Source organism: Cibotium barometz, chromosome 23 (assembly GCF_041138505.1).
Source record: "Cibotium barometz isolate CiBa-2024 chromosome 23, ASM4113850v1, whole genome shotgun sequence".
NCBI classification, from domain to species: Eukaryota; Viridiplantae; Streptophyta; class Polypodiopsida; order Cyatheales; family Cibotiaceae; genus Cibotium; species Cibotium barometz.
Genome location: NC_141068.1, coordinates 47684128 through 47756216, shown reverse-complemented (window position 1 = coordinate 47756216; position 72089 = coordinate 47684128). Strand labels below are relative to the sequence as shown.

The 72089-nt window shown below is 38.4% G+C and overlaps 1 protein-coding gene across 1 annotated transcript; it reads right to left on the bottom strand.

Moving 5' to 3' along the window:
- Positions 1 to 34509: 34509 nt before the first annotated feature.
- Positions 34510 to 37188, bottom strand: LOC147626024 (fe(II)/2-oxoglutarate-dependent dioxygenase 1-like). Its single transcript, XM_086817593.1, has 3 exons — positions 36203 to 37188; positions 35566 to 35896; positions 34510 to 34927 (listed from the first exon to the last, which is right to left on the bottom strand). Exons 1-3 carry the CDS (start codon positions 36790 to 36792, stop codon positions 34679 to 34681), a joined length of 1170 nt encoding a protein of 389 aa, XP_086673719.1. The 5' UTR covers positions 36793 to 37188; the 3' UTR covers positions 34510 to 34678.
- Positions 37189 to 72089: the final 34901 nt, after the last annotated feature.

The following is a 72089-nucleotide window of genomic DNA, read 5'->3' as shown; positions in this document are numbered from 1 at the left end:
AATGTGATGAGACACTTGGATTCACATAAAAGTCCTCCCTCCACCTAGGAGGCTGCACAATTGGACTTTGACTCATGCATTCCTTGAGTAAACAAAAAGATTGAATTTGATCGAGCCCCCATTGGAAAGAAACATTCTTCTTCTTTGTCAACAGATTTATAGGATACATCTTCTCAGAGAACATGTCAACAAAGCGTTGGTAATACTTTATTTTACCCAAAATCCTCCTTACCTCCCTTACATTGGTAGGTGGTGGGAGGGCCACAATTGCCTGCACCTTCTCAGGATCCATCTCTATGCCTTCTTCTAAGATAACATGTCCCAAGAGAACCACCTTCCTTTTCGTGCCGAGCGGCATTTTCCAAGATTAAGACACCCTTTTTTGCATCATCAATACTTTGCAACCTCAACTTTTCCAAGATTAAGACACCCTTTTTTGCATCATCAATACTTTGCAACCTCAACTTTTCCAATTGATCCATGCGGCTTGAATAAATGCAAAAATCATCCAAAAAGACCCTTACCCAAGTAAGGTGCAAATACCTGACTCATGAAGCTTTGAAAAGTTGCTGGTGCATTGGTCAAGCCAAATGGCATCACCCTATAGGCATATACTCCCCAAGGGGTGATAAATGAGGTTTTCCTTTGATCTTCTTCACAAATCCGGATTTAAAAGTATCCAGAGTATCCATCACACACTGAATACAACTCATGACCTGCAACTTGATCCAAAATCTCATCCTAAAAGGGTAGAGGATAATAATTCCTCTTTGTGCATGCATTCAAAGGGAGAAAGTCCACACACACACGCCATTTTCCACCCTTTTTGGGAGTGACTACAAGTGGGGAAATCCACTCTGAATTCTCTACTGGAAAAATAAATCCAGCTTCAAGCAAATTAGTTAGCTCCTTCTTAAGCACCTCTGCTTGCACTACTCCCAAATGCCTTAGCCGCTGTACCACTAGCTTCCTTTGGGGCTTGAGATCAATCTTGTGCTTTACTAGGATAACTTGGCATACTTGTGAGTAGCTGTTTGCAAAAAGGTTAGGAAATCCATCCAACATTTTTAAGTAATTCTCCCTTTCAGTACACCTGCTATATGGACTCATCAAGGAAGAAACTCATTCTGTTGGTGAAGACTAGTGAGGTCCACATCTCCTTTCTTGAATGAACATGGTTGAAGAAGCTTCCCCTTCCAAGGCTCCATTGTCTTCAGCATCCCCTCGATCCCTTCCCAAATGCAACTCCCTCCACCTCCCCTTTTGAGATGGAATCCTCGGAGCTACCACTTGTCTCCTCTTCATCGGATGACTCTGACTCTGAACTTTTGGAAGTTAAAGGTTCACCTCTTACCACTTTCTTGCGATGACTCTTGATGTTGTAGTGGACCTTCTTATTCTCACCTTGTAGAATAAGATCATCTATCTCCCACTTTTGAATTGCCTTCACAATCAGCATCTTTCATTGTTTTTTCACTCATGATAGACAACTTTAAATCAGCATCTTTCATTGTTTTTTCACTCATGACATTGATTGACGCACCTCCATCAATGTATGCATTAGAAATTGTTTGCCCCTCAAAGATGACATCAATCATAGTAGGCACATCATCTCCTACATCAATATCCACCTTTTGAGCCATAGGAGTCCTATTATCCCTCTTCTTTTTCTTAGATTCCCTTGTGCTAGTAGCCAGCTTACCCCATTCCTTTTTGAGCTTTGGAGAGAGTGCCAAAAGCTGCCCAAATGTGATTTGTGCCGTTTTCTCCCTAAGATCTGTTAAGAGGTCATAACTAAGAGATCCTTATCCAAGAGGAAAGTCAGATTGTCCAATTTTTCTCCTAGACGACTTCTTCTTCTTCTTATTTTTCTCCTCTTCTTCAGATTTATCTTCTTGTTCTTCTTCTTGGCTCCTAGTTTTACGACCCCCTTTTTGCCATTAATGGCATCAATGTTTCCTCTTCTTCTTCTGAGCATGTTTCTTCTAAAAGTGCTAAACTTTTATCCTCTCTTTTCCTCAATTTTGGACACTCAGTGCGATAGTGCCCCTTCTCTTGACATTCGTAGCATGTGACACTACTTCTATCCTTAGGTTTATCCTCAACTCGTGGAGCCCTAGGTGGCCTTGCATTGACTAAGTGTAACTTCAAATTAGCAAATTCTGCCATAAGTTGTGCAATGTTATGATCCAAGGATGGAGCTTGTACCTGAGATGTTGAGGCTATCTCTACTCGTGGTGGGGCCGGCACAGTCGGAGAAGATTGGAATGTGGAATCAATATGAAGAGTGGCCTCCTTCTTCAGAGCAATACGAAGAGCCTCTTTAAAATTAGTGGGATCTTTGCTAAGAACTTTTCCATGCAAGCGGGGATCCAAAGCCCTGATAAACTTGCTCATCTTAAGGTGCTCCATTGCTAAAGAACTCTTTGAATCTCCCATAGAAGGTGAAGAAGAAGAAGCAACAACATGTAAAGTAGCTTGTTGATATTTGATGAACAAGGCTTCATACCTCACTGAAAAGGCAGAAATTGACTTTCCTTCCTTTTGATGAAAAATTTGATCCAATTGCAATAGTAAAGCATTTGGTGACTCCACTGTCCCAAATCTCTCCTTCATTGCTTTGGTCAACCTTTCCCAATCATTCTTTGACTCCTCTGGCAAAGCCTCATGCCAAGTTAAGGCCACACCCTCCAAGAAATCTGGAAGTATTTCTGCCCTCTCCTTCATAGACCAACCCGTCAAGCGGCATGCTCGGTTAAACTCTTGGAGATAACTCCCCGAGTCTTCTCCTTCCGATCCTTGGAACACCGGAATATTGAACATCTTGCACCAAAAGATGAGTAGCAACAAGGGAAATTTACTTATTTCAAAATAACTTTCCTTTAAACATGCGGGACCTTGAGGTTAAAATAGAATAATTCTAAGTAAAACCTGCCCGCCGTCTCCACCAAAAAGATGTGACACAAAGTTGAGAGGATTACATATGTACGTAGAGCTTGAAGAGAGCTTCGCGCCTATATAAAAACGGCAACCGAGCGAAAATTTATGAGCATTTTACTACAAGATTATAAAACTGTCAAAATTCGCCTAAAAGTTAGCAACTTTAGGAGAAATTCTGATCATCAATGAAGTAAAGGATTAAGAAATTAGTTACATGAGTGAAAAGAGCATATAAAGAGCTTCCTAGACATATGATCAATTTTAGAAACCAATACCCGAGTGATAAGTAATTACCGGCTGAGATTTGGGTATTAGACCACAAAAACTGCACTTCCCTCTCTTTGCATGAAACCTCAATTTTCACATAGCCTCTTGCCTTTCATCTCCTTCACGATTCAAGCTAGAGGGTAAGGGTTAACATTGCTTAGCAGACAATCGTAAAGATTTACCTATGGTCCCCAAAGTCTTTCCGCATGCTCATTACCGCTAAAACCATTGGTACCTCCAAAGGAGGGCGGCAATAAGGCAAGGGCTACCTTGAGAAGTCACAGGCCCACCAAGATAATAACTCCTTATCCCACTTATCATGAATCATCAAAGAGGTTCAAAATTGGGTTAAGCATGAGGAGATAATGCTAAATGAGATATTCACATGTAAAGAGAGTGTTTGAATAAGGGTTTGAAAGATAAGAGGATGGCAATGACACAAAATGCTCAATTGAGGAGGCTTCATTCATTGATTTGAAACGGAGAGGAGGGCTCCTTTTATAGGTGGAGAATCACCCTTTCTTCCGTTGTTACAAATTACAACATAAAAATCTTCAACCCTTCAGTGACATAAGGGTAGATATCACCATTAATTGTCCTCTTAGGCTAAGTCTTTTATTGATTATTAAATTGAAGACTTTTTGACTTTGAAAGTGTGATGAGATAATAGCCAAGTCTAAGTGACATGTAGGTGGAGATCCCACTTACACATGGCAGAATTCTCCTCTTCCATGTAGGCATTCTAGAAGAATCTTTTCCCAATTATGCACTTACACAACTCCTCCACATGTAGGCATTCTAGAAGAATCTTTTCCCAATTATGCACTTACACAACTCCTCCACATGCCTTCCACACTCCCCAACTTGTAGCCTTATGGTGAATACTATATTAATAATACAATTAAAATCCATGTGAGCATGAAGGCCCACTTTTATTTTCCACATCACTAGCCTATCTACCATACCAAAGTATTTATCAAGCATACTTGTGGCATTTACAATGTGTGTACCCTAAATCAAGTAAAACCATTATATTTGAAGATAGAATGCTGTTATCAGGGTAGCCGCCAAGCCACCGCATCACCACGCCGTTATTCCATTGTGGGTGCCGCAATCTTCTTGGACAAGCTTCCACCTTATTACCATTGAGAGACCATCAAAATATGCACAAAATTGAAAATGAAAGATATCAAATTTTCATGTCACACTACCCTCTTAGATAATTCAGGGACGCTTGGATTATCTTTGCGTCAAACCAGGTTATGTTAATATCATGGGTGATGCCATTATAAATATGAATGCATTTGGTGGATATTGACGCATGTTTGGGGACTCCAATGTTTGTTTCAGTTGGTTTGTATGGAGGGGTGATTCTCGGGTTACTTATGCCTGGCAAACATGTGTGTGGTTATGGTTTGTATACTTATGGAATATTTGTTTCACCAATTTATTGTTGGTTATTTTATAGGTGAAGAGGATTTCGAAGATTGAGAGGAATTGCACAAATTATTTATTACTTGGCACACCATTTTTGTACACAATCTTTGTATATACATGTGGTGCTAGCTTGTGCACATTTTGATTTATTTGAAAATCCTTAGTTTATCAAGTATAGATTTGATCTTTAATAATTTTTATAAAGCGTGATATTCTTTAAATCCTACCCTCAATTTATGGGCACTATATTTTGAGCATAAAAGAGTGTCGTGCAAGAAAAACATTTTTGGAGGCTATGGCCTAATTTGGAATAAAGTATCGTAAATACTCATGTGTGGGATACAAGCCACACACATGAGGGGGGATGATTGCACCCAATCTTAGGGTTGTGCTTTGTGAGCTAAGTATTTTTATTTGTTTTCTCTCAATTATTGAATATGTTGAGCATGTGGTATTTGATGAGTTATTTGAATTAAATCAATTCTTGCAAAGTTTCTTTAAAACTCTATTTTCCTATAAATTAGATCCGTGATAACATTGGAAGTAAACATCTCCCATTTTGTGACAAAAGCTATTTTTTCTTTGTCTTCAAGCACCATTTGCACACCTGATTGTAACCACTGAATCTATCAAAAAAATGAATACATTTCATGACCCCATTGACAACATCCATAAGAGAATCTCTGAAGGGTAATGGAAAGGGATATGTAATTGTGGCTGCATTCAACTTTCGATATGTAATTGTGGTCGCATTCAACTTTCGATAATCCACACATACCCTCAACTTTCCATTTTTCTTAGGGATGATGATAATTAGAGATACCCAATTAACTTTGTCAATGGGGTAAATGAAACCTTCTTTTAGTAGCTTATCAATCTCTTCTTTAACATGGTAGGCATAACATCTAGTACCTCTGCTGTTCTTGATGGGTTCCTTAAGATTGACTTTATGTTGATAAAAACTAAGATCAATACCCTTCAGGTTTGTATACTTCTAAGCAAATATAGCTTATATTTAGAGAGCAATTCCTACAATTTTTACCTCCATTCTTCTAGAAGTTTTGCACCGACTCAGACCATTCGAGGATTTTAATCATCTCCCAAGTTCATTTTCGGCAATCATCTTCTTGCACTAACCACTTTTGTGCCAGACAATAATTCCTACAATTTTCACCTCCATCTTTATATCAAGAAATCAATTCCTATAATTTTTACCTCCATTCTTCTATGAGTTTGGCAGCATAGACTCGGACCATTTGAGGATTTTGATCATCTCCCAAGTTCATTTTAGATAGTTCATCTTCTTGCACTGACCACTTTTGTGCATGTCTTTTTCATGCACTTCTTCTATAGTAATTAATGCCTTAATCACTTTAGGAACTTCAACTTACTCTATTTCAAACTTGCTTGACCTTATTCTCTGGATTTACCAGTATGTCTTCCTCAATCGGTGTCACCAACTAGGATTGGTTGTACTACCATTACATCTAGCTTATCTTGGGAAACAATCTGGTCCACATCACCTCAAACAGGGAAACTAGATGGATCCACATTCTCTCTTAAGATTTTCTCTTCCTCATCATTCTCCACTTAGTCAGTTAAGTCCTTCTTTATAGAGTCGTTGGATTGATGGATCCACTTTTCCTTTGGAGAACATAGACACTTTGATCTTTTTTTCCCCTTTACAGATGGTGAGTCAGTCTGTTTCCCAATTTTGGTGGATCTTCCCGTGGTGTAGCCAATGGTTGGCTAAGTAGCATCAAATATGCTTTGAATTTTTCCTTTATCCGCAGTATCACAAAGGATACTAGACATTTACATTTAGCCACGTAGATTTCTTCGTTAACGGATGATGCATGTATGCATAACTCTTCGTGCTAATCCACCATCTTGACAGTGAAGGGTGTCGGATGTATCTCTGTGATGCCTAATTTGTGGGCCATTTCTTCTAATAGCACATTGACTCCAGATCATTTGTCTATAAGGATGCCAGACATTTTCTGACCTTTGAATATTATTGTGACCTCCGGGACTGCTTCATCATAGTCCACAATTGGTTCTATTGATACACATTGTATTGCATGTACATGATTGCATATTGGCTTGAACTTCCACTAATTTCTCCACAGGTAGTATCCTTTCTAGCTCAATAATTAGGCACTAAACATAGGAATTGATCCAATGTAATGTTGAGATTCATTTTTTGCAAGTCCTCCCATAGATCATATTCAGATGATTCTTCAACTGTCTGTCCCTTGCTTCCAAATTTTTGAGGTGACACATTTACCCCCTCTTGGCCGAGCACTGCTCCCAGATTCCACTGTCTTTAATGGAGCTAACTTTTCGATTTACTCCTTTCTTATTAACTTCAACTTTGTTCTTTCCTTCTTTCTTCTGAACTTCAAGAGAATTCTTTCCTTCTTTCTTCTGACCTTCAACCGTTTGGTTTGCTATGTTAGATAATTCCTCTATAGCTTTACCGGCTGTGCGGTTTGATTCTAGTGCTTTTGACATTTTCTATAGCTTTTTCAGCTCTATGATGATCGATTTTTTTACAATAATAACATTGGAAAGGTACATCGGACACTCCATCTTAACGATGATTGATTTCTTTACTTGAAATATACACCTGCACACTAGGACACTCTGTCTTATGATGACTGATTACTTTACAGTTTCCGACTTCTGGTTTTTCTTCTTTTGGTTCCTATGCTTGGATTCTAAATCTGACTTTGCATCTGAGTCATCATCCAAATTTCATCCTATTGCTCATCCTTTGAGGAATCTACTTTATGATTTTTCTTCCCCTTCTTTGAAGTTGAGCTTTCCATTAAACTATGCTCTAATCTTCGAGTAGCTTTCCACCACCAGCCCATTAAATCCATTGATGATGAGATCAATAGATGCTATAACAGACTTCAATTTACTTCGTAGATCCCCCTAACAAACCATTCTCCCATAAGCATCTCAGTTGGCTCATCTGTTAGGTCCACTCAACTCTACAGAGTGTGGAATTTAGCCACGTAAACTTTTACTGACAAGGTTTTTTGTTCCATGCGGCATAGTTTCTCTCTAGCACCTACGAGGATGTCTTATCCTTCCGAGATGGTGCAAAAATGCATCATGCAGTTCCTCATACGTTGGAAATGCATTGGGGCCATACTATGTATGCCAATTGGTTGCCTACCCCCACCATCAAAAGTGCCACTGAATTTATTACGCTTTGAGCAGTTGTAACTATAAACGGCATGCCATTGGCCAACCAGGTGCTCTCAAATTTTCCACATGTTTATCTGGATCCTCATGGAACTTTGGATATTTGAGAGATACCCGTTGACGGGAGGTAATGATGCACCTGCAAGATCAAGTTGGCTAGGAACCAGCCTTGGAGTTGGAGCCCTCAAATGATGTGTTTAAGGATAGATCTACACCTAATCTAGCAAGAAGCAGTCCAAAAGTCAATAGGTTCCGGGCCACGTTGGTGGGGATAGGTACTGAGTAAGTCAACTAGGTTGTAATCATCCATGTGCCAGGTTGTCTTGCTGCCGAATGCTCATTGATTGTATCTTCCAAAACCACAACGTCTTTGGGCTCAACCACCCGTTCAACAAGTACCTCATCTTGTTTAGCACCCTCATATTCCTCATCTGTGTGCGTATCCTCCCATAGACTATACTATCCAATCCTATGCGAGATGTCAATTCTCTTGGTGAGCATTATGACGCCGGTCTCGGTCCATCATAAATGAATGATTTTAGCAAATGGACATTAGCCTATTAAGAGTCATTGCTCTACTTCTAGAAGAAGTAAGTCTTACACATCCAATTGAGCATGGATGGGAAAAACTATCGAATAGCCACACAGAAGTGGTAAAACCGCATTGGGTATAGGTATAGTGAGTCAACAAGGTTGTTGGAATTAGGGTTGCAGGAATGCACACACAACTTCAAGAAGATGAGGAAGCTTGAGCACAACACAGTAGTGTATTATGAGTGCCAAAATGAAAGATAACAAGCCCTAGAAGATAATGGGCGTATATACAATGCACGGGGGAAAAAACCTCCTAGTGAGGGAAAAAATACCCCGGCGGTCCTAAGTGTGTTCACACACATCACTACTATAATATGGTAACAAATCCCCCCTGGAGTGATGCGGTGAACAAGAGCTAGCACTCATGTATAGGGAAGTGTCTAGCTATGTGGACGAATCCACAAAAGGGAGTAAGCCCAAAGCTTTGCGAAAAGCTTCGAACTTCTCACGAGGCAGAGCCTTTGTGAAAAGGTCTGCAAGGTTATCCTGTGTTGGCACATAAGCCAAACTGATCTCTCCTGCAGAGAGTCTCTCCCTGACATAATGGTAGTGCACCTCAATGTGCTTCGTACGAGCATGGAACACTGGGTTCCGCGCAACTGCCAATGCGCTCTGACTGTCAGTGAAGATGGTGGTGGCAGATGGCTGCCCAACACCCAAATCAACCATAAGGCGTCTGAGCCACACACACTCAACCGTAGCTGTGAAAGCTGCCCTGTACTCAGCTTCACAACTAGAAGTGGCCACAGTAGGCTGCTTCTTGCTCAACCATGATATGCATGAGCTTCCAAGCATGAAGCAAAAACCACTCGTGGACACGCGTGTGTCATAACAACCAGCCCAGTCAGAATCTGAAAAAACATGTAAATCTGGCGGCAATGATCCCCCCTTGGGATAAAACAACCCAAGATGCCGAGTACCACTCAAATAGCGAAAGATACGCTTCACTGCCTGCCAATGCTTAATGCCTGGGCTATGCATAAATCTGCTCACCTGTGAGACTGCAAACTGAATGTCTGGCCTCGTAATGCATACATAAATGAGGCAACCAACAGCTGTCTGATAGAGTGTGACATCAAAGTGATCTCCAGCATCATGAAGACTTAACTTCAAACTTGTCTCCATTGGAGTAGCAATAGACTTGCAGTCTTCAAGGCCAAATCTCCGTAACAATGTTTCAATATACTTTGTCTGACACAAAGCAATACCTCCATCACACTGCTTAAATTGTATCCCCAAATAATGATGCAAATGCCCCAAATCTGACATCTCAAAAGAGGCATTCAAATCAGCCTTAAAATCAGCAATATGACTCTCATTTGGTCCTGTGAGCAGCATGTCATCGACATAGAGAGCAATGATTAGATGTACACCATCCACACGTTTAACATACAAAGTGCTTTCTGTTGGACTATTCTGAAACCCATGTGCAGTCAAATATGCATGTATTTTTTCATACCAAGCTCGTGGAGCTTGCTTTAAACCATATAAAGCTTTTTTTAACCTGCACACTTTGTTTTCCTGCCCTCTTTGAACAAAACCACGAGGCTGCGATACATACACCTCCTCATGCAAATCTCCATTTAAGAACGCAGTCTTTATGTCCAGCTGATGTACATTCCAACCATTATGAGCTGCTAATGCACAGATGCTACGAACAGTGGTCATACGACATGTGGGAGCAAAGTCTCATCAAAATCAATGCCCTTCTCTTGAGCATAACCTTTTGCAACAAGCCTAGCCTTATGGCGATCCACTGTGCCATCAGGCTTACGCTTTAATTTGTATACCCACTTAGTGCCAATGGCCTTCTTGCCAGGGGGCAAGTCACATAAAGACCATGTACTATTCTTCATAATAGCATCGTATTCTGCTTGCATAGCAGCCATCCAATTTTCTGAACTTTGTGCCTCATCAAATGAAACAGGCTCACTTTCATCGCACATACTAGAAACAGCCAATGCATAACAATCTGACGCATAAGAGGCACCATGAGAGCCAGAACGAGTGCGACTAGACAAAGGGGCATCCAACTTGCTGTCACGCAAAGTCTGCACCAGCCATCTAGGCATATTCCTAGAGCCCTCAATCTCTTGTCTCTCATCCTCAAGTGCATCATGCACATCTGCATTAGATATAGGCTGATCTGTGCCATCATTTAAAACCTGCATAGGCTGAAAAACTGCCTCATGAGGTATTGCACTTGACTGTGCACCACTGAAAAGAGGCAACAATGTATCATAGACATCACGTGAGCTGATATCTGTCTCCTTAGTACATGAAACCAAGGGCTGAACTGCATCTTCCACAAATACAACATCACGGCTAACCAAAATGCGCTTTGTCTGTGGATGATACAAACGATAGCCTTTGCTCTCAGCACTATATCCAACAAAAATACATTTGACAGCTTTGTCATCCAATTTTTTGCGATGTTGCACAGGCACTAATGCATATGCCAGGCAACCAAAAACACGTAAATGGCCAACAGATGGCTTGCGGCCATGCCAAGCCTCATATGGAGTGACAACCTGTAATGCTTTGGTGGGACACCTGTTTAGTACATAAGTGGCACACATGACAGCCTCAAGCCAAAAACCATGTGGAAGACTTTGACTCTTAACCATACATCTTGCCATTTCCATGAGAGACCTGTTTTTTCTCTCAGCCACACCATTTTGCTGTGGTGTATACGGCACTGTACATTGGTGTTTTATCCCACGCTCAGCCAGAAATGCATTAAATTCTGAAGACATATACTCCCCCCCTCGATCTGAACGGAGGGTGCCCATCTTACTTTCTGACACATTTTCAGCCATAACCAAAAACTGTTTGAAGCACAAAAACACTTCGGACTTTGCCTTCAAAGGATATACCCATGCATGCCTGGTAAAATCATCAATGAAAGTCACGAAGTAAAGGTAGTTTCCAAATGATGGAGTTTGCATGGGACCACAAACATCACTGTGAACAAGCTGCAATCTGCGTTCAGCTCTCACTGATCCATCTTTGGGAAAGGAAGCACGCTGCATTTTACCCAATATGCAGCCCTCACAAACATGCTTGACAGGTGCCTCAAGCTTAGGCAAAGAAGACACCATTTCAGATTTCTACAGGCGCAGCAAACTTGCAAAATTCAGATGACCAAAACGTGCATGCCACAGTTTTGCATTTGAAATAGCCTGCGTATCCATAATAGCACATGCTGAATCCTCTACACATTTGCCATCCATATTGAGCTTATACAGCCCTCGACATAGTGAACCAGATGCTACAATGATGTCACCACAAGAGAGATCATGAACAGTACATCTGTCATCCACAAATTTTACAACCAAACCTGTTTTGGCAAATGCGGAGACTGACAGCAGATTCTTTTTGATCCCTGGCACATACAATGCATCAAAAAGTGTAAAGGTGTTGCCATTTGCAACATTCAGCACAATCTGTCCAACTCCTTTAACGGGATAAGAGGAGTTATTGGCACAAGTGACAGTATTCCCTGTGGGAGCAGACTCAAGGAAAGTGAATAAACTGCGCTGCGAGGTGATATGCTTAGTGGCACCACTGTCAAAGTACCATACATCTGAATCTACTGCAGACATACATGTGTCATGCAAAGATGGGTCATAACTGCACTGCGCATTGAATGCCCATTCTGTATCTAGCACAACATTAGCAGATTCATTGTTAGAAGGAGAGGCATCTGCAACAGCCATACCAGCCTCTTTCTTCTTAGCCTCTTTCGCAGCCAGCTTAGGACACGCTTTGATGACATGATCATTTCCCTTACAGTACTTGCAAAATGTCTTCTGTTTGTCACCCTTCTTCTCATCTTTGTCTTCCTTCTTTGATTGCGCAGCATTTGCAGATTTCTGCTTACTAGAAGAAAAGCCAGCTTTACCTTTCCCGCTTCTCTGATTAGCAACGAAAGCTTGATCTGCGACACGCATATTATTCCTGTTTTGCCTTGACTGGTCTTCTTGCAGCAAAACAGAAACTAACTCCTCAAATGATAAGGCATTGGGATTGCCTTTCATCATCAAGCGAAGAGTGGAAGCAAAACCCTGATAAGAATCTGGTAGACCATTCAAAACAGTCTGCACAAGTGAACTGTCTGACAGGATTTCATCTGCAGAAATGAGCTGCTCTTTGAAATCCTTGATCTTTGTCAAAAAGCTATCCATAGAATCACCTTCGTTCATATGCTCATTCTCCAACTGTTTTCGGAGGTAAGCAACACGAGCCTCATTTCTTGCCTGATACAATGTGGCAAGTACATCCCAAGCATCCTTAGAAGTCCTGCAGGAGCGAATATGTGGGATAATGGTACGTTTGACAGACAGCGCAATCAAGGCATGAGCCTGCGCATCTCTACCATCCCAACGAATCTGCTCTGCTGAAAGTGGTGGTTCTCGAACAGCTGCTACAGCACTTGTGCCTGCACCATCATCAACAGTACCTGTTTCTGATGTGTTTGCAGCATTCCCAGCCACAATAGGACGTGCATCAATACCCTGCACAATGTTCCATAACCCCTTTGCTACCAATACATGTCGCATCATATATGCCCACAATGGATAGTTGGTGCCATCCAACTTATCCTCAGCAGCCAACATGCGGAATACATCATTGTTGTCAGCCATGGCCAATGACTGTACTACTTGATGTAAATGCTGTCTGTAAGAGGTAAACCTGTATAAAATCGACCTGTGCTATGTAGCATAGCCCAAAACAGACGAATGGGCACCTGTCCTGCAGATTTTAATCTTGACAGAAAATCTGCACAGTAGGACGATTTTGCCTGCGCAGTACTTGGAATGCAAAAACGGAGGGCGAAATGACTTCAGATCAAAATTCTGAAACGACCGAGCCCTACGGGCTCGCCCACGGTATATACTAACCTGCTGACGCTCGTGAAACCTCGTTGCAATCGGAGGAGATGAAGCGGCAGGTGCCGGTGATGCTGCCCGGGAGGAGGAAGCCTGCTCTGATACCAATTGTTGGAATTAGGGTTGCAGGAATGCACACACAACTTCAAGAAGATGAGGAAGCTTGAGCACAACACAGTAGTGTATTATGAGTGCCAAAATGAAAGATAACAAGCCCTAGAAGATAATGGGCGTATATACAATGCACGGGGGAAAAAACCTCCTAGTGAGGGAAAAAATGCCCCGGCGGTCCTAAGTGTGTTCACACACATCACTACTATAATATGGTAACAAAGGTTCTAATCATCTGTGTGCTGGCATCGAATGTTCACTGATTGTATCTTCCAAAACCCCAATGTCTTCGGGCTCATCCTCCTCTTTAGTAGGTACCTCATCTTCTTCAACACCCTCATATTCCTCATCCGTGGGCGTATCCTCCCATAGACTATTCAATGCAATGTCGATGCTCCGTGAGCATCATAATGCCGGTCTTGGTCCATCATAAAAGAATGATTCAACAAAATAAACATCAGCTTAATGTGAGAGTCATTGCCATGCTTTGCTTTTATAAGAATTAATTCATGCACATTCGATTAAGTATGGGTGGGGAAAACCACCAGATAGCCACACATAATGCGAGTCTTAGTCCATCATAAATGAATGATTCAGCAAACAAGCATCATCTTAATAAGAGTCATTGCTATGCTTTTCTTCTATAAGAAGTAAGTCTTGCACATTTGATTGAGTATGGACAGGGAAAGCTATCGGATAGCCACATAAAAGTGATAAAACTGGATTAAATATAGAAAATGGAAGACATTCTAACAAACCTAGGGAGGAACACCCATGAAATGTAATCACATTTTGATTCGATCAACTAGACGCCATAAATAGATTAACAAAATAGAGATATGTGAAATAGGTGTAGCCTCTTCACATAAGGAGAACACATCAACATGTAAGATAGAATGATGAAATGCCATCATAGTCTGAGTGACAAAAAAGACAGATTGAAGGATGTCTTAAGAAAGAGCAAATGATCCAACGGGCAAGGGTAAAAAATTCACCCATACCAAATCCATGAAAAATAACTCTTCGATCATAAACCATAGCATGTGTGGGGAATCGATCATAGTAGGATTGCCAAAAGTGTTGGTAGATAAACCAACACAATTTTTACGTTTTAGTATTCAACATAATTGTGATGTTAATGAACATTTTGATAATCATCACATAGATTACAAAAAATAGAATTTCGAGATAAAGATTCTTAAAACTAACTCAAATTATTTCTTCTTCTACATATCTCTCTATATATTTATACATCAGCGTGCTTAGTGCATAAATAATCATCTAGATCGAGAGTCATCTCCGATCCGACATGCTTGTTGAGGTCTTATTCCTAAGATACCCCTAAACTAAGGTAAAAGTAAGTAAAACTAAGATGGTTTAGTTTCTAAGATAACTGCACATGGTGTGTTAGGCACATATACAACACGAGTAGTTACGTGGTATAGACACGGTCACCACCCTCAACGTGACCAACCAACCACTGCCCCCACCAAAGACACGTACACCAATGGATTCTCCTCATAATGGGGGCCTTTACAAATGTGCACTAAACATTGATATGAGATACATACTCAGAGGTAGGCATTGAGTGTATACTAACATCTCTCTCATAAAAAGCAAGGGAAGAAGAAGCTTATCGAAGAGGGAAACCTACAATCTAACCTATTCAGGCATGCATCCATCTAGCAAGCATAAATTTAAAAGCATATAAGTAAGCAAGAAGAGGGAAGAAGGAGAGCTTACAAGAAAACCATTGTAAGCTAATGATTATCTCCATTGCTTATTGTAAAAAATGACTTATATATCGGTGACTAGTTCTTACCCTGGGCTAGCCAAACTTGAGAATGGTCGAACCTCTATTACTAGTCTTAAGCAACTATCTATACTAAGTTCATAGACTTTCCCTAGTTGACATTAAGCTCATGGTAAGTCTACTTTATATATTCTAGAATCATATTTACAAAAGTTAAGTGCCCGTTTGCATGGGTAAGATGGCAAAGCACCTTATGATAGGTTAGGTGGGTAAAATCAAGTTAAACGTATTAACTAATAGAGTGGTAATACATTTTTACCCATGTGCAAACATTGCAGCCTTCACTTTAAGCATGCTTACATCTACTGTATGTGTGCTACTAGGTTATTTGGACCATAAGAATCACATGTACCCATAATATATTTAAAATTATGGTAGGTAGCTTTGATGGATTCTTTTCACTCTATTTCCCTTTGCAAAGCAAGTGGCATTGGTTATTATTCTAACTATGTTTCCCTTTGCAACTAAGGAGTACTTATTATTGATATTTTTCATATAAAATCTATGAGGATTAAACCTCACTTATAGGCTTTGCTTAATCATTTGAAACTAGGTTCTTTGTTATGTTTTGGCACATCAAACACATTAGCAAGGTACACCATTTTTGCATCGTCGTGCATAGACAAAGGAACTTTACCAACATGCATAATAATAGGGTGTGCTGTATCATCACCAGTTTCTACATAACTTGGTTTTTTCAAATACCTTAACTCTATGAACCATTCACCATGGTTTCTCATGTGGTTAGATGCACCAAACCTAACATACCATATACCTTCATGTGAATTTAATAATGCATTTGTGGTTGTGGGACTAAGCATATGTCGCATCACAAATAGAAACTCACTCAACTTGCTTAATGGATGATGCATATAGTTCCCTTTGCTCTGCAACCTTTCACTTTTGATGTTATTTTAGTTTTTATAGTAGTCCTTTGCTATATGCCTTGGCTCCCTATTAGTCTACGATTGGTCCATATACAATGACACCTAAAGACGTGTGGGATACCTAAGATGTATAGCACAAGTATAAGGCTAGGAAGATGCATTTGTAAGAGATTCATAATGTGCAAAGGAATAATGTATGCATAAATGATTACTCATTGAACAGATCACCAATTGATGATGTAAATACTTGGTTTTGGTCACTTTAAATGGGCTTGGACCAGTTTTGGACATTATCCAAACTTAGGAAAATTTTTACCAAACTTTCAGGAGCTTATAACCCTTTACAAGGAGCTTATAGCCCTTTTTATTAGTGAGGAGATGAATGTTGGGAGTAAATCATCCTCGTGTAAATATGCAAGAGCATGCCTTCTACTTTGACACAAATAGATGTAGAGGTAGGTGTTCATCTAGAGGCCGTGGTGTAGGTTGATATAGAAACAAGAATCATGGACAACAACAACATGATTCTCAAGAGGCCACTCTAGAGGCAAGGGGAGCTAAAGAAGCCAAGGTGGATGGCAAAGAAATCATAGTGAAAATAGCATAGAGTCTTATTATTGTGGAAGGGACTATGCTGCTAAATTTTAAACCTTGTGAAGCAAAGTGGATGTGGAGGATCATCAAACAAGTGAAGGTGTAGCAACACTTTATGTGAACCAATAATCACATCAATGTTGAGGTGCCATTGAGCACAAGGAAGGTAGGGAGTGGACATGAGAGAGAAAACTACCACATGGAATTATCCCACATTATGAATGCAAAGAGCCTAAAAAGTGTACTTCTTCCTACAAAAGGGGGCCATTTTAAGTAATACAAATGTAATACTTGCACTTATCCCAGTTCCTTTATGTATCCAAGCAATTCATCTTGGTGTTTAATTATACTTGAGTGCATCTTAATTAGCGTACACACTCACACACCATGAGTAATCTTAGGCTTCACCCACCATAGCTTCACCCCTGTCACCATGGCTAGCTAAGGTGCCATGCTCAGTTTTTTACATGGTATTAGAGCTTCCCCTCTCCCCATGAGCTTCTCCAATCTTGCCATTGCACTATCACGAGCTTGTATTAGTTTAATCATTTTGTATTACTTTAATAATTTTGTATTAATCCTAATACCACCTTATTAATGAAACTTATTCACTCGCTTCACTAGCGGCGGAAGATTTCCAAGCTTGCCATTGCCAAATTTCTATACCATTGCCTCTCATTGCAAGGTTAGGTAATCCTCTTAGCTTTCACTAGCTCATTAGCACTTTATGAACACTAATTACATTATTAGAGCTCTTAAACATCAACCTTATCCTCCATAACATTAAGGAAGTGGTTGAGCTTGTGGGCTGAGAAATCTTCCCATTCCTTTGAGCATTACCCAAGATCTTCTAGGAGCATCTCAACCTCTCCAAGCCATAGCCCTATAGCTAAGCATTCCACCGGATTCACTTAATTCGTGCCGTTTTTTGTTGTACAAGACATCGATTTTACTACAGGCTTGTTCTCCTTGCCTATATAAAATTGGGCCAAATCCTTTCAACATAATGTATCCACAACCCAATTCTTATGTCAAATGGTTGAATGTATTGGCTTTGCAATTTGCAAAAAAACCAATCAAGTGAAATTCACCTGTGTGCTTGTTTTACTTGATATTGGGCTAGATCCACCACTTGGGGAAGTGTGCCTCTTTAAAGCTAGACACATTATCACAAAAGCCCCTTTTCAACGTATCTATAAGATCATTTTGAGCCTACAAGTTTGCATCTCATTAAATGCCTAATTAAGTTGCTAATCACTATTATTAGTAATAAGTAATTAATAGAAATCAGGCTTAAATTGAAAAAGTGACGGTGTATTTGGGTTTTCTAAGCATTAAAGCATATTACATTACACTTTGGGTGTTGGAAAGGTTTGAGAAGCAAAAATCTCATATCTCTGGGAAGTTTCAAGATTAGATCTATCTACTAAGCATTATTAATCTTGTATGAAAGTTTTTAACACCACAAAATACAATTATACTTGCATTATACACTTCTCTTATTGCATTAAGCTTGAAGAAAGTCATTGTGAAAATCAAAGCTTATTTTGCATGATGCCAAATCTTATAAGAGGCATAGACATTGAGATTAGTACTCTGATAAGACCACCTCAAATGGAAAACACAAGTCATATTGAGAGGTTCAGTAGGGAAGGGTTACACATACTCAAGCATATCATGCACCTCACAATGCAAAGCAACAAGATAAATCAACCGCTGCATTGAGCCAAAGAAGTTGACAAACAAGAAGATGCTATAGAAGAAAAGAGCCAAGAGTCAAGCCAAAGAGCAAAGGCTAAGAGCCAAGAAGCAGCTAACAAGAAGAAGAAGCTAGGATGCAACAATGACCAGATAACAAAGAATCATGAAGGTAGTAACATAAAAACTTCACCAAGCAAAGAGGAGAAGTCTCTAAGTAAGCAACATAATAAAACTATCACTACCTAAGCCTATGTTTATCTCAAATGTTATAAAGGTCACAAAATGAGTAGACCTAGTCTTTTGTCTTTTGATGTTACCAAACCTTAGCACTTGAAAGTAGAAAATTAAGCACCCTAGGGGGGTTATTAGAGTTTTAAATATCACATCCGACCACCTTGTAGTAGCCCAAAAATATGTCACACAAGGGGGGTTATTAGAGTTGTAAATCTCGCATTCGACCACCTTGTAGTGGCCCCAAAAAATGGCACCGAGGGGGTGTTGGAAGTGTGGTGCCATTGAGGACAAGGAAGGTAGGGAGTCGATGTGAGAGAGAAAACTTCCACATGGCATTATCCCACATTGTATGCAAAGAGCCCAAAAAGTGTACTTCTTTCTATAAAAGGGAGCCATTTTAAGTAATGCAAACATAACACTTGCACTTTTCGCAAGTCTCTTTATGTATCTAAGCTAATTCATCTTGGTGTCTAATTGTACTTGATTGCATCTTAATTAGCACACACACTCACACACCATGAGTAAGCATAGGCTTCAGCCAGCTTCACCCCCATCACCATAGCTAGTTGAGGTGCCATGCTCAATTTAAACAATCAACATTCATTTGCCATACACGTGTAGATCCCAAAATCTATGTAGGCACTTCAAATCAACCATTTTACACAACATTTTGTGCAAGACATGCACAAAAACACTACAGAAAGCTAAAAATGATCACTAATGACACTTTTGCATAGTGTCTACAAAACCTTATAGGGCCAAAACGTCATCCAAAATGACTCCACATGCCTAAAGTAACACTGAAGACGGTCCCCAAGATGTGACAGTGCCCCCTCTTGATGTGTCTACTTCTACTATCCTTGACTAGCAGTACGTGTAGAGACATTTCCTTCTAAATTATAGGGAAAGAGATGGAGTTACCCTTACCCATGTACTACTTCCTTTGCTTGCCTGTTGAGCTTGTTACATGAACCGATGCTCTGATTCCATGAGAAAAATGTGGGGAAAAGTGTGAGCTTGAGAAGCAATCTTCTTCACACAACACACACAAAAGTAGACAAGCACATAAGAGAGAGATGTATTAATGCCCTTCCAATTATCTTTTGACACTAGTCTTGTTAAAAAAAGCCACTTTTATGGCTTTTTGAAAAAATTCAAATCTCTTAAGTAATTGAGTTTCAAACAAAATCCTCTTTAGGAAACTCTTCTTAACACATATACGGAGTTGAAAAAAATAGAGCCGCAAAGAGTGCATCAAAAATACTGTATTTCAATAGTCATAAACTAGGTGGAACTTGCCAAGTAGCACTAAATGTTTGTATATCTTATTAAAACCCAAATAAATAATTTTTACACATGCCAAAAATCCCATGAAAAATATATCAACATGTACACAATGTATGCATTCACTTAAAATGATGATAGAGTCAAAGTTGACAACATTTTTTGGCACTCTAATTAGAGCACATTGCTGAATATTTCAGCCACTTTTGTGGCTTTATAATATTTTTAGTAAATTCTTAGTTATAAAATTTCACTTTTTTGGGTTAAAAAAATCCCATATGATGCACTTTGTTAGGGGAGCTCATCTATGTGCTACTTGCTAAGTTTCAATATGGTTACCTATTCCTAATTTTGATAGCCTAAATGAGACCCTGAGCCACTTTAGTGGCTCAATTACAAGACTAGTGTTAATGCCCTTCACTTCTAGGACACATTCCCCATTTTCATAGTCATTATGCATGTGACCATATCCACCACCTCATTCTCTTGTGAACTCCAAACTCCTATAGGGTTGGATGAAGAAGCCATTTTTTGTTTATACTATATGTCCTTTTGTAACTCAACCCATGCTAGGTTAGTTGTTGAGAATTGGTGTCACTTTCTTCTTTTTCTAACACATTAAAGGAGTTTTTAGAAAAAGTTAAAGGAAACTAGTACTCAACCTGCACATTGCTGCGGTATGTAAAAGACATTAAGAAGCGAAACACAATAATGGAAACCAGAATGCAAAGGGTCAATCGGAATACAATGGGTCAATTAAAGGGATTTTTTCCTCTTATTTTTTAGAAATCCAAGATTTCTTTTTTCTCTCTTCTCCTTGTGTCTTGGTTGTCCATGGTTAATATGTAATAGAAGATAAGGGAGACTATACTATGTTCGGAGAAGCCATTTATTTGGTAGTAGAATTCTCATTTTTTGGAAATAGAGTTCTCTTCCTCCCCCCACCCCCACCCCATCCCCAACCGCTTCAGTAAACATCTTCTTCCGTTTACCTTCCTGACCCACCACACACCCCATGGAAATAGGGTGGGGGGAAATAGAGTTCTCTTCCTCCCCCCCACCCCATGGGTGAGTAAATGTCTTCTTCCATTTACCTTTCCTGACCCATCCCCCTTTTGACCTAGAGGCTACTCACCTCCTTATTTGAAGTTTGAAAATCACCATCTCTCTTCAGAGCTTTAGTTTTCTAAAAATGCCCGGCTTGGTTACAATAGGAGGGGCTTCATCTTCCATGGAAATAGGGTGGGGGGAAATAGAGTTCTCTTCCTCCCCCCCACCCCATGAGTAAATGTATTCTTCCATTTTCCTTTCTTGTTCCATCCCCCTTCTGACCTAGAGGCTACTCACCTCCTTATTTGAAGTTTGCAAATCACCATCTCTCTATTGGAATTCATTCAGAGCTTTAGTTTTCTAAACATGCCTAGCTTGGTTACAGTAGGAGGGGCTTCATCTTCCTTTCCTCCTGTAGTATCACTCTCCCCTTACCTTTGTCATCTAATCTAAGACCTAAGCAATAGAAATAAGACCTTCCCATTTTGAAACTAAGCATTGGAACCAAGGCCTTCTCCTTTTGGAACTAAGCATTGTTTAGACAATGCCCAAACCTACCACCCTAGAAATAGGAAGGGACTAAAGGCTAGGCTAACATCTCTTCCAGATTCCCTATCAAGACTAACTCAACTACTACTGACTTTGGGACCTCCTTAAAAGTACTCCAAGATATGTAGACTTTGTTAGAGACCCTGCTTTGAGGAGGGCATGTGGATACATATAGAGTAGGGATTTCCAAGTTTCCAATAGCTAGCCTAAGCCATCCTAGGGTTGTTAAATTTAACCCAAAATAGAAAAGCTTGTAACAAGCTTTGGTTCACATAAAAAAGAGGATCCCTTGGAATAACATAAATCAGAGATTATTATTGAGAAACAAGGGGGTTCTCTACCTAATAGCTTAGTCACATTAGAGGAGTGTAACATTAACACATTACCTAGATAATGGATTAGAGACACATCCTTTTTCGCATGTAGCACGCCCTTTTCAATCCAAGAATGTAGGTCTACTTTGAGAGAAACCTTACATGTGCACATCAAAATTATGCTGCAAGAAGCAAAAAGCCCCACTTGTTAATCCACAAATTCATGTGATGAAGACACATGTACTTGGATTTCACTTGCAAAGCTACCTAGGTTCAAGGTGCAAGCAATTGGGGGCCATTAGAGCCATCGTCTTGAAGCCCTTGTTTTTGGAGAGACTTCATAAGCCTATTCTTTGCCCATCCAATCTTTGTTGCTTACCCATTTTCTCTATTCCCAACAACTTCCACAAATGATCTATGCTCCTTGGACTCCACCTGCCTCCCTACTTCTTTTACAAGCCTTTGAACATGCTCTCCTCCGCCAAATCCCCCCATATAGGTAAGGAGTGGTGGTCCTCCTTCATTCCTCATATAGGCAAGGAGTGATGGTCCTCCTTCATCCCCACACAAGCAAGGAGAGGTCCTCCTCCATCCCTAACCCCCAAAATTTCCTTTCTCTTTCATGCCCCCATACACATACAAATCAATGCACCACATGCTCCATGCAAGGTTCAAGTATCATCTACTCTCCAATGAAAACCCAATGCTCTTTTTGGGTTTTAGGGTTTCTTAATTAGTAGTTTACATATTTAGGCTTTAATATCTATTATTATTGTAAGCTTCATAGATTTATGGATTGTGATGTTTATTTGCTTATGGCACCTCACATATTCCTTTTTAAAAACTTTTAGAAATAATTATATTTGTCCATAGATTTGTATTTGGCTTTTAGGTCTTTATATTTTCAACCATATTAAGGATTTTTAGGTGTTTATCTTTTAGGGCTTTAAATATTTAGGGTTTTTTAAAACCTTTGAGGTTTCTAATATTTATAGTTTATGCTATACTACACTTTGATATCGGTCTTAGCTTTTAGGGTTTTTACCTTTAATGCTTTTATTCGTTGTGGACTAGAATCAAGGCTTTTTGATCTTATATTAAAGATATATGGAATATGGTTGGTCCCTTGTGGAATTTAGATTGTTTGATATTTTAGGATAGTTGATGTAAAGAATTTTTGAAATTTACTATTTTGGGTATCAATTTACCGTGTATCTTTAAGGCGTTTCTTTCCCCTTTTGATCTCATTGGTAAGACACATAGAAAATATTGCTCGTTTTTTGAGCTTGAATAACAATAACATGCAAATTAAGGTCAATGAATTGACGATTTTGATGCATCTAGTTTACGTTTGGTTAAGTCACATTAAGATTAGGTTATGTTATAAGTGGATATAGAGTAATGCCAATTGAGTCTCATGTCATGAAAATTGCTTGAATTGTATTAATTTGATGAAACAATGTCATATGTGCATGGAAATCACAAGAAAAAATCATGAAATAATATGGCATTATTGTCCACATGTCATACTACTATACATTCAACCACATGTCATACTATGAATTCAACACATACTTAACTTGATTTTTAACTATTTAAAGTAAGTTAAAGTGGTGGCATGTTTATAATATTTCATAAAATATATGAAGAAATAATTCTGTGAAAAAAATATTTTTAAAGGGTAGAAAAAGAAAGAGAGGTACTCTAGGAGGAAGATTGATTTTAGGAACAAGGATGATGGTGAAAGTGACAAGAGGAGGAATAAAGAAAGCAAGATAAAAGGAAAATGATTAGGGGAAGGAAGGGAAAATAGAGAAGCAAAGAAAGGTGCGGAGGTGGTGGAATTAGCAAAAGGAAGGGGTGTGGATAGGCGATTTGAGAGGAAAGAGGCTTTTCATTAAAACATGGAGGAGGAGGTGAGATAAAAGTGGCGAGTATGAGATGTACATTAGAAAAATGAGATGAAGGTCAAAGGAAGGAAGGCGGGATGATGGAGGAGTAGATAGAGGAAAACACAAATATATAAAAATTTTGAGGAGATGATTGGGATCATTGCCTTACATGACACACACACACACACACACACACACACACAAACAAATAGAGTGTATGCAAATGCTTAGATGCATACATCCACATGCACATGCACACACACACATATGTGTAACCACCCACACACACACACACACACACACACACACACACACACACACACACACACACACACTTACTTTTTTTTTTGGGTAATATCCAGTGCAGTATATTTATATGCTCATAAATTTACAAGATGGGAAGTCTCCGAAGCGGAGAGTATCCCAAATGTCAGAAACATAAAGAGAAAAGCTCTAAACAAGAAGCATCCATATCACCCTCATGGCAGGCATCGTATAAGGATTGCCGCAATGAGGCTCTGAAGGATTCATATGACTGGTGATTCTGCCGACCCAAGTATGCCAAATTATGCTCACTCCAAATTGTCCAAAGAGCCCAATATCTCACCCAAGAGAGAAATAGTGAGTATTGGGACAAGGACCGCATATATCTGCCAAAAAGCCAGAAATGTTTCCCAAATCTGTGACTAGGGAAACGGAGTCGAAGAAAATCTGAAATTCTCCTGAGGAGGATCCTGGAACAAGGGCAGTGCCAAAGCAGATGAAGAACAGCCTCTGAGGGAGCCTGACATCTTAGACATGTGGAAGGTGCAATGTGACGTCTAGCAATTATGACCACCACTGACAATGTGCCTATCAAACATCTCCAAAGAAAAAGTCTTTGTTTCAATGGCATTTTACACTTCCACAACATCCGGAGATTCTTCCGCCACCATGAGAGGGGCTTCCTTATATGCCACAAAGAATTAGCATGTTGATGAGTCCATGGGGCAAGCTGAAGAAGCCTACAGGCTTTGATGGAGGTTAAGGCAGGAAGGGGAATAGGATGAATGCATGTAATAGATGGCTGCAATTGCCAATCCATAAGCCTGTCTGTGTCAGCCAACGGGTGGAATAGGTAAAAAGGGATGCAATAAATCAGCAATTTTCTTCCATATCAACCTATGATGCATCCCAATGCATAGGTAGCAGTGGCCCGGGGAAAGGATAAAACATATCCCCGATCATCTACCACATCATGTATGTACCTAATTCTCAATTTCATAAGATTGTATGCCCGAACAGGTTCCTGTAAATCAAGTGAAGTGTCAAAGATGGCACTCCAATGAATACTTTCTTTCCTCATCGAGTTTGTCTCCAAGCAATTATCAGGAGCCCATTTGACCTTAGTGAGAACTTGTTTCCAGTCAAGTATGAGGGCAGTAGAGAAAGGACAACCAGGTATCCTCCCTACAAATCTCCCAATCACAACCTCCCAATGATCCGTAATCCAATGACCATAAGCACAAGTCCTCATGTTGACACACATGGATGCTAACATACAAGTCCATGGCTGCTGTTGACGGAAGAAAGTATGCAACATTGTAGCCTTCCTTTGCAAGTACATGATATTTTATATTGAGGACATTAAGTCCACCATGCATCCTTGGGGAGCACACCATTTCCATCTTCATCAGTCTCAATGCTTTCACAACAGTTTTTGTCTTCCATAATATCTCCATAGCTTGAGACATAAAAGCTGAAATATCCCTGGAGGACCAATGCAGCAAGGGCAAATAGAACTGGACATAGGACATCACAATGGATTGTACTATTCTGAGCTTGACATGAAGAGGCCAAGTAGAAATCTTCCAGTATTCCAGTTTATGTTGAAGTCTCTGGAAAATCTATTTTAACTAATGCTTTCTGGTGATATGCCATCCTATGGGATATCCCAAATGCCTGACAATATCTCTGGAATGCACCACCTGACCCGGCCAAAAAATAGAATGCCAGTCACATTGTTTCAGGGGGAGTAATTTAGATTTGTCAAAATTGACATGCAATCCCACTGCCAACCCATATAAAGAAAGAGTGGCCATAAGCATGCGAAGTTCCTGAGGAGAATTCTGTGGCATGAAGAAGGAATCATCAGCATATGCTTGTGCCAAAAAAGATGTAGCCCCTGGGATTTTGAGACCAGTCATCTGTCCTGTGTTTGTAAGATGATCAAGATACATCAAAAGAGGATGGGTCGCAATGGCATAGAAGAGAGCACTGAGAGGGCAGCCCTGTCTAACTGATCGACCCAATATCCCATGACCGAGACAGATGGCGCCCAAGAATGCACTGAGCAGTAGAGCCAGAATAAAGCCAGTAAATAGCATTTACCATCTTGGGACCAAAGCCCAACTTTGTCATGATCTGAGAGATGAAATCCCATTGAACATTGTCAAATGCCTTAGCAATATCCACCTACAATATAAGCACATCTTGATGCGAATACTTAGCATATTCAATTGCAGTCAAGGCATTGGATATATTGTCATGGATTTGTCGTCGCGGTACAAAACCATACTGATGAGGATGAAGTCCTGCATGCAGTATCCTGTGAAGCCTATGTACAATCATTTTGGCAATAAGTTTGTAAAGTACAAGCATCAAAGTAATAGGCCTCCAATCTGATATATGATCACACAGATGTTTTTTTGGGGACAAGCTTGACTATACCATGCTTCCAAGAGTGCGGCAACAACTGATTTTCTTGCCAGGCCACATTGATCATTCGCAAAAGGACCTCTTTCAAATCATCCCAAAAAGAAATATAAATATCCACTGTAAGGCCATCCCAGCCAGGGGACTTGTATTTGCCGAGGTGGAACAACGCATTATCAAGTTCTGTGTCAGTAAAAGGCCTCTCCAAGGTAAGAGCATCATCCATTTCAACTATTCCAGAAACATATTGAAGAAATTCAGTCCTGGCATCAGTCACTTGATTTGATGGGGAACCAGGAGCAGAAAACAATTTCTGGAAATAATTGTGGCATTCGTCTTGGAGATCAGAGAAAGAGTGAGTCCAAGAGCCATCCAGTTTCCTAACCCTTAGACATGAATTTTTATTTCGAGTAGCATGCAAGCCCTGGAAAAAGGATTTTGAAGAGCAGCCCTTATCCATGAGGGGCTTCATTCTTGCCCTAATCTGCCATTTGTGCAATTTCCTCTGATCATTAACAGTAAGTTTAAATTGTGCATGTGAAAGGGAATCCTTTTCTGAATCAGAGAGTGGCCTCGACTAAGAAAATTCAGTCAAATGTTGTGCTGTTCTGTTTGCCCATTTAACCTCATTCCTCCATTTTGTCATATGCCATTTGCCATACTCCCTAATGACATTCTGAATACGAGAGACGAAGCTGTCCCAAGCATAATTCATGTCCTCCTGGGCATGAACTGGCAAAGGATGAAAGGCAAATCTGATCATTTGCTGAAAGTTGTGATGTTGGAAATAAGCCCGATTAACATGCAATAATCTATTGGAGAGAAATGGCAAATCATCCAGAGGCATGCCAAGCTGCAAATTCATCCACAATGGAGCATGATCTGACAAGCCCAATGAGAAATTTATAAGGAGATGAGGGCTAAAATATGTAAATTGTTGTGGATAAAACAAATACCATCTGTCAAGCCTTGCCCAATACGTAGTAAGTGCATTATGATGAAAAGTATATCCAGGGACTGACCCTTGGAGAAGTACCCATAAATCTTCAGCATGCACAGAAAGAAGCATGTCATCCCATTTGTGCCTTTCCAATGATAGCATATGAGATCGTGAAGTGGTATTATCTCTAGGCAGAGGGGAATTATTAAAATCCCCACAGATGAATGCATTGGATCTCCATGGATATCTGCATAAAGAATCCCACAAAGAAGCCCTCATGGCAGAGATCTGGGAGGCATAGACTGATGCAAACTCAAAAATATCACCATTAACATTGCATTGTATTACTATCCATCTGCCATTATTGTCATTGAAGGCCAACTGAGGCTGCAACTCATGTCTAACCAGTATGCATACACCTGAATAGGTAGCAGTACCAGCATAATATATATCATAGCCGTGCAAAAAAACCATGTTGTCCAGCCATGGAGTGTTGATTATGCTCTTGCAAACAAACAATATCTGGCTGCATTTTATGTACATAAATCCATAATAGCCTCCACTTTGAGACATTGCAGAGGCTCTGTACATTGTATGTAAAGCACTTAAGTGTTTGAAGCATGAAAAGGTATGTACAGCAGAGTGTGAGGATAAGAACCAGACATCAGAGAGGCTAGGCCTCTGCCTGCATAGACTGCATGCCTTCATTGCCCATGAAAGACATAGCATTTTCCTCTTCTTCTGAATCACATATGGGGATGCCCTTCTTCAGTACGCCCACCCAATTTTGAAGGATAGGAGCAGAGGCTGAAGTAGAAGTTTGTCCTGGTGAGGGAGAAGAAGCATCCCATTGACGAGATTGAAGGGGGCGTTGCTTCAATACAACCACCTTCTTGGGTTGTTTAAAACCGTCCTGATCAATCCCCACAGTTTCCTTCATCTTCTCTTTCCCTTTATCTTTTCCTTTTCTTGCAAGTGCGGGCACCTGATTGACTGATTTTGCATTCTTTGCTCCATTTGTATTTGCTGTCTTGACTTGCAAATTATCATTCTTTTCCCGTGTCTGGGGTGGCAAAGCATTTGGGAGGCGGCTGATGCAGGACCATTGGGCATTCAGAGGCTAGATGCCCAAACTTGTGATAGGCAAAACAAGCACCTGCAAACACACCCCACTTCAATTCAAAATACTTTTTGCCCAATTGCACTCCCTCAACTTCCACCGCAATAGAAGGAGGGGTAGGTATGTCAGTGTCCCAGAGAATGCAGAACTTGTTACGGTTTCCCATTGGGCGTGGTGGACAAATGACCTGTCCCAAGGAAGCAGCCAGGCCAGGCAACTCTTCACGCATATAGTCCGGGAAGTTTGCAACCTCAACCCATACAGGGCAGTGATGCGACTTTGATAGTCCTTGTTTGGGGACCAGGGCATAGCATGTACCATTTGCCTCCCATAAAACAGGGGAGAGAACTCAAGAAGCCTCTGCTTGCATGAAGCATCTGATAAATGCACCTCATAAAAGCCTCTGGAAGCAAAATACACTCCCTCTACAAAGCATCCTCCAAGGATGGACTTAATCCATTGCGCGACATCGCTGGCCGCAGGGATTCTTCCTGGAAAGAATATTATAACCGCAGTTTGAGACAACTTTCTGAGAGGGTTTACCAGGGACGGCAACTTCAATTTGTAGGTGACCTCTGGAATCGGTTTGCCCCATTCCTGTCGTGACTGTTGAAAGTCATCCTTAAGGGTATCAAACACATACTGAGCTTCTAACGTAAAAGCATCATCTTGTCAAGCCGGCTTTGATAGGCGGCGCTTAGCATCTGCAGATCTTTCTTTTTGGGCATATGTACAAACATCTAAAGCTGAAGCCATTGATAGAACCACGGAAAGGGAAAGGCTGTGAAAAGGAACAGGCTGACACACACACAGACGCAGCTATGCACGCACGCAGGCGCTGTAGCTTGCAAACTGAAGAAAGAGGGGAAGCGAAGGAGGAACGGAAGGAAACACGCAACAGCAGGATCAAATGAGCAGTTGAGCACGCAGACAGCAATGACAGAAAAAACAAGGGACACTCAGTACGCTGATTACATACAGGACAGAAACGACAGAAGGAGAAGGCGGAAGTGCAACGGCCGCAGGAACAGGAGATGGCAGGACGCGGGTGCACAGTCGCGTAGAGGTCGCTGGCAAAGCCAATCGAAAGGTCGCTCACAGATCGTACACGCCCTCTCTCTCTCTCTCTCACACACACACTTAGATCAAGCGCGCGCGCGTGCACACACACACACACACACACACACACACACACACACACACGCACACACACACACACACACGCATGCACGGGTGCACACACGCGTGCACACACACACACACACATGTGCACACACCACACACACATGTACACATAGGCATGCAACACACACATGTTCACACACATACACACACACACACACATGCATGTAATCATGCTAAAACTTCTATACTAGGTTAATCATATTGATTTGAATGATATGGAAAAAATTAGGTGCCTAAAGGAAAACCAAGGTAGAAAAAGTAGAGAATAAAAAAAGAAACTTTAGAAAGGTGAGAGGAAAGTATGCGAGAGAGTCAAAACATATTTCAAATAGTGGAGGGAAGGGTGATTTTAGGTCCTCATAGGGTCGGTCCACCCCTTTCAAAAAGTTACAATTTTTCCTTTTAATCGACAAGGGTTAGCATCACCTTTTTCATAAATTTACACGTGGGGTTTTCTCTTTTAACCAAGGGATACCCTCATCAAAGGAGGTGGGATTAGAATTTGGTGGCTTATTCTTTGTGAGGTTCTTCTTTGGCACTAAATGTGGACATGTTACATTAGAATTCCATTTAAACTTTCTTGATGTGTACGTGCATTGATAATGGAGTAGCTTGTTGGCTTATTGACATTGGCATTTACAAGGAGAATTTAAAGTAGACCAACTAATGACAAGGTAGGATCTTGTATGTGATCAATGTGCAGGTAAAATCAAAACACCATCACAAAAAGTAAAGTTTCTTTAGTCATGGTGGTGAATAAGTCAAACAACCACTTAATCTTAATATTATTATTGAAATCTAGCTGTATAATTTTATTGGTGAATTGCATTCAATACTTTGATCCAGATTGAACTTAACTTACTACTTGAATTTCCCATGCACATAAGTATCGACAAGATCTACTTTTTGGTTATGGACATAAAATACATGTAACTAACCACCCATGTGTAAGTCATTATCCCTTGTCCCTAGTGTTTATTTTAGTTGGCTATACTTGCATTGGCATTATAGACAACTTAATAGACTAGTGACCAACTATCTAAATTGCTAGACTACTCACCAACTATTTGATTTGTTATGTGTCCTGCTAAATCTCACCAATTATATTTACTTGACCTCTTTCATTGTTTATGTCTTCTATATTAATGTATATTTAAATGAAATTTTGAATGAGCCTTGTACACGGTCATGTATGCATTTAGTGTCAAAACATAATTCCATGTTATTATGTCTAACATTGAGAGCTTGTAGTATTATCATTTGAAAACTATATCAACTCTTATGTTATAACTGGTAATTTGTTAGCTAGATGATTATGCACGCCTTTATAAGCCATATCTTGAAAAATCCATAAGATCATTTTAATGTGGAGATTTAATATGATGGGATTAATTACATGTTGATGTTTCTCTATTATGGACTAAGAAATTCCAACTCCTTCAAGTTTCTTATGCTTTAACATTACAAGTGGTGTACATTTTTCGTATGCCACATTTCTCCCAATAAAGAAAAATATATTTTCCACATCTATATTTATTGATAAGACATTTTATCCAATAAGATCATGTCATCTCACTTCTGAAGTACATGTAGACATAAAGAATGAAGTGCTTTTTTAATAATAAAGGTAAGATTGTTTGCACTACAATATACACACTATGGATAAGGGGTGGAAAACATATAGTCATTCAAATCTTTTATACACATTTCCACTTTGATCTTATCGATGCTAAAGATTCATTTTTCACAGTAGTAGCATAGCTTGCTATAATGAAATTTTAAAATTTGTATTCATATGGGAAAAAAGTGTTACAATCTCTTAAATTACGAAGGCTTTAAAAAAAGAAAATCTACTTGGTGATTGTGGTGCAACAAATATGCCTCTTATAAATGACTAAGGGATCTCAATTCATTGAGAGCAAGGTCATGCATGAATATGTTTGACTTCAATGAATCAATAACAATGATTTTTGTAAGAAAGCAATCACCTTCTAATTTGCCTAGCCAATCATTAGCATTGTACATTGCTATTAACATGTAGAAAACCACCCTAAAGAGGGGTGCCAATGTTTATATTTTTTTTGAGAAGTACATTGCCAATCTTTCTCTCTCCAATATTTTGATATGATGAAGACATGTTAAAGAATAATAAATTGCAAAATTCTCACTCTTAAAATATTTTAAGAAGATTAGAAAGCTAGTATCAAGTTTGAATGGTTATTGAATGCACCTAGTTAAACTTTTCAAACATATTGTACTCGGAAATATTATCACTTTTTAATTAGGTCTATGTATATCACTTTCCAAAATGTATTGTCATTGAAAAAAAGTATGAAATCACTTGCGTGCACATGGTACCACTTTCTAATTAGGTCTATGTATGAAATCACTTGCGTGCACATGGTACCACTTTCTAATTAGGTCTATGTATGAAATCACTTGCGTGCACATGGTACCACTTTCTAATTAGGTCTATGTATATTCTTTGTATTTATAGTAAGAGTCTCATTTATTAGCTACTAATGTATTTGATTTATAGTAAGGGCATTAAATATTTATCTTAAAAAAATACATACCTATTATTATTATCCTCAAAGCATAGGTTATATGCAAGTTTTTTTGGGAGTTGAGGCATTCAGGTCCTTAGGTTAGGTCGTCCTTAGGTTAGGTCGTCCTCCTCACTAACACACTTTTTTTGGAGTTGAGGCATTCAGGTCCTTAGGTTAGGTCGTCCTCCTCACTAACACACTTTTTGACCATGATAAATACATTTCACAAGGTTTTTTTTTGCATCACAAGCTACACGCCATACAATAGAGCTAGATGCAAAGGACTCTAAACATGTTCATAGATTATAAATTCAAGGAGCATGGTATAATATTGTCAAACCACTTGGTGAAAGGATGATGTCTAATGTTGCGTATTGAAACACCATGAGCATCATTCATGCTTACCAACTTTTTTTGCCAATCTTTGACTTTTGAAACAACCCATCAATCTCTAGGAGGCCAAAAGCATTTTTACAAAGTTAGTCTACCTAGGGGTATGGACAATAGTTGGGTGGATAAGGTGGTGAAGACCTTTATCCCCCTTGGATGTGGGTTCTTCTATTTGGAGTCCAGCCCTCCCCCTCTCCACAAAGGGGTGAAAGAAAAAGAGAGTGTGCATTCCTACATGAAAAAAAAATAGTTTACCTAATACCTACAAGGAGGATGGAAATTACATTTATCCCGAGTTAAAAGCCATAAAATAGAGTTAGACTCCGATAGTTAAAAGCCATAAAATAGAGTTAGACTCCGATAGTTTGAAATACTCTAAACATGTTCTCGAATTATATACAAATTTATATTGGGATTGAAGAAAGGAGGTACAACATTGTTTCGAAGACTCTAAACAAGGTCTCACATTGTTGGGATTCAAGGAAAGAGGTACAACTTTGTGAAACCATTTTGTGAAAGGACAATGCTTAACATTGGGAATCAAGGAAAGGGGTACAATATCATAAACCCGTTTTGTGAAAGGACAATGTTTAATATTGAATATTGAAACACACGAAGCATTACTCATGCTTCTCGATGTTTTACTAGCAAAGCCTATTGGTTGATTTCCAATAGTATGGTGGAGATAAGGACTTTGGAACTCTCAAATCTTGACCAAAAAACTTTTCTCATAGTTCAAGCTTTGAGAGGAGACCCTCCCATCCTATCACAAAATTAATCAATCTAATACCTACTTTCACATTAATTGCATTGCATTGTTTTACTATGTGTGTTAATTGAATGTTTTTTTTAAAGACAAGAAATCGCCAATTAAATATGAAAAGGAGGAGCCATATACTTAAGGCTACAAGGTTTCATGCATTTGACATGCTACAATTAGTATTCAGGAAGTACCTTTAAAACATGCCAGACGAAAATCCAAAATAGCCTATTGAGAGATTCTCAAAAAGGAATTAAGTTGGTTGTAGAAAATGTAATAATAGTGTAAAATTTTCAAAAAGTATGGCTATTTTCTTTAGGTGTGTATGTTTCCTAAATATAAGTTTGTTGTACACTAGCTACTACTCAAAAAGTATGTCTATTTTGTTCAGCTTTTCGGCTTCATCAAGAGAGTAAAAAGGAAGTGTGTATGTTTCCTAAATATGCTGTACATTAGCTACTACTCATAACTTTTGAGTGTCAATTTTCAAAGCTTTGGCTGATGGGAGGACCTTTAAAGGGATATATAAAGACACTATTCAACCAGAGAGCAGACATTTTCTCAGAAATCCTTATCAAATTCATTTTTACATAGACAACCTACCACTCGACAGTATTTCCTAAACCACTCAATAAGATTTAAAAGAAAAACGTGCCCATGAAATTAACAGGTACAAAGTACCAAATTGAACGATTACTATTCAATGCCAAAGAAATCAAAGCTTCTTTGGTAGTAATTTGAAATCCTTTCTATGGATTCTATGTAAATGTATAACATGGACATATCCCTTTATCGAACACATATATATATCTGAGTTGGTGGATAGCCTCTTTTTCTTTTTGGGTAAATGTAAGCTAACTGAAATGTTAGTGTAATAAAATTTATGGGAACGAAAACAATTTACAAGTTACACTCCAAGATTATAGGTGCTTATAGAATTGATCAAGGCTTGTTACACATTGTATAGTCGACAAAAGGGAATTCTCAACACATTGTATAGTCATGCATCTACTCATAATGTTCTACTCATCATGTCACCCCATGTGTACAAAGAAACAAGTAGTAGATGTGAAGTGTTAAAAATGCTTTATGGTGCTTTCTTCAAGGTTAAATTGTGGCTTGCAAAAAAAACTAGATTACATGGGGTAGCTCATTTCGAGCTAAGAGGTGCTTTACACATTTTGCAGGTCCTTTTTGAGATTGAGAAAAAGAAAAACAAATAAAATATATTAAGCAAAATAGATAATATTGAATTTTACTAGATACTATATGAGGAGTTGGTCGTGTGGTAGCTTGAAGCGAAGGAGGTTGCTTTTCCCCCTAGGCCTGTTGGCATACATGCAATCCCGATACTCTTTCCATGTGAAAGGCCTGTAGAGAGGAGGGTTTGTTGTGGCTGGGGTTATGGTGGCTTCATCGATTGGATTTAGAAAGAAAGCCATGGATAGTCTAGACTTGATGCTATTACAAACCACCCTATGCTCCACACTCTTGTACACATCATTGCTCCACACCTGCATGCGAAAAGAGGAGTATAAATGGGCATAAATTGCAATCTATGTGTGTGCATGCATGCACACATGTGTGTACATGCATGTATGTGTGTGTGCATGGATACATGTGCATGTGAGAGTCATTCTTTTCACAAATCTTGCATAGATGCATATGCAACCATCATATACAAGAGCATTTAAACAAACTTTAAGACCATGCCTTGAAGAAAGTCAAATTATTCTAAACAACAAACGAAGTTCTTTTTCAAGGAAAACTCACATGCAACTATGCCTTTAATATGGATGCGATAATAACATGTTCCTAAAAAGCATTCTGTAATCCACAAAGCAATTTGTCTAGCCGAAACATGTTAGGGAAAATTTGTGAGCGGTGACATGATGTACAAGAGCGAAATGAAAACTCAAGGCACATAATGTACAAGAACAAAATTATTTGCAAGGAACACTAATTAGAATCTTAAGCACTAATTAGAGTTTTGGGTTATTTGCAAATTAAACTAATTTGCAAATAAAACTAATTACAAGAACAAAATGGAATATTCTATCCATAATAATACTCAAAGCCAATTGAACTAGGGAGTCGGGACACTCGTTAAAAGCAAATGTAGAGAGGAGGTGTGTTTTTTTTTTTTGTTTACCTGCAAAGCATCGCCGATATTGACCACGAAGGAGTTTGGTCTAGGTTTGACGGCGATCCACTGGCCGTCTTTACAGATTTGGAGGCCGCCCACGAGGTCCTGGTGAAGGACGGTGAGCAGGTGTGGATCGGAGTGGGCGCCCAGCCCCAAGGTCCGGGAGGGCTGCGGGCAAGGTGGGTAATGATGGAACCGGATTACCGAATTTTTCCCTTGCTGCACGTGGCCTTCCAACAACGACGACCCCGTATTAATCCCTAATTGCTCAATTAGCACCCCTAATATCCGAAGCGTTAGCTGCTTCAAAGCGTGGCTGAACTCCGACGCAACATTCCTGCGAAAATTTCTCACATTAGTGATATCATCATAGGATAATTAACACATTCACATTAGTGATATCATCATAGGATAATTAACACATGCACCCCATTGCAGCCTATTTAAGCATATAATGGCGCCCATTACTGCATCATTAACGCACCATTATAGCTAGATTCGAGCCTATTAAGCACATATTATATAACCCAAGCCCACTACTGCATATATATATATATATATATATATACCCTTCGTAACCGTTGGGATTAATGAGCAATGAGCTCAAGATTAGTGGTGATGATTAACGGAGCGGCTTAACTACCTGAAATCTTTGTTCCCATCTTGCCAAATCTTCCATGCATATTCCTCCATTTCTTTCGTAACACATGGGAGCTGCAGGGACTCCATCCACGGCAAATCATTCTTTAAGCGAGTGCCTGCACCTCCACATGCATACCCCATTGGCTTGCTCGCGTTGCAATCACGCAACACCCTCTTCTTCTCTCCCAAATCAAGTATTTCAAAAAACTCCCTCGCATGCTTCTCCATCTCCTTTACCAGCTCCTCAGAAACACCATGATTAACCACTTGGAAAAACCCCCACTCATGGCTGGCCTTTGCCATCTCAGCTACGCATACCTCTCGCTGCCTCTCTGATGATGGTGTTAATCTCTCATTGCTTAATGAGGCCATGTCTATTACCGGCATTAATTGGTCATGCTCAAACTGATTATATGCAATTAAGGGCCTCTCTTGCTCCGTCCATTCATAATCAGCCGGGCTCTGCAGGAGGGCCGCCAGGGCGCTTGCATGGAATGCTGATCTAGAAGACTGAGAAGGCAACGTAGGGAAACTCTTTCCTGCAATTATGGTGGCCGAGGGCCGGAAGCCATCTTCAGCAAGGGCAACCATGTTGGACTGATGAAAATCGAATTCTGGTGAGGATTGGGAACAGGCAGCTTAATTCTAGATTAAGCTAAGTGAAAAACAGGTTGATAAATGAAGAGGCAATTGCCAATTTAAGTGAATGGGTCGCCACTAAGGTAAGTGAGGGTTGAAATAGATGGAAAGGCCGACAATTGTTGTGAAATTAAGCTATAAATCTAAGGTTGATGAGGGGGGTAGCAATCAAGATGAATTTAAGCTGTATTATAACTGGAGGGGTAGATGGATTAACAAATTTGTCTCCAAGGTTAAGAGAGAGAGAGAGATGAGATAGGGGGCCGGGGGGGCTTTAGAAGACGATGGCAGGAGGATGGAGGGGGGGGGAGGGGGTGTAGAAAGCTAGGGGAGGAGTAGTGTACCTAGAAGGGTAAGACCGTTAATATATATAGCAACAAATGCTGTGTCTGTGAGAAGCAGGGTTACCGGATTTATGGTTTCTGCTAGGCGGCAACCAAAACCACGGTTTTCGGCCTGCACGCCATAATAGGGGGCGGGGCTGGCAAAATATAAATTCAAAATAATAATATCGCAATGCTGTGATTCTAATTTCTAATATTATTATTGCTGCTGCATCTCTCCTGCCAACCTCACTTTGCATGCATCCATTTTACTGCAAAAATCCCGCAATAGTTTATTTTTTTTAAAAAAGTCCCCCCTCAATGCCGCCGACAATGATAGGCCGCGTTCCCACGCCCTGGGCGGTGAAGCATCATCATCATCACCCATGTGCTCGTCCAGACTCCCAGTCGACATTATATTAACAGCGCCAACGAGGTATGGGCATGGCAAGGCCTGTGGGGACTCCCCCCCTCTTGAAAATCGATTTCATAGATACTTTGATTTACATCCCATCCCTTTCACCTTGCATTGAAGAAGAAACCTTAATTTTGAACCAGCATTTTTCCTCGTGACTTTAATCTCATTACTCTCAATTTTGTGGAGCCTGTGGAGGGAAACTCTTTTTACTCAACCTTACATGATTCCTTTTTGCCCATGGTTGAGGAGGAAATGAGCAGGCGTTTTCTTTATATTTTCTCCGGAACTTGAAATTTTCCAAGAGGTTTCTTTCCTCCCATAATTTTGAAAAGGTTATTCCCAAAGTTGAACAAGTTTAAGGCTAAGTTGACCCTACCTTTTCCCCAACCCTCCTCCCTCTGTCGAGGTCTCCCATCAATATGAGAAGAGTTTTGAGGAGGCCTCCCATCAAAATGAGAAGGATTTTTTGAAACTAAACAAGTTCTAAGCTAAGCTGAACCTATCTTTACCCCAACCCTGACATAATATCAACTAGCTTGGGACTCTCAATAAAGACCCTTGTTTAAAAAATTCCTTTTTCCAAGCAATAAATAAAAAGGACAACTCATTGAATTAAGTAGTTCTTATTATGTGAATGCATATTCATTGTCAGTTTTACCCGGGGGATTCACTCACAATAAAGGGGGACGTCACCCGCATGCATGAATCTCAAGAAAACCCCCTATATATGATGCTCATAAGATGATAACACCCCCTTATTTAAGCTTATAAGGATACCTTTAAAAACGACTATGTCACCCCCATTCCTTATATCCATGTTTTTTCTCTAGCATTTAAAGTATGTTACTTTGAACATTATTGACCAAACATAAGTACTTCCTGATTATGTTCTCAAAGGATTTCATTGCTAAAAGTCTTGTTGGGCGGCTACAAAAACATTGCAAGAATCTTGTACAACTATGTTCATCAAAAGTACTTATAACATATCCTTATTGTTGCTATACCCCTCCCCATCCCCCTTGCCCCTGCCGAGACCCCCTCCCCCTATAACTTAAATTTAAGATTAAGTATTCACCTAAATATATGGCCTTATAAGTATTCACCTAAATACATGGCCTTACCCCTACCTTATAAGCTTATGCCTCATTTCGAAAACCCCCCCTTTTGTACACTCACATGATATCACAAGTTTTCTAAGAGTGAATCCCCTGGGAAGTTTTATAACTAAAATGTATGAAAAATCCATACATAGAATATAGGTTATGCGAGTCCTTGGCATGCTTCCTTTAATTTCAACAGTCTCGTTAAAAATACACTACAATGCCATTTTTTTCTAGCCTCACAAGCATGTTCTTTTTAGGCTAGTTAGAAGTTGGGAAAGAATTTACTCCTTCTCTCACTGTCTTTCTAAAATCACATTGCGACTCTTGAGCAAGCTTGACAGTCGACACCCAAGAAAAAATTATAACCGAGGCACTGAGGGAAGAGATAAAGGAATACTTGAAAGAGGAATGAAAAGAGATAGTTAGCAACATCAAGACGGTTGTTAACGAAGAATGCAAGAACACATCAAGTTAAAAAGTTGAAGAAAATGAATTGAAGCAACAAAATCCCCTTCCCATCTGGTGTGGATGGATTACCTAAAGGATGGGGACAAAGATGGATACTTCGTTGACAAATTTACTAATTTACCAAAGTTACGACAAGATAGTTAAATGGATAATTAGATAACTAATTTAACAAAGTTGCATCAAGATGATTAAATGGGAGTTAATATTTGCCAATATTTAACAATATTAAGGCAATTAGGTAGTATTCACCTGTCATATCAAATGTGATAATATTTAACAATAAGGAAATCATATGTGGTAGTAATCACTCGCCATACCAAATGTGATAATATTTAACAATAAGGCAATCAGGTAGTAATCACTTTGCTGTACCAAATGTCGTAATAATAAGGCAATCAGGTAGTAATCAATTTGATGTACCAAATGGCGTAATAATAAGGCAATCAGTTATCACTTGTTCTACCAAATGTGATAATTTTTCACAATAAGGCAATCATATGTAGTAATCACTGTCCATGCCAAATGTAATAAGGTTGAGGCTACTAAACCTTTAAACAAAATTAAAGGTGCAAAGATATGGATATGGATTACAGAGAAACTAGCCCAAATACAACTCACTCAGAAGAATACAACTCACTCAGAAGAATGCAACTCAATCACATAAGAATGAAAAATTAGCCAAAGTTTAAGAAACTTGGAAAAGAAGAAACTGGAAAGTTTATCCTGAGGGTAGAGGCCTCATTAAGGATTTTGCAAGAAAAAGCCCAAACAAATATTAGATCCCTATTTATTTTATTATTGGTTAAGATTTATGTATGTAATGGCTTACACTTATATCTCTACCAGATAATATTTAACAATAAGGCAATCAGGTAGTAATCACTTACCGTACCAAATGTGATAATATTTTACAATCAGGCAGTCATATGTAGTAATCACTTGCCACACCAAATGTAATAAGGTTGAGGCTCCCAAACCTTCTTAAAGGCGCAAAGATACATATATGGATTACAGTGAAACTGGCCCAAATCAATGTAAAATTAGCTAAAGTTTAAGAAACTTGGAAAGTTTATCATTGGGGTAGAGCCCTCATTAAGGATTTTTCAAGCAAAATCCCAAACCAATATTAGATCCCTATTTATTTTATTATTATTGATGGCTCACACATATCTCTACTATATAGTTAGTAAGATTTTCTTTCTTTTGAATGTTTTCTTCTGTTAGGCCACATATTTGGCGCAAGACTTTCTTGGTCTTCATAATTTGTGTGGTCTTATAAGTTACTTTGGCTTTTTGCAAGCGTTAGAGTGTCTCTGTCGATTGGTCTCTCTAAATCAGTAAGTCGACGTTAAGCAGCTCTCGTCTCCTGTGGGTGTGTGGGTAAAAGAGGACAATTTGCACTACCTTTCTATCACCCAAGTATGGTAGATTGGCTAGTGTAATTGCCCTTGAGATGCCATGTACCCACCTGGGTTGTTCAAGTCTCTCCGTCGATTGGTCTCTCTAGATCAATAAGTCAGCGTTAAGCAGCTCTCGTTTCCTGTGGGTGTGTGGGTAAAAGAGGACAATTTGCACTACATTTCTATCACCCAAGTGTGGTAGATTGGCTAGTGTAATTACCCTTGGGATGACATGTATCCACCTGGGTTCAAGTCTCTCCGTCGTTTGGTCTCTCTAGATCAATAAGTCGACGTTAAGCAACTCTCATCTCATGTGGGTGTGTGGGTAAAACGGGACAATTCGCACTACCTTTCTATCACCCAAGTGTGGTAGATTGGCTAGTGTAATTGCCCTTGGGATGACATGTACCCACCTGGGTTCAAGTCTCTTTGTCGATTGGTCTCTCTAGATCAATAAGTCGATGTTAAGCAGCTCTCGTCTCTCTCTCTCTCTCTCTCTCTCTCTCTCTCTCTCTCTCTCTCTACTTGTCTATTCATTTTATTCTTTCGCTTGTACTTTCTCTTCTAACCCCTCTAAGTTTATCTTTTCAAGTTTTCCTAGGTTCTACATATTCACGAGACTTTGGTGGTGCTCTTGCTTGTACTTGTGCGTCTTCTCTTTTAAGTGTTAGAAGTCCAAGTTAAAACTCTTTTCTCTCGATAATTTTTTTCTTTTTTCATTACTGGCATCTAATTTTAGCTTAATGTATTTCTAAACAATTATTTTATCTAAATCTTTTCTCATGGGTGTGCATTGTAAAGGTATATAATTACAATATCAGCCTTCATAATATTATACAAGGAAGCCCTTAAGAATGTTGTGGTAGGTTACTCTGAATATTTCACTTACTTTTCTTTTATAGAGTAGAAGTAGTTAAGCTAGAGAAAAGTATTGGTCTAGAAAAAATAGACAAATTAAGGTTTTTTACTTCTCTTGTTGCACTGCTTTTTAACATGAGCTACAAAACTCATGGGCCATTTGAGTTCCATGGTAGAGGGGGCAAACTAGACAAAAGGATTGGTGTAAAAACTAATAAATCTTAAAATGTTTGACCATACAAACATAGGTTGACTAGAAAATTATCACATTGGCATGCCTTTGTAAGAAAAACCATAAAACTTGATATAAGAAATTTGCAAATCCACTCCATCTCTATTTATAAAAAACACTTTCCATTGGTTCCCTTTAGGACCTTTCCAATCTTACTTGGCTGTATCATTATAAAATAGGAACCTCTTTTGGGTCTTTCCTTAAACCTAACCGAGGGACGCTATGTTTTAAGGAAAGACCAATTTTTTGGTTCTTCCTTCTTAAACCTAACAAAAGGATGATATATCTTAAGTGTTTAAAAATAAATTTACTACGTATTTTCTTGTTTTATTTTATTTCTAACGATGAAGGAAGATAAAGTTGAGCAGTAAACTAAAGGGAAGTGAGATTGGGCTAGGATATGGAAAAGGAGGACATTGAAGCTCTCACATGCACCCTCTCTTGAGTGTGATGATGTGGACATGTGTCTACCCATTGGCAAGCTTAATATAGTCACATAATTATGCATTGGAATTCACTCTAGATTTTGGGCCAAGTAGTGTGAAAGTAATCATATTGTTTGAAGTTGCTATGGCCTCGTGCATCATAATAAGCCCCTCATTATGATAAACATTATTGATTTGCTTCAAATTGAAATCATGGATGCAAAATAAGGATGATAATGATAACTCCTTTTTTCTCCAAGAATTTCTTCTACATGAACTCTAAAGCTTCTCTTTCCAATGTCAACCTCATAACATAAGTATTCTACATGCAAGTATGCTATACTTATAAGAACAGACATGGCTATTAGAAATTAGTGAGTTACATTTGTTAAACCTCTCTTGTAGACATAAGTCACACGCCATGTCTAATGGGATGATGCAAAATTTATCCCTATCATGTATTAGACCCTTTAATTTTAATATTTAAAAATTCTTCACAATTATCACATTTAAGCTTTCATGCCGCCATAGCCCCTTGAGAAAGAGCACCTAAATTGGGCATGTTGCATGATTTGGATGGTGTCCATATAACAATTTGCTTCAATTCCTCAGATCAATGAGACTGCATGCTTTGCAAGATATAGTAAAAATGATATAATAAGTTTTATTGGGATCTTGATATGCAAGATACCTGATGATTATAAAATAGCCCATATAAAATAGAATAATATAGTGAGTTTTACTAGGATCTTGATATGCAAGATACGTTATGATTATAAAATAGCCCATATAATATGTTTGACATCAATACCTAGCTTTTCCCTCCCCTTACTCCAAATGTTACAAGTATATATTTATTCATATTTTTAATGAATTAATAATCTTAAAAAATATGTTTAATTTAATTTGTGCAGGATTCAGTTTAATGGAATATGCAAGTGGGCACAAGATTAATGTATAGGTGTAAATGTGCACATAGTCATTTTATGTAACAAGGCCCACTAGAAATTTTATTTGGGCAAAGGTTTTTATATGTATAAACCTTAGGAGACTTCATATGGTTAAAAATGTGTAAAGCAATACCCCAAAAGTGGGAAAAGGAAGCCCTTTAAATCCTTAATTTTTACTCCAAAAAGCAATGGTAGAAGAATCTTGAAAGTATTTGTTTATCTTGGTTGATTACAAAAGTCCTTAATTATAGCAATAAATATATAAAGCTTATAAGCTTTGCTATATAGAATTTATATTATAAGTTTTATAATATAAGGCTTATTACATGGCTTCAATAATCAAAGCTTAAAGCTTTGTGGCAAATGATGGTGGCCAGTACACAGTACACAATAGTGAAGAGATGGGATATGGCAAATGATGGTGGCCAGTACACAGTACACAGTAGTGAAGAGATGGGATATGGTATGTATGTATATATATATATATATATTTAAATCTTGGTTATATAAAGCTTATCAAAGCTTTTTAAATCAACTCAAGCTTTATTATTAAAAGCTTGCAAAGCCTTTATCTTGGCGTAGCTCATCTGGGCTGAAGGAGAGAGATATAATTTAAAAAAATAAAAATAAAGCAACAAATATATATACATATATTATATTATATAAGTTTTAAGCTTGTTTTATAAAGCTTATTAAAGCTTTATCAAAGCTTTTATAAGCTTAAGTTATCAAACCTCTCCTCTAGAGTATGTCATGGACAATTTAATAATCTCCTCTCCTCTAGAGTATGTCATGTGATAACTTAAGCTTTATTCAATTCATGGACATACTCTAAAGCTTTCAAATTTAAAAAAATCACATTTTTGAGGTATCTATGTGATGTCTTAGACATTTCATCATATATCAGTAACGGGTTAGTGTTAACACAATTATATTACATGAAAAGGAACCAATATAAATCATGTAAAAATAACAAATCACGACAAGCCTATTTATTAAGATATGGTGAATCGATGTGCCTTGTTACATTGAGTATTCCATTATTGCACGAGGTATTAAAATTTTAAGGTAGAACATCAAAAAGATCATGTAATTGATTGAAGTGATGATGAAGGGTGGACAAGGGAATTTGATACTCTTTGAAACTCCATCAAAGGTCCATCCAAATGCTCCTATGAAAAGAGAGGTAACAAGTTACGTATTACATTGTTAATAGAGGTGTTAAAATTTTAAAGTAAGAATACTATTGATCACAAAGGTAATATAATTAATTAAGGTGATGAAGGGTGGACAAGGGCATTTGAGTCTCTCTGACACTCCATCTAAGGTCCTCCATCAAATGGTCCTACAAAAAGAGAGGCAAAAAGTTGTATCAAGAAAGGACCACCATGGATTTTAAGACATGTGTAGTCCAATTTGATGTATTTGAAAGCAATTTGATGTATTTGAAAGCAACATAATGACTAGGTTGAAAAAGATGTGTAATAATTCTTTAATGATATAATAGGTAGAAAAAAGTACTTATGGTGTGAGATCAAATAATATATTGACCCGTTGTTTATTTAATCATATAGTCTTATAGGAAAAAAACCCAGTTTGTGGTTTTTACAGACTTCTATAGAAAAAATAATTTCTTTTGAAATACATTGTTTCAAAGTTCTAAATTTCGACTAGAAAAATACCCTCAACATAAGATATTAGATGGGAAAAAATATCAATTACTAACAAAGTTTTAAAAGCAAAGCCTTCCATGGTTATAATTTACATATTTTTCTTAAAAACTTCTAATTTAAAGTTTTAATTTTTAAAAATTACATCAAAAAATCTTTAATAAAATTTTAAGCACACTACAAATGTAATACAAAAGCCCTTATATAGGTATTTAGGCCATTGCCATGTACCTTCTATCATCGAGAGATATACTTTTTTTATACATATCTCCTTGAAGATAAGGTTGTTACAAAATTTTAGTAATTTTAAAAATTATAAATTTACTAAATACATGATTTTTTTAAACCATAGGTAGATGCATGTTAACCAAGAATTATCAAGTATTCAAGTTTATTTACCTTTCCATTTTTTATGAATTGATAAATCAACCTTGAGCCACTTTGTGGCTTAGTTACAAGTATAATTACAATGGAGACTAAATGGACCGAGTACAAAGAATGGCCTTTTTCTTTGCCTTTAATAAATGTCAATTACAAGTAATATTTCAAGAGAGACCATGGGCCTCATAGTTTCAATTTCATGCAGGGAAAAAATCTTATAGTTTAGTCTTCTAGGTTGCTTGGATCACAATATCATAACGCATTAGAACCCCAATAACTTCACATTCTTGAAGCTCTCCAAGTCAGTAAAAACACCCATAAAGTTGTTGAATGAATACACATGATACCATTGTTAGAATATTCCTTGGAAACTTTTATAGTAGAACCAATTACATGAGGTCAATGACAAAATTCATAATTTTTGGTTTAAATTCATTAATAAATTCTTTCTAGTATTGTGTTACCTTTAATAACATTCTAAATCAGCTTCAATGTACTAATATAACCTCATAAAAATCATAGCATTATGAGAATGTTAGGGAGAAATATTGTAAATGGTTAACTACATCTATAATTTAAACAAGATATCTACATTGTTTTCCAATAGAAGATACCAAATCCATAGAAAAGTTATGGGAAAACATTGTGTGAAAGGAAACTTGAAGTAACCCGAGCATGACAAAATTGAAAACTGATTTTTAGTTTCCTATATAGTAAGAAGCATATTCAATAATTAACTCTCTAAATAGCATAATACAATGTTTCAACATGTTTATCACCACATCACCTCATTTTTGTGCATGAGAACAATGCAAAAGCAAATATCTCAAAACACTTTTTATGCCTTTTAAACATGATCTTAAATAAAATATTGAACACGAAGAAGTTTTACCTCATACAATTGAAATGATTTGAGTCTTCAAACATGGGCCAAGAAAGGCATTTCCCTCGAACTATTTATGAGCTAAAAATTTAGGATAGAAAATGTAATGCATTTGTATCAATGGTGGCATTGTCTACATCATGGGCCCGTAGACCAACACTCCACTAGTAATGTTCGACAAAATCATAATGGGGGTGCATGTAAAGGGTATGGAATCTCATGAGTATAACATCTTATTAACCCTAAGGTTTTTAGCATGTGTAGTGTAGTGTACCATAGAACATCTTATTAATCCCAATGTTTTTAACATGTGTAGTGTAGATATTCTACATAATGCAAGTGAGAAACTTGTTCTTATGAGCTATGATTATGGTGAATATGTACCTTGCTCAAAAGTGTTGTTTCAAAGAACTGCAAAGTAAAGTAAGGTTACAGGCTTCTGTCAAACCTAGGGTCCTTCATACAAGAAAATAAATAAGTAGAACTTTAGGGTGAGTGTTTAGTTTTGCATAGGACCAAGGCATAAATAATTAGGATTCCTTGCATCTTGCAATTTATGATGTGCGAGGAGAGTGAACAAGACCATGGAGAAGCCCAGGGAAGACATCGTCATTCCTACTCAACCACAAAACATAGAAAAGAAAATATAGAATAATGGGCACAAGACCTACTTTACTACAGTTTAAGGTTATATAACAAATGTGCCGCCTCAAATGGGAAAAAGAAATCTAGGCTTATAATTTATAATTTACTCGTATGTATCTACACCTTGGGAAACATTTTTTTTAAGTTTGTTGTCATGATTAGTTAAAAATTGCCACATTAAACAACTGACTTGGAGAGTGGGGATGATACCTTGATGTTTCCACCTTGTTTTCATAGTAGTAGATCAATGTGGCACATTAACATAAAGTAATGTTCTTAGACTACACTCTCTTAACAAGTGAAAGTGGTAATATAATTAAACACTCTAAGTACATGTTGATAACTAGTCTTTAACACACTTGATTTTATCATAACTTTTAGAAATATTTATTAGTCTTCACAAGAGAGGCATCTCAAAATGAGTAAAAAATACAAGCTAAGTAATGCTATACATAAACTTCTTTTAATTTGGACACCATCATTGACACAATTTCCATTTTGTAGAATCCATAAACATGATTCAAATGGAAAAAGCTTTTACATTTTATGTTACAAATATTAGAGTCCTTTGCTTTTAGTTTGGACACCACTAATGAAATGATTTCCATTTTCTAAACTCATAAACATGACTCAAATGGCATCACAAAAATCAATGAAAAAAAGATGATATCTATCCAATGTCATTTGAAGTTTGGATCCGATTGCACTCGTTTTGTATGCCAACGAATCAACATCTACATTCTTGAGAGCTCCTTGAGTGTCTTATGTGTTCCTTATCTATAACTAATGCTTGTGATATTTATGCTTGTAGTTGTGTGTCATTCTCATTCCAGGCTTCATGGAGAAAATTCTATTGTAATGGTCTTTTTCATAAATGTGAGAGTGAGTGTAGAGTTTAGATGCCAACGTAATCTTGAGTATAACTTGCTTGATTGTAACATTATGTACAACTAGCTTGACTGCCTAAACATGTTCGAACATGTTATGCCACAAATTCAACTCTTTCTCTTTCTCTCTCTTTTTAATCCATGTAATGCTATTGTATAACTAGCTTTGCCTAAACATGTTCGAACATGTTATTCCACAAATATACATGTATAAGATCATGCTTGCACAAAATTGTAGGCTACATACACAGGTCTCAAAGCCATTTTTGTGCATTTCGAGCATCATCATTGATGAATTCCGCATTTCCAAATCTATGAGCGTGACATATATATGCCTCATATTATTATGTTTGACAACTACTACCCCCACGATAATATTATTATCTTTACCTCAAGTAGTATATTTGCCTCATATTATTATCATCTTTGACAGCTACCCACAATAATGTTATTGTAATAAGTCTCATAGAGACCGTTCTCTTTTAATATAACTCTTTAGAAGTTCTTCTCAGAAAAGGTATAGAAAATAACACATGGAATTGGTTCTTTTGAAAAAGAAGGTTGGGAAGGGGGGACTATTTTCAATAATATTTTGCCACTAAAAGTTGGCTAAGGGAGTGCAAATAGTGTGATTAAATATCAATTCTTAAAGTAAGATCCAAGAGGGAGAATTCAAAGGTTTTTATTACTAGAGAGAGAGAGAGGGTCAACGTGTTGGATGTGGGTGGTGGTGGTACTTTGAAGCGGTACGCTTGAGGAGAGGAGGAGGCTTCAGTGCGGCGCGCCTGTAGAGTAATCCCTCTCACCAAGCCACTCCTCCTTTGTGTATTGCCATCCACAAGTCTTTTCAAGAGAAAAGACATTATTCTCTCAAATCCACGCACCCCTCTCTCTCTTGCACAGCCAAACGAAAATTCATGGAACCCGCTGTTATATCACCATGCACATTCTATCAAAGGTGGTAGCCCTCCCCCCCTCTTTCCCCAACTTTCAGCCTTTTGGCTTACACCTCACCTTTCTCTTTACCCCCCCCCCCCCCCCCCCCCCCCCCCCCCCCCCAAAAGAGGCTTTTGGCATGGCTAGCTCCTCAGTATTTCCTTTTGACCACCCATTGTATTTCCTTTTTGACCACCCATTGTATTCTCACCCATAGACTAAAGTGCCCATTGCATTGTGTTGTCCACATCCTCCCCTCCAACACCCCATTGGAAATCACCTTCTTATCCATAATGGAGACATCCACCTCAAAAGCTCACCTCTTTTATGCTTGTGAGTGGATTTGTGAAGCACCTTATCCATGGCCCAAATGCACTACACATCCACTTTCAGGCAAATTAAAAAAAAGAGAGTCAAAGTGTTGAAATAACTATTACATCTTTCTACAGTACATAAAAAACACACGTGTTTATTCTTTCCAAGATACAGAGGATTAAGACACATGGCTAATTTCTTTACGACTTTTGAAAAAGAGGTCATGTTTCTTTCTCTTGCAAAGTACAAAAAATCCACACCGTCAGATACAAGTGTTTTCTTTCTTACTCTTTTACTTGCATCATGTATTTGGCCTCAAAGTACAAATAAGGATGGACACGTACATGCATGTGCGCACACGCACACACACACACACACACATGCGTGCATGCACTCTTGCCTTTCAGTAAGGTAGGATGCATAGTGATGTATAGCCGAATAAAATTATGAAACACTTTATTTGCATGATTTGGGATGTGTTAGTTTTTAAGTCCATAGTTTGGACATAAGCATTAACTTGAGGTTATTTTTCCTTTTACAAACTCCTTTTTCAATTAAGTAAAACTATTCAATCCATAAAGCCATCCCATAAATGTAATGGAAAAACACATTTTTTGTTTAATTTGGATTGGTAGCTCAACTAAAAAATTAAGCAAGAAGTGGATCTTCTAAACATTTATTAAATAATGTCCAAAAATGCATGCCAAACTAAATCCCAACTCAATTGAACATAGTGCTATCGTAATAAAAAAACATCACTCAAAAAAGCATCTCACATCTATCTTTTTGGAAAATCATTTAAGAACATTCTCTCTATGATCTAGTTCCCTTGTTATACTAAAAAATCCCATACCACAAGGCTTACATTTATGAGCTATAACTAAAAGAATAGGACTTGTAGTCACTTAATAAATAACGTTACGACATTATGAATGCTCTCCTCCAATCATTTTACCTTAGTTGTTTTTTTTGAATGAGTATGGTCTTACAAAGTTTGACATTACCTAAATAACTACTATAGTCCTCTCCATATCTTTATTTACATTTCTATAAATTGAAGGAGCATTAAAGCTATACCTACATAACTCTTCATCTTTATGTTGTGTCACTCAACAAAACAAGATATGTGTCTTAAAACAAATCTTTCTTTTTACACTCTCTTTAAATTGTAATCTTCAAATACCTTTAGAAATCATTTAAAAAAAGTGAAGACATTTGAAGAAAAAAACATACTTTATGTCAACATTAAACAAAGCTACCATAATGGATTTTGCCTTTCAAAAAAAAAATCGGATAACCATAGTAAAGCAAAAGTTTAAAATTATTGGAGAGTGAAGAAAGTGTAAAATAAAGTAAACTCTAAAAAATAGTGGCTAGGTGAATTGTAGACTTTATTTTCAAAGGTTATCCTATGTAGTGGTATCTCCTTCATATCATTAATCAAAGGTAAAAAATGTAGTGGGCCTTTAGTGCTTTAAAGATTCTATGGCATATTCATTGACATAAAATCACACGCAATAATTCATTCATGAATGGTAAGGTTCCTTAATTAGACCTAAAAATGATGATCATTGTTATAAATTATAGTGTTAATGTGTACTATTATTTCTCCTTCGATAAGTATTTATGAGGATTTTGGCATCTACAAAACTCATAAGACTTTAAAAAACAAAGCGTTTTTAACTTGAATGGTAGATGGGTTAAGTTTTTTGATAAGTTCACTAGGCATTATGATGACCCTTTGAATGGGAATATATTCACAAACACAAACACAAACACAAACACACACATGCGCGAGCCTGAGCGCGTGTGCACACACATCCAACTACACACATGCACACAAACTCACAGCCACATGTACATACATATTCACCCATGCACAGACACACTCACACACATCATGCACACAACACATGCACATGCACATGCACACACACTCACTCATTGATGCACTCACGCACACTCTCAAGTAACTTTAGTCAATGCTTTGATCAAGTTAGTGTTAGCTCACACTCTCAATTAACTTGGGTCAATGTATTTCTCTCTCTCTCTCTCTCACACACACACACACACACACACACACACACACACACACACACACACACACACACACACACACACACAATTGCTTGCATTCTTATGTTTATGGACACATTTCCACACACGTATGTTGATTTACACATGCACTCATTCACATATGCACAAATTTATGGACACATTCCCACACACGTATGTTGATTTACACATGCACTCATTCACATATGCACAAATTTGCTTGCATTCTTATGTTTATGGACACATTCCCACACACGTATGTTGATTTACACATGCACTCATTCACATATGCACAAATTTGCTTGCATTGTTATGTTTATGGACACATTCCCACACACGTATGTTGATTTACACATGCACTCATTCACATATGCACAAATTTCCATTTAAAGATAATTGATTTTTAAAAAATATGGTTAGTTGCTTGATCATGCATAAAGACATTCCCACACACACATGTACATTTACACACATGTACGAATTTTATTTTCAAGATAATTAATATGTCCTTACTTACTTAGATTTACAATTGATTTTAAAATTGTACTTACATTTTATCTTTTTTATTGACACGTGTTATTACACACACACGCATGCATGCACACACACACACACACACACACACACACACACACACACATTCACACACCTTCAAATTATAATTAGGTTGTTCACACACATTCACACACGCACACACACACCTTCAAAATTATAATTAGGTTGTTCACACATATTTTCACATACACAAACACACACATTCACTAAATTGTAAACCAAGTAAATAAGTCTACCTATATTAAGCATGATTGTCATTCAGTCGTGCCTTAGTGTTTGTCTCACTTTTTTCATTTATAATACCTAGTCTCACATAAACCTATTAACTATGTGTATACTCTCCTTTGGTTTTTTTAATAAGAAACTAAATAATGATATACATTAAAATATTCATGGCACTTAGATAATAATGCATTTAATTAGCATTATCTCAGATTAATTAAACTTGCTAATCATCTCGCGATCTACTATTTAAATGGATTGTCTACGTTTCATTTTCATTCTTGCATTGGCCACCGGTTATGTATATATGCATGACTGTAGTACATAAGCTAGTTTTTCTTACTAATCTAATGGGGGGAGCCCTAATCAAGATGCAGGTACTGAAGTAGTACAGTTTCTGCAGGCGGACTTTGTAATATTATTTTTCATATGGAAGAGCTAGGTTCTCTATTTTTTGGGCTTATAGTTTTATTATTAATACCTTTGTTATTTTTTTTCTAATGCTTAATGTTTCCATATTTCTAACCATGTCTTATTCTCAATAGTTATTACTAGTTAATTTTTCTAATGCTTAATGTTTCCATGTTTCTAACCATGTCTTATTCTCAATAGTTATTACTAAAGGTTACTAGTTAATTTAAAGATAAGCACATACCTTTTTTTTTAAAAGGTCTTTTTTCTCTACATGCCATTATATTTAGCTCAAGCGTTTTTAATAAAGTTTTACTATTGTTCAACTAGCATAAAATGATAACCTTTTCATATTTTAATACTAATGTTTATGGTCTTGTTTATTTACATTTGTTAACATGCTTTTATTTTTTTCCCATTGTTTAACTAACCCATTGTTCAGCTAACCCTTTGCTAACCATTGTTTAACTAACCCTTTGCTAACCATTGTTCAACTAGCCCTAATTGCTAACCATGTATACACTCTCTTACTTATTCTAAGTTAATCAAGTGTATTTTGATTTCCATCTACACACTCAACCATTCATGCTTTTGTCAATCTCAATTCCGCATTGAAAAGATTTTATATTTTTTTAACACACGTTCATACACCTTTTCACACATAGAAGACACACACACACACCCTCACACTTATAATTCATACAATCACTCATAACAACCATGGTATGACACATTGAACACACACACACACACACACACACACACACACACACACACACACACACACATTTAGTCATCTTTTTGTTCCCCCTCCATGCACCGGCGGAACCCAGGGAGCTAGTAGCGGAAGTAGCAACCTTGCGCGCAGGGCAGAGTTTCCCACTTGGGGCCTCGCCCACGAATGTTGGGACAAGAGACTAATCCCTCGGTTCTTCCAAAGTCAAACTCGGAAAAAACTTCCCTCGCCCCCAAAAAAAGCATAGGCGATTCCTCGAGGATAATTATTCTAACATAGTCAAAGGGCCTTAACTTCCCTTTTTCATTCCAACCAAACTCGCGGATCACATGGCCGGATCAAGGGAGGAACTGGCACTTGGATCATAGAGACCAATGTTTTTTTCTTTGTCAAAGAGGCAGAGCCGTTGATTCTTTTCCATAGAACAAGGATTATTCGTGGTTTACTTCAACTATCATAACTTGAACAGAATTGAATTTTAATTATAGGGATCCATCAGTCTAGCCTAACCCCATCTAGTCCCATGGGTTAGCCAACCACCCAACCACTGTATGAATTTTAATTATAGGGATCCATCAGTCTAGCCTAACCCCATCTAGTCCCATGGGTTAGCCAACCACCCAACCGCTGTATTGATAGGATCCATTATGAAAATTTGGTTATGTTTTGTCCTGGGTACCAGGGAAAAGAGTTCCCAGAACCCCTAGTCGGCACTCATGCAAAATACAATTTAGACACACCACTTACAGATTCAGTTGTCTTTAAAGAAGACTTGAAATGACACCATAATATTTTGAATCATAATCCTCCAAAATATCCAGATCCAATTTCCAACATTTTCACTTTCCAACCATAAAATCCAATTTCAGTCATTCCTTCCTCAGTGTACCTATGGCATCATCGGCAACTAGAACGCTCACCACCTGCTCACTCAAGGGCCTTTTCAATAGTTCCTAGCCCATAATACCTAGGAGTTTAATCACATAAAAACCATATGGACTCTCAGTTGGAGATCAGCAAGATCAACCTACTACAAGATCCAAGTAAAAGAGCCATGAACTCATCCGTTGAAGACCAGCAAGGCTAATCAACCAGATCCATGCCCGTGTTCAGAAAACAAACTCCAACTCATTTTCTTCCTAAACGCACGCGTGGGTATCCTGGGCGACCCAAAGCCCGAGCACCGTATAGTCATCACCCTCTAGGTTCCTTAGCAAGTGACCTAGCGCTTCACTTATAGGCCGCTTCCTTGGTCCCTCATCCACCGTACTGGAAGCTCACCATTTTAATCGAACCGAGGCTGGTCAAGACCTCGGCTGACCTTGCCATGCGAGACGTCCTTCATTGACTCTCCGTTAGTTGTTGCAACTTTTTCACTTAGGTCCCCCCATGACCTCATTTCACAAAATAGTCAAAATGCTTCTCCTAGCATTCTTGACGTAAAACAATCTTTAAAAAAAAAGGTTTCACATATAAATACAGTTCCAAACAAAATTCTTATCTTTCCTCATCATTCCTTATCCTTTCACATTATTCCTCATCTTTTCTCATCATTCCACATCCTTTCACTATTCCTCATCATTTGTCATCTTCCCACATTTTTCTACATCAATCCATATCTCATCACATTATTCCCACATCAACTTACATCCAATCACATCATTTCCACATCAACTCACATCCAATCACATCATTTCCACATCAACTTATCACATTATCCCACATCAACTTACATCCAATCACATCATTTCCACATCAACTCACATCATTTCCACATCAACTTATCACATTATTCCCACATCAACTTACATCCAATCACATCATTTCCACATCAACTCACATCCAATCACATCATTTCCACATCAACTCATCACATTATTCCCACATCAACTTACATCCAATCACATCATTTCCACATCAACTCACATCCAATCACATCATTTCACATCCATTCACATCCATTCGCATCCATTCATATCATTTCACATCCCTTCACATCCATTCACATCATTTCACATCCATTCATGTGTCCATTCACATCCATTCACATCATTCCTACATCCATTCACATCCATTCTCATCATTCCTACATCCATTCACATCCATTCACATCATTCCTACATCCATTCACATCCATTCTCATCATTCCTATATTCATTCACATCCATTCTCATCATTTCTACATTCATTCATATCCATTCTCATCATTCCTACTTTCATTCACATCCATTCACATCCATTTTCATCATTTCACATCCATTCGATATTTTCACATTCTTTCTCAAATTTCTCAAAATAAAATACGCTCAATATTCTTCTTTTTGAATAAAAGATTCATGGGATTTACAAAATCAATTATACCGATATTTTCTCTTTTTAAAGTATAAACACCAATCCATTTATCTAAATGAATCATTTCCGTAATTCTCATAAATTGAATGATTCTATAAAATTTGTGCATAACCTTCTTTATTTTTTTGGCTATTGAATAATGCTCAAAACTCCACTTTTAGCATAAAATTTATTTATGCATGTACATATATAAAGATAAATATAACAAAAATTTATCTTTTCTCTATTTAAGCAATTATGCATAAATACTATAAAAGTATTTTTCTTAAATGTAACAAAAATCATTCTTTAGCATAAAAATATCTATGCCTAGAATATGATGTGACCTCCTATTTTTGCTTTATTAAATTTATGCATAAAAATAAGATTTATCTTTTTAAAAAAAAAATTTACCATAGCTTTGCTGCAACTTCTGAGAATGTTCAATTTTCTAACTTTAAATGAATATTCATAATTGAAATATGATAAGAACTCTTTTAAACTAAAATTTATTTATGTATATACAACATAATTATAAGCATAATTATGATTAAATCCCTTGATTATTCTTAAATATCCATTTCTCATTTGCAAAAATGTTAGCATAATCATCTTTCAACTTAAAATGAATTAATATGATTTTTCTTAATCATAAACAAGCTTAAAGAAATTAATCATCATTTTTAACTAGATTAAAATCATAAAAATACATAATCTTTTTATCTAGCTTGTCAAGCCTAGAGTTTTGTTTAAGATAATGAGTTTATCATTAAGAACCATCCTTCTAACAAGGATCTAACCATAAAGATGATTAATCTTTCCAAAAAGAGAGATTTACTAATAAAAACACTATAAATAAGCATAAGATTAGTATTAAACCATTTAAACATTATGAATCATTAGAAAGCTTGATTTCAAGAAAAAACCATTCAATTGAAAGCTTCCCAAGCATTAGAGGGGTTGGGAAGAAGAAAGCCATTGAGAAAGATAGAAAAAATCCATTGGATTAAGCTTACCTTTGATTTTTGGCTTGATTATTTTGGATAGAAGTGAAGCCCACAAAGCAAGTTTTGGCCACCAAGTTGGGGAGGATAATCTCCAAGATAGAATGGAGAATTGTGAAGCTCCAAAGCTTCCCAAGGTAGAGGCAAAATAGAGGGATAATAAAATTCCACTAATTTTGAAGATAATTTTGGCATGTAAATACACAAAGATGGAAATACAAAGGAGTGAGGGTCTATTTATAGGTGAGGGAGGCCGCAAACCAAGTCCAACTGAGATCTAGAGGCTTCGAGCTTTAGTTTGATCCATTTTGGACAAGTTCAGCTCACTTTATGATCCAATTTGCAGGAGGAGATATAAAAAATCTCATTTTTTTGAATAAAAAATGCAAAGCAATGATGAAAAAAAGGCGCCTACTTCATGAGGCCTCTCCCTCCTTACTGAGGTGTCAAAAATTCATAATTTTACTAAAATATCCCAATTTTTAACTAATAAACCCAGTCCTTGGTCCACTCTTCATCTTATGTGAGTATTTACTCATTTTTGGGGTATTTCCTTTTTCTCATCCCAACACTTGGATTAATCCTATTGGCCCTTTTGAACCTTATTTGGACCTTAATAAAAAATTTCTGAAAATGTGGACCCTTAGGCTAAGGTCTCCAATAATACATTTTCAGTTAATTTCTAATGCACATTGGAAAATTCTTTTTGAACTTCAGTTTGAGGGGAGTTCATCTTAGATGTTAGGAGAAACTTTGTTTCCAAAAATATCTCAATTTTGAATTACCTCTCTCTAGAACATTTTCTTTCTCTAAGCTAAAAACAAGGAAAAACAATATTTTCTTGCATTTAGAATTAGGGGATGATTACAGAGACTGAAGGGGAGGTTCTTACACCTTTACATCTCAAAAGCTGGGGGGAGGAATCTTACAAAATACTTATTTGAGCACATATTCTCACACGTACGCAATTACACTCTCTCTCTCTCTCTCTCTCTCTCACACACACACACACACACACACACACACACACACACACACACACACACACACACACACACACAAGTTTTGAGACACTGATTAATTTCTACACATTAAGTGGAATTATTATGGATTAAGCCCTTCGGCATATTCTGTGTTAGTTTGTTTGGATGATGTTTTTTCAATTTGCCAAGATTGTGAAGCAGATGTCAGAAGCGTGACACTTGGATATTGATGACGCATATTCTGTGACATCGATAATACAAGTGTGGAGCAGCTTTGACATCTACATTCCCAATTCATTAACACTTGGTTCTTATCAGTGTTGTGGTTTGGATGGCTGCAGGTAACATGCTTCTCCACTTTAGTTTATGCTTGCATCAATATTTAGTGTCTACTTCTGGGGCAACTGTTCTTCTTTCCCTTGTTTTAAATTTATTCACTTTTAGTTTTGTTGCTAGTTTTATGCTTGTCGTCTGTGGGTTTAAAGATGAAACTTTCATCTAGTTATACTTCTATACATGTTTTATGTAAGTCAACTGATGTACATGTTTCATGTAGACATCTCGTGGATAATCAAGCGGGTTGGGTCTTTGAGTAGTTGTTTATTCGACTGTGGATATTGTATTTATATTTAATTCAAAAACACACACATGCTAGACCATAGATATTGGCCTATCTGCTTGATACTTTTGCATCGTGAGACCATGAGACCTATATGCTCCCACTGTCATTATGCTTTTATGCTTCAAGTGGTTGCAATAGGTACTCTTGGTCGAGATTATGGCTCACAACTATCGTGCACTTGATGTTGGTGGCTGGTGTAAAGGAAGTCATAATTACCAAACTCACTTTCATGATTAGACACTTTTCAAGATTTATTACAATTTTATTTGCACTTTTTGGCTTCAACTACTTGGTCGTTTTATTTTAACTATAAGGTTCTTTGATAGTAAAAACACTACCTCTTCTTTTCGGCACTCCATCTTTGACTCGACAGATAATGCCTACAGACTCTAACTTACACGTGACCCTAGAGTGATCAAAAAATATGTGGAAAGCCATGGAATGCCATAAAATATAATAAATGTCGGTACCTCATCTATTTGTGAGATCGCCTACCATAACATCAGCTAAATCCTCCCAAGCATCCTTAAGAAAATGGAAAAACACCCCAAAAATCCTCATACCACCTAAGAATGTGCATGAAGCTCATGACATGGAAACACTCACATAATGGCAGGATGGTGTTGAGAACATGTGCTAAAGGATATGCCATGATTCTAAAAGATGTGCATGGAGTGAATTAAAGCACGAAAACACATAAAAATGGGGCGTGTGTAAAAATAATAAACTCCATTTGCTTCTTTTTTAGAGTTTGAATTTTTCATTTTTTACTTTTTACTTTTTCTTTCTCTTTTGAAAAATAAAATAAAAGAGATTCAAGGGGGGGTAGTTAAAAAAAGGAGACACTAGTAAAAAATGTTAGTGGGAAGAGAGAAACGAAAAACTGAGGAAAAGGTTAGTTTGGAGAAAACATTAGTAGAGGGAAGGGGGAGGAAGGTTAAAAATGGTTAGTCCTTTTCTTTTGATATTTTTTTTGGAAGATAAAATAAATGCAAAGAGGGTGTTAGTTTAGTTAAAGAAATATATACATATATATTTGATATTTTTTGAAAAATAAGAGGGAGGGAGTGTCATGGGACCCTTTTGTACTTCTTGAAGAAATAATTAAAAACTCACAAACACATCTAAGATTAAAGCAAATACTTGAATCAAATCGATATGAAAGAGCATAGCATAGCATAAAACAAGAGAAATAGAACAACATCACCATCAAGAGACAAGATTGGGTGCAATCTCCACTTCCACGACATGAGTATTTTTGAGAATTGTATTCAATAAATAGCCCAAGGAGATATTAATAGTTGTGCATACAAAATTGGGCTTTGCTTTTCCACCTTTTTTTTAACAAAAGTAGCTCAAGAACTAGAGCTTGTTCACACACTAAATGTAAATAATCAAAACTCTTCTAGCATATGTGCTAGGAATATAGCAACGCCATGCACAAGCGTGCATAAATAATTTGTACAAAAATTTGGCATGTGGCCAACAAAATGAACTCATAAAATAACCTTGTGCACATTTTCACATATAATAACCTTGTGCACATTTGCACATATAATAACCTTGTGCATATTCGCACATTCCATTAAGCTAATTTCTGCACACATTAAATCAAGCTAATTTCTGCACACATTAAATCAAGCTAATTTCTGCACACATTAAATCAAGCATATTCTTCTACGATCATTAAGCATAAAAAATATGATGAAATATATACTTGTAATAGTTCTTCCATTTGAGGAAGCAATTGTCCTCAGTTGTGTAGAAGAAAATGCTACATAACAACAACATTATGCTTGTAGCCATTGACGTCATAACTTGCAAGGTAAACTCAAAGGTCCGAACATGGCTCAGAGGCTTATTAGGCATGGCTTGGAGGTTCTTATAGACATGGAATACCACAAACAGACTCAGAGGTTCATTGACCAAACATGGCTCAGAGGAGGCACAAAGGCATGGCTCAGAGGCTTGGGTGAACATGGACTGCAATAAGAAAACTTGTGCACCACCTAAATTGGTGATCCTTGCACTCATCATCAAATCAAAAATAATAATATGAATGATATAGACAAGATCCCTTATGTGCGACACACACATTTCTCACCTATTTCTGTAAACATATCCCAATTAATTGATAATTAATCCCAATATGACATTTTTGTAAACATATCCCAATTAATTAACAATTAATTGATATTTCTATAAACATATCCCAATTAATTGATAATTAATCCCAATATGAAAGATTGATAGGCACAAACACGACATATACTCACCACTTATTTCACTATGATGAGAGTATCATTATATACACATCATCTAGCATGGTGTGAGTTACCATTTGTTACACTCCAAGAGCATGGCACATCGGTTGCATAAACCACTTGTTTCACTTTGACCATGTGCAGTTGTTTAGCATAGTCCACTTGTTTCACATTGACCATGATACAATTGTCAAGCATGGCACTACTTGTTATACCTCAATAACATACACCCGTCCAGCATGGTCTCAAGCTATGAAAATACCACTAAGTAACCAGTATTTAATGTGGAGTCATCCACGATACCAATTCACTAGGATGGCACACTAGCATTTGGGCGTCCTTGTACAGCTAAAGGGTGGACATTATGTAACATCCCTCCTGCTTAGATACTCCTGCTTAGATAAGAAACTGACCTCAAATGCGTGTTTGATTATTTGCGAGAAAAGGAGATCAATTGTTGTATACTATATAACTTCAAGTATCTTTTCTAATTTCTATGTGTAATAAATTCTAGTGTCCCATACCATCAGAAATTATCCCACACAGATCTAGAGATAAGTGTGCATTGAATCCTTCACATAGGATTAATCTTGTATCCCATACCACAAGACTAATACATAATGAAAAATTCATAAAGTATAGTTTAAGATGGAAGGGCTAGTTCCTTCAAGAAGTTCTACTTTTGATGCAGAAAAACTCTTCTTCAAATTTGCCAAAAAGGTGTTAAATAAAATTTATTGTAGGAATAATCAAATGAAATAAATATGTTACCTCAAGAATTGGATACGAAAAGGGATACGAATTTGTCGAATGATCGAATTTGTATGAAACTGGTTGTCTGTATTCAGGGCCACAAAGAGACTTTCTAACAATATTATAAGAAGTTGGTTTACCTCAAAAATGAGTAGATATAACTATAAATTTTTTTTTTAAAAATGAATTAAAAATATTATGCTTTTTAAATACAACAAGATTATATTTGAAGCATGATCACTATTATAAGGATAGTAATGAGATGCTTACTTAGAAAGTGTTTGAATCACTGTCTTAAAGATAAAGCTTACATAGAAATATTGGAAGAATTATTTACTAAGTTATAGAGGATAGCAAGTTACTTGCAAGTGTTGGATAGCTTTGCTACAAAATACATTATTAAAAGGATACAAATATCACAAAGCATTTTAATTTGTTGATGATTAAAATTTTGGAAAATGGAGAAACTTACTTGGGTTAGACTGCAAAATATTAGTTAGAAGAAAACAAATTGACAACTAACATTTTTTATTTTATACAAGTAATGAAATTATACAAGGTGAATACTTAATTGGTAAATCATCTGAGATTTTGCATATACTGATATGCATGTTAGTTTCAATTCATAATATAATATCAAACTTTGTTAATTTATAAAATTCAAAAAGTGTAGTTAACAAAATACATGTATTAAACATTATAATTGAAATTTTATATATAGATATTTACAATACTTATCTTATGCGAAGCTTGTTGACTCGAGCTCATGGTCTATAGAGGTTGAAAAAAAAATACTTCCAATTTCAAAGAAGAATCCTTGAGAATTTTCTCGATTGTCCGAAAGTTGTTTGATGAGGTTACTAAATTGCAAAGCTTATGAGGTTTACTATAATAATATAATCACATTGTAAAGCTTATGAGATTTAGTATTAAAAATATTTTTGGGCTTTTTAAACTAAAATTTTATATATATATATATATATATATATATATATATATATATGATGTAAGAAGTTTATTTCATAAGCTTAATAATATAAGCTTTGAAAATTAAGGCTTTAGAAGTTTTAAGTAGAACCAAAAAAAAAACTTTAGAAAGCTTATAACAAACTTATTAAAAACAAGCTTGTTCAGTGCAGGGCTACGTGCAACATGCAATAGAGAAGAATTAAAATGGTATTAATAATAAAGTATTAAGAGAGGTTTAAACATTAAAGTTATTATTATTATTATTAAAACTTTCACTATTTGAATGAAGCAATAGGAGTAAATGTGCACTTTTGCCGCACAGATCGTAGCTGGGGACTTGCCAAACACCGTATGCGAGCCACAAATGGCTGCAAGCATACAACCAGGAAGGCAAGCTCAAAACAGAATGCAAAAGGTGTGTCACTCACCGCTTAACTGCCGCCTTGAAGGATTCCCGCGTCGCAGCTGTGAAGGAGGAGTCGCCGTCGCGCCGCTCTACCGCCTCGCCGCCGCCGCCGTGCCACTACACAGTGCTCGATCGCTCTCTCACTCTCTCTCTCTCTCTCACACACGCAGGAGAAGGAAACCAAAGAGATAAGGCAAGAGCACTCTTGTATTCACAACACATGAGAATGAGGATTTTAGGGTTACATTTGGCTTTTATAGGTGACTTGGCCGTTCACACTTGGGCGCCCATACATGGCCGGCCGATCCTAACCCTTATCCTACTGATATGCAAGGTGCGCCTCTCATCGGCGATCACCCAATCCCTTCATCCTTAACATATGGTGCCGACAAGCCCGGCCCATGACTCAGAATATTTAAATTAATGACGTAAAACATAGTACGTCTGAATGTCCGTTCATAGGTTAACATGCCCCCCTTCCTGATGTAGATTCCGTCCTCGGAAGCTATGGTATGGTAAGCTCGAGAGGGTTGTTGTGGTAGACCGTCTGCAAAACAGGGAAGTAGAGTGAAAGTGTGCTGGAATTCAAAAGATATAAAGTGTATAAATTCAAGCATGTTAGACCACAATGGATGTTGTATGAGTACTTAGTTTAAGGGTCACATAAATGAGCTAGTGTAGTAAATTAACAGGAGTTTAAGATTATTGAAAGTAAATCAAGAGTTAGCAAGGTGTCAAAGGTTAATCAAGGTTTATAACTGGCCTAAGTCAAGGAAAATAACCAAGCTTAATAAATAAACAGATGACCACACTGTGTCTACTCTAAGAACAAGTTAATACCACGAGCCTAGGGACACAAGAAACATCAGTTACAGGAGCCTTTTGCCTTTTAAAAAATAAAAAAATAAAAAATACACATGACAATTTTTACACACAATGGCGACCTTCCTAAGGCAAAACTAACATCGATCCTGGTACCATGTTTAACACAAGGCATTATCTAGGAATCTATTAGCTCACTTTAGGCAAGGCTATCCCCTACCAACCAAGGCATCGGTCTGGAGTAGAATACTCCTCGCCTACCAAGGCGATAGGCCAACATTAAAGCACATCATAGACTTGTATTGCCATTTATTGTAGGCTTCTTTTTTTTAAAAAAAAATCTATTTCTTTTGATCTTCGCTCCTGAACTATAATTTGTCTTGCATCCTTTCGACAAAAGGGGTAATAGCTATGTCCTAGAGGTCAACACACACATGGCCAGGTGTCAAACATTAAGATGGTTTGACCCTAGACCTAAGACAATCGTATTCCAAGGTTAACTAAAGACGTCATGCTGCCTAGGAATATTTCCAATAAAGTTAAGCTCATTAATGATTTACACTAGCATGCAAGCAACTTCAAAAACTAAGTAGTACATTGACAATTTCCATGTGGTCATGCATCATAGTTTATTAATTAATTGAACAGTAAAAACGAAAGAGAGTGGGTATGGAAGAATTACACCTGTAATTGGAGATCTCCTTGATTTGACGAGACAGCTTGCAATTGATGTAGATATATTTTGATGAACGTTGCGGCAGTCTCAGGACTTGAAAACGAACCCACCTCAAACTTTTTAACCTGTACAATCAACTAACAAGCACTATACCTCGAGAGGCACATCAGTGTGAAAATTTCAAGACTTGTTTAAGGAATCTAAACTAGAAAAAACTTGAAAACACTAACCTACCTACCAGTCACCACACTACTACTGAGGATACGGTAAAAGGATGTTGTAGAGTCCTGGCTCTAGCCCTAAGGCTAAGCCTCTATCCGCATCATCCAAACAAATAAAGTCAACCTCAGTAGTGCCATGAATTTCATCCGTCCACTCATCATTGTCAGATATTTCCTTTTCATTTTCCCATCCACATAAACTCATCAAAAATGTAACCATGCGAGGATAGTCATCTTGTGGAAAAGGAAAGCATTGGGCTATCGGGGATATGTCCTCTACGGAGTAGGGGTCAGTCATGGTCAATAGGCGAATTAGCCATTCTAATTCCTCAACATTTTCCTCTCTGGCTAGTACATCTATATGATCCCATTCAGTTTCAATTACAGGATAGCACATGTGGAATATCTGAGAAAGGTACAGATGATACCTCTCACCAAACGTAGGAGTGGATGAAGTGTATGATGATCGGGCATCTGCCATATCTGCAAACACAGATATAGCATCAGTAGGTTTCTGACAGGTCAATCTAGTTCTTGATTGTATACGGATATTTCTCTTGTTTTTGTGCTCTTGCTCTTTTTACTATTTTTTATTTTTCTTTTCTTTGTTTTAAAAAAAAATGTATGAAGCTATATATATACATCCCCTTGAATTTGGCAATTACATGGTCAGGGGAGAAGGTTAAGGAGGAAGCATTAGAATGTCAAGCGTGAGTACATGCTCCCCCTTTCCTTGGGTAGATCATATTATTTGCAATGATGTTGCAGCCTCTTGGAACCAATTTGTCCAGCGGGTCATAGGTTGTGATGTGGGCAGATAGCTTTTTATGACCCTTGTGGCCACATCCAATTGCAGAGATGGTAGTGTACTCTCCCATTGACGAATGGAGGAAATGGTTTTCGACGATACTATTACAAGGGGAGACGTAGACTCATCGGTTTTTTGTTGGGTGTTGACAAGAGTAGGTGTAGAGTATGTAGAAACTTCTATATGAGTGTGTGCCTGGCATGAGGAGCTAGAAGCTTCATGTGGCTCCCCCCTTCCTGAGCTAGGTGGTAATGATCGATATCGTTTGGGAATCCAAACTAACTCTAGAAGAAGTGGTGCGGAGCACTCTATTACCTTTCCCTTACCACGGTCTTGAATTGTCATTGGGGTGGCAACAATTGGTTTGCAAGGTTTTACAGGTGATGTAGAGGGATTCAACTTATGTTTAGGGACCCAAATCTGGTCATTCCCCTCGTAGTACCCTTGGGCTACTAATAATTTTTTAGGGATCCATCGCGATGTTACATTGCCCTTTCTCGGGTGGGTAGCTGCTTTCCTTTTACGAGGCTTCTTAGTGGCTGAACGAGATTGAGTAGGGAAGTAGCTGTTAACGAAGCTTTGGGGACCCATTTGTATGTACTCTTTGGCATAGTAAGCGAAGCTTTAGGGACCACATTGCCTACTCCACTCTTGGCATTGAAGCGTTAGAGGGGTGGCCAACAATCGAAGATGGTTTTGCCACTGGACTTTGTGATTTTTCGTTATCTAATATTTGAGTGGATGACTTAGGTGCGGGATTTTGAGCGGTCAGACCTAGTGTTGGTTCTTGCGTTGTGACTTGTCTGGTTGCCCAATCGATATTGCACTTGGTGGCCATCATCCATTTGCGCCCTAAGATTACAGTCCCTTCCATGGTACCAGCAGGCATAACCAAAAAGCTTTGAATTATGGTTCCCTTGTCATAAGCAACCGGAGTGTGCAGAATTCCTGAGACAGGGGTTTTCTTCTTGTTGATTCCTTGAACTTGGATAGAACTCTTGGATAAAGGTGGTTTTCCCAATTGACACCACACGCCATACGATAGCAAATTGTGTTGAGCTCCTGTATCCAATAATGCATTATACAGCACCTCCCCGTAAGGACTCTGTAACTCAATTGGGTATCTTAGAGGCGGGTCGGATTCCAGTGAATCCTCCTCTGCCTCCTCGAAAAATACTTGCGTAATTCCCAAGTTGGCTTCTCGTTGTCGCCTAGCACGCTGTTGACGTTCTTTGGCTTCGACTCTCGCTTGTATCTTTTTAAGCTCAGCTTGTTCTTTAGCTGCCTTCTTTTGATGGATTGCATGTAACTCCTCTTGGCTCAGGGGGTCATAGTATCTTTTGAATTTACTCCCATTAAGGAATCCAATGGTTTCAACTCCATCGAGAGTCTCCACTCTGATGGTACCTTGCGGGGTAATTTCACATACTCTATATGGTCCCTTACCAGCATATTTGAGCTTTTTCTTTTCGTTTCGCACTCCATACATCAGGACTTTATCCCCAACCTTGATGTCCTTGTCCTTTAGGTGGCGATCAAACCATTTTTTCCTTCTATCCTTTTCCACAAGGGCATTGTACACAGCCAATTGTCTTTCTTCATTTAGCCGCTCAAGGATATACAGACGCTCTGCTAAGGGATTACCATCCCAACCCTCTTGAGTAGCAACACGAAGACTAGGAATGACAAATTCCCACGGCATGACTGCTTCTTGGCTATATACCATTTTGAATGGTGTGCAATTAATAGCCACTTTGTACGCAGTACGATAGGCCCATAAAGCTGTTGTAAGCTTTAGATCCCAATCCGTGCGATGAGCTTCAACTGTCTTTGTCAAAACAGAGATTAATGTCTTGTTTGTACTCTCGGCTTGGCCATTCGCTTGCGGATAATAAGGAGTAGATTTATGATGGGATATCATGAAATTCGTTGTGAGCTCCTTAATCACTTCATTTATAAAATGCGTACCATTGTCGCTCACAAGTTCAAAAGGACAACCGAATCGTGTGATTATATTTTCAAAGAGGAACTTGGCTGTTGTCCTCGCATCTGCCTTTCGTGTCGCTTTCGCTTCAGCCCATTTGGTCATATAGTCAGTGGCCACAATAATATAGCGAGATTGTGTGTTTCGGGCCGCTGGACTAATTGGACCTACAAAGTCTAAACCCCACTTTTCAAATGGTTGGTTTACTTTGATCGGATGTAGGGGCATCTGATCTTTCCTCTGGGGTTTCTTATATCGTTGGCATTCATCGCAACCCTTCACAAAGAGTGATGCGTCTTGGAACATAGTGGGCCACCAATACCCTGATTGTAAGATCTTTTGCGCAGTTAAGTCTCCTGAGAAGTGACCACCGGCTACACCCATATGTGCCTCTTGCAAAATATATAGATACTCATCCTCTCGGGCACAACGCCTAAGAACGTCATCCTTTCCTCTTTTATAAAGAGTCCCGGCTATCAGGCAATAGGGTTCGCATTCTTTGATTAGCTTTCGAGCTAGATCTTTACGAAGCTCCTTGGGTGGAAAGCCATTAACCAAAAAGTTAACAATCTTCTCACTCCATTCAGGCATTGTCTCCACCATGAACAGGGAAGTGTCCGGTAAGTCATCATCAACCCCTGTAGGAGCCTCACCATTGGGTATGCGAGACAAATGATCAGCCATAACATGTTTTTTGCCAGGTCTCACAACAACAGTGAAATCAAACTCAAGAAGAATCAATAGCCATTGTGTGATTCTTCCTGTGGAGCATGGTTTGTTTACTAGATACAACAATGCTTGATGATCTACATAGAAAACAAACTTGGTGGCAAGGAGGTAATAACGAAATTTCCTTACTGCATATATCATTGCCAACCCTTCTCGCTCCGTAGTGGTGTAGTTCATCTCAGCATCGTTCAACTGGCGACTGGCAAAGCTAATGGGGTAGTCTAGCTTGTGTTCTCCAGGTTGAGTTAACACACACCCAATAGCAAAGTTTGATGCATCAATATGCACATGGAAGAGTAAATCCCAGTTAGGCATTCTCAAGATTGGAGCACTCGCCAAGGCCTTCTTTAATAGCTCATAGGCACGATCACATTCTTCGGTCCAAATAAACTCGATGAGAAGCTTATACAATGGTCGAGCTATCTCGGCGAAGAAGAGAATAAACCTTCGATAATAACCAACGTGGCCCATAAAGCGTTGGACTCCCTTGTAGTTGGTGGGTGGGGGCAATTCCAGGATGACCTTGATTTTACTCTCGTCCGTGGATATCCCATTTTTGGACACTATATGCCCTAAGATAACTCCGTGTTTAACCCAAAATTGGAATTTGAAAGGATTCAATGAGATGCGATATAATCTACACCTTTCAAATATTTTTCGTAAACACATCAAGTGCTCGTCCCAAGAGGAATGAACACAAAGATCATCTAAGAAAGCTTCACAGAAGTCCCTTAGATATTCCTTAAAGGCCGTGTTTATCAATCGTTGGAATGTTGCAGGTGCATTGGTCAAGCCAAAAGCCATGACGCGAAAGGCAAACACTCCAAACTCCGTGATAAATGCTGTTTTAGCTTGGTCCTCGACTGCAATTGTGATCTGATTGTAACCTGAGTACCCATCTAAAAAGCTATATGCCTCTTTGCCTGCCACTCTTTCAAGCACATGTTCAGAATATGGCAAGGGGTAATGATCCCTTCTGGTGGCTGCATTAACCTTTTTGAGATCAACGCACACTCTGAGTTTCCCATTCTTCTTTGGTACGATGACTATCGGAGAAACCCATTCTGAGTGCTCGATAGGGTATATGAATCCACATTTTACAAGCTTTTCAATTTCCTCTTGTACAATCTTTGCATACTTAGGATTCATTGGGTAGGGACGTTGCTGGACTGGTTTAGCAGTGCTAATCATTGGAACCGTGTGTTGCACCACCGAGGGTGGAACACCCTTCATATCATGATATGTCCAAGCAAATATGTCCTTGAATTCTTTAACAAGATTTGTAAGTGCAGCTTCTACTGCCTTGGTGAGGTCTTGAGCAATAAAAATTGGTTTAGACTCCTCACCCGGATCTGCTAAGTCTATCTCCTTAACTACCGCAGGGCCATCGTAGACACCGCTACTCCCATTGGTAGGCGTTCGTTGGGCTTTTGTGTAGACCACTTTACGTTCCCCTGTGGTAAATGATTTGAAATGCTCTGGTGCGGGGTGTAAGTCTACTGGTTCTTGTTGTACCAGGCTTTTTTCTTTCAATTCCGCTTCCTTTTGTTGTTGAGCCAACTCTTGGGTTTGCCGCCTTCTTGCAATACGACTTAGTTTCGGCTTCCCTTCGATTTCTAATTGGGCGACATCATGAGGTTGCGGAATACACCACATGACACTTTGGAGGTATTGTCCCCAATTATCCGCTAACTTCCGATGAGCATCAATGGCTCCTACATAACTAAGCCATTCTGCAGTGGATCTTTCCTTGTTTATTGCAGTGCGTACATTAGCTCGATAGCGTTGGCGCTTATGTCTCGTTTTCTTCTTACCAAGTTTTTGATTTTTGTTTCTATCAGATTCGGACTCACTTGGTCGATCTCCACTTTCGGATGAACTGCATGTTAACCCATGGCGGACATTGAGTCGTACTATATTTTACTTCATTAATTTAAATATTTTGAGTCATGGGCCGGGCTTGTCGGCACTATATGTTAAGGATAAAGGGATTGGGTGATCGCCGATGAGAGGCGCACCTGCACCAAGCTCCAGTTTGCAGCTCGGCTGTGCTGCGTGAAGTTTAATCTACACTGTAGGAGAGCGACTGTGTGTTTGCTGTTGAGGTGTTTCTGTGGTTTGCAATCTCTGTTTCTGCAATTTGTCTTCTGCATTTCTGTTTCTTTTGCTATTTTTCCGCTCCGCGTGTGGGCGTGTGATCTGTTATCTGGTTTTCTGCGTGGGAGGGAGATTTCTGAATCCCCAGACCTGTGCTATGTGCGAACTGCGCCGCGGCCAAGGCTGAACCTAAAGAAACCCTAGAAAACTTATCTCCAAAAAAAATACAGAAAATAAAAAATTAAAAAAAATATAAAAAATAAAAATAAAAAAACTAAATTTTATTTTTAAAGAAAGAACCAAACGTGTGGAGAGGAACGATTTTCTAATTGGAGAAAAATTTTTTGAAAAGAAAGAACCCCAATTGACCCACGACCCACGACCCCGGCCCCGGCCCCGGTCTCGGTCTTTTGATATATATATATAGGAGAGTGAGCCTCCATAGCTTTCTCTCAAGTGAGAGCTTATGGGAAGTCGTGCCCTATATGTAGCCCACTCCCCAAGGAGTAAAGTGAGCATGTGGGATAAAGCCCTCACCCTTTCCTCCACAAGCAAATAGGCTTTTGCCCCTTTCCCCTAAAGGAAACGGACTATTTTGAGGACTACAGGAGCTCTAGATAGGCGAACACGGTGCTGTAAAGCACACTAGGACCCTTTAAATGATACGCTCGTTTCGAGCTATCACACGCCCTAGTCCAAGTTCGACCGTAAGTAAGGGGGTCAAAAACGGGTTAAAAACAATCTAAAAACAAGTAAAAACGGGGTGCGAAACACGTAAGAAACCACTTGTGTGAGTTTCAAGGGTAGTTACCAACGCACGTAGGGTACCCACGTCACATGCATCTACGTTCTGGTCGGGTGCTAGAGCCTGAACCACTAGAAAGCGTTTCAGTTTACGCAGGCTCACACCATCCCTCCACGTTGGCATCTTGGCCTTCGGCTGGAACCCAAGGGAGTGCAACCCAAGATCCACGAATAGTGGATAGTGACTCATCCTCTGACTCAGAAGCCATGGAAGGACACCCTACCAAGAACCCTGAGGAGACAAGCCAAAACATGCCAGTGTGGGCCCCACAACCCGGATCTAGCATGTTTAGTCGTCTAATAGAGACCTTTAGTAGAGCTACACGCTCTGAACATGCGACAAGCGAAGTAAATGAGGAAGGAGGGGTAGTAGATTTGCCATTCACATCTCATGTAGACCCTACCCTCCCAAAGAGTGTCCATGTGGATATTCTACCCACTTCGTTTAATGAGGGCCCTACTGAGCTACCACATTCCGATGCTCTTCCTAAAGTAGAGGTCCCTAGAAGCCAACCATTAAGAAGTGACATTGCGTCCACTTCAAGAGAACCGTTTGGCACACCGAGTCTGGATGGGATATTTCTCAATGAAAATTGGGAATATGATCTACACACAGAGACTCTAACGGACCTATACACGGGTTACACATACCATGTGGGTTGGTTAGAAGTCCTACGATCTACATCTAGCGCCACTAATCTAGAGGAGCAACAACACATGATATGTGAGGTTATTCATAGAATTATCCAAATTGAGAGGCAAAATAGGGGAGTGAACCTAGTTTCCACTGGCCCTATGAGGTTTTTGGATACGGGCAAGGCCAAACAACCAACCCTATCACAATTGGAGACTCCCTCGGTGAGTCCCATAGACCCTTCATATGTTGTTTCGCCTGGAGTCTCAATGCAGGTTGAGCCCACGAGCAGTAACTTTAGCTTTCCAACCTTGGCTCAACTTTCCATTAGGGAATCCACAATGCCTACCCCAATGATGAGCATAGCGGAAAATGCACCTGTTACCACTGTAGTTAGTACGACACTGCTACCTAGTGGAACAGTACCTACAACAGTGCGTGCCAGTGCCTATCAACCATATGTACCTATCGCTACTCATGCTCATGTAGCTCCTACGCCTCTTAGTATGCCAATGGCGTATGCTCCACGACCGCCTTATCACCACCCTTATCCAATAGGAGCTAGGCCTAGTCACATATCATATCCTACGTCATTTGCTAACATACTCAGACCAATGCCAACTCCTATCAGCCAGGCTATCCCAGAAGTGCCTCCACCAACTATGCCTGCTCACTTAGGTGATCTCGCAGCATTTGCTCAGACGATCGGACGATCCATTGCGGAAAACATGCGGGGCATGCCTGAGAGAGAACCTAGAAGCAAGGCAGTACAAGTGGCGAAGCTCACTCAAAACTTCAGTGGTAACGAGGATGTTAGGAAGCACATTGAAGTCTTTGAACACGTGTGTGATTCCTTGGAAGAGCACAATGAGTTGCATAAGTGTAAAGCCTTAGGCTTAACCTTGAGTGGGAAGGCCGGAGATTGGTATCGAACCTTAAGGGTTGAAGAGCGCACTCACTACCCCACTCTCAAGAGATTGTTCTTGAAAGAATACATACACGAGGGTGTGCTTTGGGGGGTAGCATCTCAACTTCAAAAAGCTGAACGCGAGGAAGGGGAGTCAGTGAGAGACTTTATAAGTCGATTGAAGCATCTAAATTCTCGCTGCACTCCCGATGAGCGCTTCAATAACAACCAACTCCTCGATAGATTCATCCGAGGATTGCGCCACGAGGACATTTACAATGGCCTAGTCATTAGAGGTCTTACAACATGGGAAGCAGTCACTGCCAATGCAATCCAGTTAGAAGACAACTTGATGATTGCAG

Coding starts and splice junctions, on each gene's coding strand:
- LOC147626024 (XM_086817593.1), bottom strand. CDS start 36,792: ATGGTTGCCCTTGCTGAAGATGGCTTCCGGCCCTCGGCCACCATAATT. Junction 35,897..36,202: donor GATGGGAACAAAGATTTCAG/GTAGTTAAGCCG, acceptor AAATTTTCGCAG/GAATGTTGCGTCGGAGTTCA. Junction 34,928..35,565: donor ATATCGGCGATGCTTTGCAG/GTAAACAAAAAA, acceptor TTTCGCATGCAG/GTGTGGAGCAATGATGTGTA.